Source organism: Zootoca vivipara, chromosome 5, assembly GCF_965207765.1.
Source record: "Zootoca vivipara chromosome 5, rZooViv2.hap1.1, whole genome shotgun sequence".
Taxonomy (NCBI): Eukaryota; Metazoa; Chordata; class Lepidosauria; order Squamata; family Lacertidae; genus Zootoca; species Zootoca vivipara.
Genome location: NC_142588.1, coordinates 61,577,988 through 61,638,935, shown reverse-complemented (window position 1 = coordinate 61,638,935; position 60,948 = coordinate 61,577,988). Strand labels below are relative to the sequence as shown.

Genomic DNA, 60,948 nt, shown 5'->3' with positions numbered 1-60,948 from the left:
ACTACCAAGTAAAAGTATTTTGTGATTATTGTTCGAGAAATTGCAGAGAAGTGGCCCACTAAGGAGATACCTGCCCGGGCCATTAAGATGTTCTCCAGCAGTCACCTGTTGATTCCGTTCACCCTCCAATCAATATTTGGCTCGGATTTGAAGGAGGGGTCATGACTTGGAGCAATGTCACAGTCAGAATGGGCTGACTCTGTACAAAGCAACTTCACATGTTCCCAACACCAATCCACGGCACTACAAGCAAACTAGCCACTAGAGGGAGACAACTGCACTCTGCTGACCTGAATTACACAACTTCAGGCAAGGTCTTCCCACAGGTCCGTTTATGGCCCTGGGCGTCTGTCAAACTTTCATCAAAACAGAACCCAGGGTGGCTTAAGTATCAAGGCAGGGATACGTGATCTCGTCAAACTGAGTAGATTGAACTGCAGGCTTGCAGGAGAGAACAGCAGGATGGTGGAAGCACAACTATCCCTCCTGAGGAAAACACGGTTTTCATACTAATTTGCCAGAGAAGTTCAATGTACAAGAATGGAGAGGAGACACTGCTCTCTTTTTTCCACCCTTTTGTTCTCCGGGATTGCAGCTGAGCTCATGTAAGAGCCATGCTGGCAGGTGCTGATGGGAATTGTAGTCTAAAACATCTGGAGGGGGCCGGATTGGCAAAGGCTGCTCTAAGCCAAGGTTTCCAGCCCACAAACACCTGTCTTTTCACTCAAACATTTTCTGTTTTACAAAAGGCATTAACAGTGCAGTATTACACAAGTTTATTCAGAAGTGTGTTCAGTGGGGCTGACTCCCGTGTAAACAGGGCCGGCCTGAGACCTTTTGGTGCCTGAGGAAAGGTTTGTCACTGATACCTCCTCCCTAAGATCTGGGCGCCGGTGTCCTGGCAGGGAGGGAGGAGACCAGCGGCAACACAGCTCCCCGCCTTCCACTGCAATGCCTTGCATCTTTCAGTGCCTCTGTCTGGAACATTATCTCACAGGGTAGACCTGCGAGCTAAAAAAAGGTTATAGTGCCACCCAGTGGTACTTTGATTTATAATGGCTAAATTTCAATATACCTAATTACCATAATTCAGAGATGTTAAAGATGTTGGTTTTGTTTGAGCCTTAAAAATGTAAACAAATCTCCCCCCTCCCCCTTTTCGGAGGGCAAAGTAATGAAACGCAAGGTATTTTTATTTAAAAAAATAAAGAAACTTGGGTACTTTCATCATCAGATATGATGCAATTTCCTGCATTTGAAACAAGCCAATCTGTTTTGGAGAGGATTCGCTGAATGGAAATTTTGATAAGCACCATTCCATGTATCCCAAGATCAGACGTGACATCACTATGGCAACAGAAAGGCCTGGAGGCCGGGAGAACGCTGGGAGCCGACTCCTTCAAACACATACACAAATAAATAGAGATCAATAAAAAGCGTGAAGAAATGGGGGGAAAGTTGATTTTATTTAAAAATTCAATATATATATCACAACAACGAACTTTATACATTGAGTGGAATTTACGTCCACTCTACCTGTGTAACGAAGGAGAGGGGAGAAGAGCGAAGGCACAAAAGTGGGTTGGCCCAAGCAGAGTTATAATCCCCGCCCCTCCTCCTTGTTCCATACCTTAGTCAATCATGGCATAATGTAACATGCTTGCTGGAGTCGGTCCATACAGGGAGCCGCTGGCAAACAGAACTGGTCGCTCCTCACCAACTTCAAATGCTATTTACACGGTTCTCTTAACTTCATCAGTTTTTGTGTGCCATTCCCATCCAAGGGACCTGCTTGCTTCTCCTCCAACCCATATGACCTATCTCCTCAGAAGCATCCTCCACATGTTGAGCCTGTCATGGGGGCTGCAGAGTGCGTACTCTCAATCCCAAAGATGGCTTCCCTCGCTGTAATTTGCTGGCTGCCCCCTTTTTCTTTCCGAGGCCTGGGGGGGGGGTTTCAAGGCAGCTGCCTCTTGAAAAGGTTAGCCGGCTGCACTGGCTCTTTTTAACACTGATTAGGTGCTTGGTCACCGAGAGTCCTGTTTGTTCTTCATTTGACAACATGTCCTTTTAAGCTGAGCTACCCACGGCAGATGCTGATAATGCAGAGTTCTAAAAGTTCAGCTGCTAATATGAAATGGTTCCCTTACAGTTTTATTTTTATTTTTTAAAAAACAAAAGGCACAAAGGCCGAGTATTGTTAGTAAATACAGGCATGGAGCTAAATTGAGATGGGTCTGGTTGCGGCGCTATACTAGGCCGGCAGCTTTGTCTTGCACGTTGTATTCCTTGTTCTTCGTCACCCTCCAGCCGATAATGGTTAAGAGAAGGATGCCAATGATTTTGTAACCCACTTGGAGGCCTAGGTATCTGTGCCAAAGAGAAAAGAGAAGCAGGAGGCGGACACAGTGAAACTTGAATGGAACAGACCTCGAGATGAAAGCAACCTTCTGTTTTAGAAAGGCACCCAGAAACATACTGAGTCCTCAGGGACGCAAGTGGAATGGTAATAGGGCCTTGGTAGGCTAAGTACCCAGACTGCTAAGTTGCATTCTAAAAAACTTCAGACAAATTCACACATGCATGCAGTTGCATGAAAAGGAAGATTTTGGCATTGGGACCAGTCCTTTGTGGAGGGCAGGAGTGAGGTAAGGAGTTGCACACCTTTGCCCTTTAAGCACCAACAACAGAGAATAGCTGACTGGGGCTGTCCAATGAAGGGCATTCAATCTTTGCTTTCTCTATGCTGAAGTCAAGTTCCCCATTTTTTGGGGTGTGTGTGTGTGTGTGCCTTTTTAAAAATTACTTTTGCTTGGGCAGGTTTGCAGATGCCAGAGCCCTGCGGGAGCACGGCACCCATGTTGAAAGCAGGAAGTCTGGGGATTGTGGAGAGAAATCCCTTCTCCTCCACTTTAAATCTTGGAGCCAGACTTTCTTGCCTCCAAAAAAAAAGGGGGGGGGATGTCTTTCTCCCACAATAATCACTCTCCTCCCTTGAGGGATGAACAGCGACTACAGATTTGACAGCCACAACAGGAAGAGCTTCATTATTGCCTGGCACTATTTCAAATTATTATTTTCAGCAGAGGCAGCTCTCCGATGCCACCGGGTGTCAATGGCGCGTATATGTGCAAATCCTTTTTTTGTTGTTGGCAAACACCCATCTATCCAAGAGAAAAGCCTTTGCAACATTCCTCTGGGTGAAGGGGTCCTCTCTTAGGCACTGATGTGGAGATTTCTCTTCTAAGGAAAGGGAATGACTGCAGGGTTCCTAGGGCATAGGCTCAGGGGGAATTCCTGGTGCTCTAGTCTGGTCCGTAGACCTGGGTCATGTAAGTCTTTCCAAAAGGATTTTATGTTTTTTAAAGAAAAAACCAAGTACCACGTACAGGATGCCAAGACGTGTTCACATATTGATGGCCTGAGGAGCTCAGATAATTGGGTCTCCCATGAAAACAATACATTCAGTAATTCTCAGGTTCAGCAGGGAGTTTTTCTTTCTAAATCACAGCCTCAAGGCTCAGCATGATGCAGCTGCACACGCAGGTTAAGAGAGCAAGAATCGGAGCGCAGGGTGGAGAGGACATGAAGATTCAGGCAGCAACCAAGCAAGCCTGACATACAGCTGTCAGCAGGGATAACTGCAGCCATGGGCTCCAACATCAACAAAGCCACATTACAAGCAGGGAGCTAGCTGCCTTGCTGACCCTTCAGCCCTAATAATTCCTAAGGGTTAAAATAGACAATGCTTCAGCTCCAGATCTATGCCCTAAGGGCAGGTGGCTTTCTGAACACTAACTGCCAAGCATGGCAGGGGGTGGTGGTGGAGGGATTTGGAAGGGGAGTCTAGCTTTGAGGGTGGAGGACTTGAACACCCCGGTGCCAGCAATTTGCATTAGGAGAAAGGCTCCTGGCCAAAGCATATCTGTCTGCACTGGCAATTTGTGTGGGGTTGGGGTGGAACTGAACTTAATGGGCATAGATGCGGAGCTAACGTAACACAAAACTCGGCCCCAGTTTTGCATCTGCTCTGCACTGCTGGGAGTTGATTTTCCGCACATCAGGTTTTTTACATCTCCTGGGAGATAAACTATACAGGTGGGTTACCTGCTGCGGAGGACGTTATTGTCGTAGTACGTGCAAGATCCGCTCTTGTTGCACTGTTTCCTCCACCAGATGCACGAGGAGTCGATGAGGAAGCCAAAGAGGGCAGGAGCTGGCAACCAGGCTTCAAAAGAAAGAAAAAGGGTGAGGACCAAAAGGGTCCAATGGCAGGCAAAGCATCTCCCCACTGCATCTCTCACAGTTAGCTCTGGGTGGTATTATTATTATTATTATTATTATTATTATTATTATTATTATTTCTATACCACCCTTCATCTGAGGACCACAGGGTGGTTTGCAACATAAAAACACAAAAATACATAACACCATAACACACACACACACACACACACACACACACACACACACACAGACACACCAGAGTTTATTGTTTATTTTTAAAAATATTTTTAAATATTTAATTTTAATTTTTTAAAATATTTTTAAAATATTTTTTATTAATTTTTAATTATAACAAACATCATATAAACTTAAACACTGAAAAGAAGAAGTGTGCATGCACACGAAAGCTCATACCAAAATAAAAACTTAGTTGGTCTTTAAGGTGCTACTGAAGGAATTTTTTTATTTTACTGAAAAGAAAAGTTTAAATACAACTGTAACATTTTCCATACTTTTTATACAATCAATACAACATCAAAATGTGGGATTTTCAAATCCATTTTCTTCCCTACCCTCTCCATGGTTCCATTACTTTCATTATTAATTCATGCATGTACAAATTAAATTTTCCATCTATTTGTATCTAATTCTATCTTTCATTAAAATATTGCAAATGTTATTTAGAATCCTGTTGATGTATCATCTTGCATACAATGCTTTGATATATATGCAATAAATATTTCCCATTCATTCCCACACACACAGTTTAAAAGGTCATAGATTGCCCCATTGAACACAGCAGGATTTACTTCTGACTGTACATATTTATTAGTATTGCAGCTCCTGGCGGACACTCACCTAGCAATCTCATCAACAGGAACTGGACTCCAATGGCAAATGACTTTTCATCAGGGTTCACCACCCTGAGTAGGATAAAAACACAGTTTATGAGATAAGACTTTTGGCTCAAAAGCTAGTTGGTATTCTCTGGGAGAAAGTTAAGAAGCTTGATGATGTTTTGTGGGTTCATGACACAATGCAGCAAGGTTCAAAGCGGCCAGATCTTTCATAGAGTAAAGCTGAAAATGTCCTGCCCACTTGCCATAAACCAGATCCTTGCTGGAAAAATGCAACCTGTGCCATTGATATAGATATGTAGTGCAACCCGTACAGCAAGCTGGCAACAAATATTCAAACAGTTGTTCAAAAATAATTTTACACCAATTATCAAATTTGTGAGAAAGAGACAATTACTTACAAAGTGCCATGAAAACTTACAGACTACCTAAAATAAAGTGAACTTGCAATATCAGATTTTACTAGGTTCTTACAAATTCTTGACTCAGTTTTTCATTTTTTTCTTGTTTTTTAAATAAGTTCAAGAAGATTCAAGAAGAAGGTAAGTTCAACGATGTTCCCGGTAGCTGTGAGGTGCAGATGAACCCCCGTATGAGGTTATAAAGAAGACAGGGTGCCAGCTTTCTATCCCTGTTTCGCCCTAGCAGTCCATACAGTTGAGAGGCTGCTGTTTCGCCCCCAGTGGGGCCGATTTCTTGGCTTAAGCCAAATTGTCTCTCCAACTATATTTAGCACTAGTAGACACATTAATGGCACGAGACTACTGAAGAAGCCTAGAAAACTGTGCTCAGGCAGTGTGATATCCGCCAACCCCAACATATAAAATCCTTTTTCTATATCTGTGAGTCACCATTTTATGACGATAAAGTTGGGGGAATATATGAGAACAAATGAATATAAAAGCCTGTGGATCCCCCTAAATTACAGGTAAGTCTTGCAGAGGTTAACTTCTTGTGTAGCGAAATGTGCCCTGGCCCTAAGTTAGAAATGGATGACTCCATTAATTTCAGTTTCTAATTTTTCCAGTCTTGAATTTAATTCATCCAGTTTCCATGTGTCTGTGATATTTTTTTAATCACATGAAAATTCACCCACATTTCTCCTAATATTTGCATTTGCACACAATTTTGCCTAGCACAAGCATTATTTTTTTTGGCAGCAACAGAATGGACATTTGTGCATTATTTTCATGGTTACCTGCATTTTCATATGCATTCTTTAGATGGCAAACTGCACTGCAAAATTCAAAGGTGTGGATCCTGAAGGAGAGCTATCTTTTGGTTTGCATATCGATTCATGCATGATATGTGAACTGGAAGAGTTAATGTGAATTCCCCCCCCTCCTCTGCCTTGCAGTGCCTACTTACCTTAGCACCATCATGTAGAGAGGGTTGTGACACAGGCAGGCAACCAATGCAGCAAAGGAGATGAGGAAAATAACAGGCAGCAGCAAAGAAGCACAACGGACTGGGCAGGAACCAGTCTTTGCTGAGGACTGGCCATTGCTGGTTTTGATACAGGAGCAGTTTGTGTAGATCTGGTTGGAATAGCAGAGGAGAAAGTCAACTTCATTTCTGGGAATCCATTATGTTCAGGGAGGGACCACAAGGTTTGGTGCTGGAGCAGAGGATCTTTGCAAGCAGAAGGCCACAGGTTTCAATTCCTGGAGTCTCCAATTAAAAGGCTTGGGTAGCAGGCAACGTGGAAACCATCTGCCTGGAAAGCCGCTGTCAATCAGAGCAGCAATTTGGTCGTCAGGGGAGTGTGGGAATACGCTTGTGGAAGCAAGGCAGTACTGCACTAATGTGACTGAGAATTCATACAGTGCTTTTAAAAATCAAATGTGCGATTTGAAAACTTGCGATTCAACCCCCTGAGAGCTTATGGCAGTTCTCAGTACTATGAATGTGGACACACAGGTAAATGAACAGATAAAAAAAAAAAGTAGACGTGCTAATACTTGATCCAAATTGGTTCAGCCTAGGTCGCAAGAACCACCACAACCATCATGTAGAAAAGGTTGTGGCACAGGCAGGTAAGCAATGCAGCAAATGAGACAAGGGACATAAGAGGCTTCCAACAGAAGCTCATATTTTGGCTGTGTATGTGACATGCCAATGATATACTAGTGATATTATTAAGAGGGCCCTTTAGGGTGATCTTAAGTATTGGGGTTGGTACATCAGGCTTCCTCTTGAAGATGTAGGACATGAGCCAGTGTAGGTCAAAACCTGGATTGTGTTTGGAAGACCATGTAATACCAGATCATCTTACTAGTGGAGCAATCAAATGAACCAGTGGTCCATTTGCCCACTCTGTTATCAACTTTGAATGGCAGAAACGCTTCAAATTCTCAGACACAGCTTTCCCCAAGACGCTGCTTTATTGGGGATGTCTGGAATTGAAACCTGTGGAGCATGTCTTCTCCAACAGAGCTATGGATTCCCCACTAAGTCACTATTTTCAACAGGTAGGCCAACTGCAGCTGATACTGAGTATAACTCAATGACACAGGAGCCCAAAGCAGAGGTGTCCTCTGAACTGAGCACAACAGTGGTACCTTGGTTTGCAACCACTTTGGATTACAACTGTTTTGGATTACAACTATGTCAAACCCAGAAGTGCGTGTCCCTTTTTTTGGGATCACAACCAATTTTGGGGGGGAGGCCCCATTGGCAAAAGCACACCTTGGGTTACAACCGGACCTCCGGAACGGATTATGGTCGTAAACCAAGGTAGCACTCTATTTAGATTTGAGGCCATTAAGATGAGTGGACATTCAGTATTCCAAATCCTTTTACCAGCCCCTGGAGTTTTCATACCTTAACCCTGGATGTGGAAGAATTACTGAATAAACCAGTACAACCAGCGTGGCAGGGAGAAAGGTACTCCACGCCATCATCTCCACAGACTGGGTGGAAGAGATAATCTGAGCAGGAGCACATCCTGTTGCATTGAGCCTCTCCTGGGGAGCTTGATGTCCTGCCAGAAAAAGAGAGGCAAAATAAAATGAAATTAAAGAAGATGGGTGAAAGATGTTTTTTTTTTTAAAAAAAATGCATTGGGTGATTAACCTTTGTTTTCCAGTCTGTTATTGTTGAGTTCTTGCCACTTGGAAGTCTGGCCTCCTGCCTAGGACTTACCCACCCAAGATACGTCTGAGGTTTTTCAGTGAACTTGCGTCGTAATTATTACTCACACGCACATGCAGACAAAACACTCACGTACCTGGGTGGGAAAACATTTGATGCCTGGAGGAATCAACCTGAGCTGAGTCTTACCAGTCAAAAGAAAAAGAAAAACCCACCACTGAACACCCAAAGAAGAACAAAGACGGAAAAACCCAGTCAAAAGAAAACGAGAACGAAAACTGGGAACATTCTAGGTGCAAAGTACGATCCAAGGTCAGTATCACATTGGATGTGTACAATATTGAGAGCTGCCATTTAGACAGACCTTGTCCACTTTGACCCCCATCAGCTCTCTGAGACCTCAATTAGAGAAATTCCATAGCCTTGGGAGCCCTGAGAGTCTTTTATATGGAAGGTGACCCGGAGTCAGTCTCTTTTAATGTGCCAATCACATTTTCTACCACTCAGCTTTCCCGCTCTCAGAAATACCATGGGGAATAGAAAGAATAGAAAGGAGGAAGAAATGATTCAGCGGCAATTGTTGGGGTTTATCAAAGGAAAGTGTGAAGGGGAAAATCTGCGCACCCATGATTTTAGAGTTGATGACTCAAAGTCAGGGATGGTGAATCTGTGTCCCTCCAGATGTTGCTGGACTCCAACTGATGTTGCTGGACTCCAACTCCCATCATCCCTAATCACTGGTCAGGCTAGTTGGGGCTGATGGGAGTTGTGGTCCAGCCACCTTTGGAGGGCCACAGGTCCCCCACCCCTGCACTAAATTCTAATTCCCCACCCGCACCCCATGGTGCTTAATGGAAAGCAGAGCACGTTACCTGTCTGGATAAATTTCTGCTATCTTCTCTGTAGAGCAGCCCATGAAGAACAGAGGGAGGCAGCACAGTGTGGAGGCAAGGAGCACACTGATGGCAAATCGTGGGATAGCTTTGAGGGAGAAAGCAAAACGCTTCATGACGAGGCCTCCAAACAGCATTCCTAGGGCAGCTGCAGGAAGGTTCACAGATCCTGCAAAAAAAGGGGGGGGGCAGTGGTTCATAACTGAAAGCAACTTTATTCTTTAGCAAAAGCATGAAGTCAGTCTTACAGCTGGCGTAGAACTGTCCTCTATTTTGCATGGCGAGGCCAACAAAGAGTCATTCCTACTGAGTCCTGGCCACTACCTCAGGGGCTGCTCCACACGCAATGGGATTCCTACAAGGGGAGCATCCTCCTTGTGAGGGTCTGCATGAATCCTGCATATAACAACCAGTTGCAATGACTTCATGTTTGTAATTCAGAAAAAAGTGTACTTGTTCTGGGCAATTAAGGTCAGCCTCCACACTAGGGGATGGAGGACTCCTCTTGCTTCCAACACAGCTTTGTCCCATGTTACAGGCAGGATTCAAGATAGAAGAAGTGTTGTGGTGTAGTGGTTAAGAGTGGTAGACTTGTAATCTGGGGAACCGGGTTCGCGTCTCCGCTCCTCCACATGCAGCTGCTGGGTGACCTTGGGCTAGTCACACTTCTTTTTTAAGTCTCTCATCCCCACTCACCTCACAGAGTGTTTGTTGTGGAGGAGGAAGGGAAAGGAGAATGTTAGCCACTTTGAGACTCCTTCGGGTAGTGATAAAGCAGGATATCAAATCCAAACTCCTCCTCCTCCTCCTCCTCCTCCTCCTCCTCCTCCTCCTCCTCCTCCTCCTCCTCTTTAGACTGTTTCAGAATGCTTTTGTTGCATTTTTGAATTATGTAACTGTTTGGCCACGCTGCAGGGCCCTCAGCTTGTTTAGAAGGGTGATAGTTTATCCTGCCTATCTCAAAGGGTCTATCTAAGGAGAGTTTGGCTTAATCACTTAACTGAGGAAACTGTAAGTGTGTAGTATATAGATACATACATATGCAGAGAGAGAGAGAGAGAGAGAGAGAGAGAGAGAGAGAGAGAGAGAGAGAAGGAAAGGAAAGCACAGCGAGCTGATTCACAACCAGGATAGACAGAAATGCTTGACCGTCGCCCACACAAACACTGTCCAACTGCAGAAGGCCCCACAGCAACTTCCTTAATTAAATTATTTTTGACTCCATGACTCCCAACACCCACAAACATTTAGAGCTCTGCCAAACCAAAGTCTGCCCTGACTCCTGAGTAATGTTCATTGCCTGGTGTGTTAAAGGGCACCCATTCTTTCCATGAGTGGCCCAAGAAATCGGGTGATAGCCAATGATTGCCTAGTTGCCTTTGACTGCCCTACCCTGTCCTCCTCCAATCAGATTGGACTGCCAGCTGGACAGAAGGACAGGCTCCAAAGCCTTGAGGAACGTAACCTGGCTATAACTTTATTCTGAGAATGTTTGAGCTGTAATAACTAAAAATCACGATTAGTGGAGAGGCATTGCCATTCCCTCACCAATCAGGAAGTTTGCATAGGAAGAGGTGGCGCCAAACTGCTTCTCCAGGAACTTGTTGAGGAAGGTGGAGAGGCCAGCAATGACGGAGGAGAAGCTGCACTGGGCCAAAACCAGGAACATGAAGAGCGGGTTGAGGAGCAGCCTCAGGAAGCCTTGGGGGAACTCTGAAGGCAAAAACAGGGGAACAAGTCAGTCATAGAGAGGGCTTCACCAGCTGCATGAGCAACAGAGACCATGCTTTAAAGCAACAACAACACTCTTACGATTTCATTTACAGGTGAAACTTGGAAAATTAGAATATCGTCAAAAAGTGCATCTATTTCAGTAATGCAACTTATTATTTTTAATTTTTCTTTTAATTTTTACAAATGCTTTCTTTTGGAAATTCTACAGTAATAAAACAAATAGTTACAATAATACAAAAATAAACAAAAGTAAACATCGCTATTACATTTCATTAATTACATTCTATTTATAATTGACCCGCCCAGCGACAAATAATTACAATTACAATTACAACAAATAACGGCTTGACATATCTTGCTTTGCATGTCATGCATCTATCTCATATATTGGTTTCACCTTTTAAGTTGCGTTACTGAAATTAATGCACTTTTCGACGATATTCTAATTTTCCCGAGTTTCACCTGTATTTAACACATTTTTATCATGCTCTTCATTCCATTTAAAATTGTCGTGCGGGTTCAAAATTGGTTAGATGCAGCATTAAAACACAACAATAATCCCATAAGGGGAAAATAAAAAGGTTGTTAAAACATACACATTTTAAAAATTCATGGGTGTACAAAAGAGTTTCAGCCTACCGCCAAAAGCACTGTGATGGAGGGTGCCAGGTGAGTCTCTATAGCAGGGATGGAGAACCTGTGGCCTTCCAAATGTTGCTGGACCATGCTAGCTGGGGCTGATGAGAGTTGTGGTCCACCAGCCACAGGCTCCCCATCCCTGCTTTGTAGGGAACAGCATTCAATAGATACGGTAGAACACCGGTACTTAAGAGACCCTTTCCCTTGTTGTCACATATCTTACCCTATCATAAATGTTAGTTACACCAAAAAGTCCCGTGGAATTCTATTCCCATTGGGCCAGACTATTAAGGCATGTCAAACCTGGCTTCTGTTTCTAAAGTCAGTGATGCCTTGGCTGGACTGATTTAGGTTCTTAACTGCCTTCTGCTAAATGCTTAGGGAAGGGTTACGTATCAAAAGCAGACTGTGGTGGGTTTACATTAACAATTTCTTGTGCTATCAATGGCTACAAATCATTATGTCTATGGGCATGTCCCTGTCCAGAGGCTGCATGCGTGTGAAATGCCAGTTGCTGGAGAACAACCTCATGTCCTGCTCAAGGCTTCTCAGAGGCAGCAGGCTGGCGACTGCCAAATGTGAGGCTGGACTAGATAGGGCCTGGGTTTGGCTCCAGAAAGGTTCTTTGATTCTTCCTTCTTGCAATATGCAGCATGGTCATATGTAGCTAAACTGATGAGCTTTGCACAAAAGCAGCAGAGGCTGCAGCCAAGAAGCTTTTCAGGAGAGCATCAAAATAACAAAATCATACACAGCTGCTAGCTAAGATAAGGATACAGGTGTGGGTGCTAAGGGATCCTGTATTTCTAAACAGTTCATTTTTTGCAGTCTAGCCTGAAAGCTGAAAGTTGGTAAGAAAAGCCTTTACTTTTGGTAAATTCTACCAGTGATCCTTCCTCTGCCTTGGCCTTCTCAATCTTCTTCAGGACGTCCACCTCAAATTCTGCCTGCTGGGACAGAAGCAAAGAGAATGGTTTTTTGTGTGTGTGTGAATAGGAGGGTGATGGTTCATTTTGTCCTCTAGAAACAAGGCCCAGAGCATGCAGAGCAAGCATGAAACAGGATGCAGATCCTGGGAGCAGGCCCAGCAAAAGGAAGAGAGAAATTATTGTGGGGTGTGCATGTTCTTCTCCGAGCATAACAGCAACAGCAAAAAAGACTGAGGCAAGAAACAAAACAAAAAAAAGGGGGGGGAGGCAGGCACATCTGGAAAAAACCTGACCTTGCCCACAATACAAATTACATTCCACCTGCTTCCATACAGGTTTCTTTGATTTCATAGATGTCAACTTTTCCCTTTTCTTGTGAGGAATCCTATTCGGAATAAGGGAATTTCCCTTTTAAAAAGGGAAAAGTTGACAGCTATGTTTGATTTGGCTATTGCCAAGGCTGGAACCTTTACCCCCATTTTGAACACTGACTTGATGAATGCGAAGGGAAGCTATGGCAGAACTTCTGCCTCTTGATTTACAAAGTGATTGGAACGCTTTAGGGGCTGCTTTTGAGCTACTTTTTGTACTGCTTGGGGTACCTGCTATGTCCACCTACAGAGAGGGATACTGAAAAAGCTCAGTTGGTAGAGAGCATGAGACTCTCGATCTCAGGGCTGCGGGTTCGAGATCCACATTGGGTGAAAAATACCTGCATTGCAGGGGGTTGGACTAGATGACCCTCGTGGTCCCTTCCAACTCTACAATTCTATGGTAACTGCTCTCCTGCCATCATGAAGGGTAATAACAGAAAAGGGAAAACACATACACACTATAAAAGCCTTCATATGAGATTAAGATGAGGATGCATATTTCTCCCCTCTTACTGTATTTCAAAGTAAGGAAAGGACTCAGAGCTATACTGAATATGCAAGACAAAGGCTAACAGTGGGATGCTTGATAGTATTTCCAACATCTTTGTTAATATATATACACAAGGGGAGTATTTACATGCTGCCTTCCTTGCTATGGAATGGCACCCCTAAACAGAGTTTTTTCATTTCAATTTGTTGCTCATTCTTTAGACACAAGGCAGGCTAGAATAAGGTAATAAACCTCTTTGGCCAAATGCTCCAGCCTTGATTGTTTTGGGGACCACTCTCAGCATATCCCCTGTGTATACACAGTTGGCGAGACAGGCATTTAAGGTGTTATGCTTCTATCAACAGCAAGAGGCTCTGCCCAGTGGAATAATGTGGTTGCAGTGTACAGATCCTACACTGGAAGTCATGCAGGCCAAAGCCATGCAGGAAGGCTTTTCTTCATAGTGATTATTGTAGCACCTCAAGAGCCCAAATCAATAAATCAGAAAACTGATGTGCAGAAATAGAGCTCTTGCTCAAGCAAGCTGCTACCTAAGAGGCAGGCAAATAGGAAAATGTTTTTTTAAAAAATAAAAATACAGGCCCAATCCAGGACAGTCTTGCCTTTCTCATCCTCCCAGTGGACCGAAGAGACTTCCCCTCTGGAACAACATAGGTTCCTCGGGGGAATTTTTCCCTTGCAAGGGTTCACCAATCACTTTGGAAAAGCCTTGCTCCCTCTTGGCTGTGCCCTCAAGAGCTGTAGTTGGAAAGGGTTGCCCTTCTCTCCACCACCAGCAGAGACACTTACCCTCCCTTTGAGCATATACCGGGGGAAGAAGAAATAGGGAATGGATGTGAGCACCAAGCAACCCGAGGCAATGAGGAGTCCCAGCCACCAGGCTCCAATCCAGCGCTGGTCTCCTGGGACCAACTGCACATCCTCTGAAAAGAGATGGAGAAATTAAAAGAGCTTCATGAGTCCACTTTCTGGTATTTAGGTGGTCTGCACTGCACTGTGTTCCCATGGAGTTTGAAAGATGTGGTCCTTCAGATGCTGCTGGACTCCAACTCCCAGCAGCCCCAGCCAGCGTGGCCAATGGTCAGGGATGATGAGAGTTGTAGTCCAACAACATCCGTAGGGCCACAGGTTCTCCTCCCCTGACCTAGCGCCTCAATTAATATCATTCATGTTCTTTTTAGATATCACTAATCCCCAAATATCTCCAGGACTGGGGGATCCATCTTCCCATGTGACCAATCACCTTCAAGGGCACATCCAATATTGCTCAGGATTCCTACAAAAAGTGGCAATGCTGCCCTATCAGAGCTGTGCTCCTTTGTTGTTGTTGTTGTTGTTGTTGTTGTTGTTGTTGTGTTGAGGAGTCTCTCAGTACTGGAGCTTTTTATTTTTGGCTAGAGACATTTTTTTTTGTAGCTACTCAGATCTCAGTGCCTGGCACAACACTGATAGTTCTGCCATTTCACTAAACTTGGATAAATGAGAGGTTTAGCACCTAAGGAAGCTCTGCTCCAAAAACCAGTAGCTGTAAGTTCAGGTGTAGGGAACCCGTGGCCTTCCAGATGTTGCAGAATTACAACTCCTCTCATCCTTCCCTATATTTGCTGGGGCTGATGGGAATTGTAGTTCAGCAACATCTGGGGGTTGGGCACACCTGCTACAGTTCGTGAGAACATGTCTCTTTAGTGAAGGCAGGGTACATTCTCCCCGATGATACTGCATTGGGAAAGTTGCTGCCACTCCAGATCACAATCCCTCTGATGTTTGAGAAAGCACAAGCATTTGGTGAGGAATGCACAGTGGAAACAAGGGCACCTGTGCTGTGGAAGGTGTTTCTTGGGAGGGAAGGCTTTAAGCAGGTGACAGCCAAGATATGGGGTTAAAGGAAGGAGCTGGCACATCCAATTCATTTGTGCGATTCCAAAGTTAATTAGAGAAACCAGCCCTCTTTCCTTTTAGACGCCTAATGCCTGCTGAAACTGTTTCCCCAGCAGTATGTGCAGACAGGGGAGCTGGAAACGTTAGCTGCCCTCTTCCTGGAAAGACTATCCTGTCCCATTGTTCCTAGGCTGGCAGAGAGTCAGGCACAAGCACAGCCACTGATCCCCGTGGAGCAACCGTCTTAATGAGCCTGGCTTTTGGAGTCTACGCTCTCCAGGGACTCTGGAGAAGAGACGCCGAGTCATTCCACTTTGAGAGCGGACATCCTCCAGGCAGGAGGCCTTGCTCAAAGGAGCCCACGCTTCACTGGGGTTGGCATGGAAAGTGTCTCTCCACATTGTTAAGGAGTGGGAAGGAATAAACAGCCATCTCCAGCCTTTTGCTCCTCAGCCCAGACTTCCTGCCCTCCAGGATTAAAGAGTGTGCAGGCAAAAAAAAAAAGAGCCCACGCCCGCCAAAAACAATGGCTCAGCTTCCCTGGACGTGACTGGCCCACTCAAGACTGGGCGACTTCATCAAGGGGTGACCACAAAGGGGTAATTAAAGCTGCCTGTGTACATGCAAAAAGAAACCTGCTGTCATTTCCGTCCTCTCTTCTCATTTATTTTCTTTATCTTGCACAAGGTATCATTCTGTTATCTCCGATTGCCTGGAAGCAATGCAGGAGGATTCTTTAGCACAGAGACACGGATATAGGAAGGAAGCCTCTGTTGCACGGTGGGTGGGTGCTGGAGAGAACAGGTAGAAATAGTGACCAACCCTAAGGCAGCAATCTTCTGAGTCCAATGCTCTTTCAGACGTACAAAGCAAATTTGCGATGCAACAGCCCTAGACTGTTGTCAGCCTGCCCCACCCCCACCCCAATGACAGGCAATATATGTGAAGGAAGAAATAGCACCATGGTGTAGATCACGGGGGGGGGGGGCAAGCAAAGATGGAGAGAATGGCCTGCCTGAAGCTCTCTAGCCAGATCACCTGCATTCCAGCACCATGCTCTGCCACAGAACAACAATAGTGCATGAAGTTCATTGCATGCACGGAGATAGCCCCATCTAGTTTCCATAGACAGTTCCATCTACATGCATTATGGCATCACATATTAAGGATACTTCCCTGCCAACATGGTTATGTGATCTGTGCAAAGTGGATCTGAACCACTGCTGTGCATTGCACAGGTACTATCGCCAACAAATGTCCCCAATTCAACAGCAGACACCGAATGTGATGTCTCCCTCAGGTGAGGAGCAAAGGAAGCCATTCTAGTGGATCTCCACACTGCAAATGATCAGCCATCAGATCTGGACATCCCTGCCCCATGACTGGGGTCCTCCTAACAGCTGCCTGAGTTCCTGGCTGGCCCTCACAGTCACACACACACATTCCCCCCCAGAGTCACAGGTGTACAAGCCAGACAGGAACACCAGGGCCACTATATGGACAGCAGCATGTGAAGCTGCGCAGGAGGAAGGGGCAGCACATGGAAATACACTGCTCAGATCAGGGCCTGGCAAAAACGGATGGAGCTCCCAGCTCCCAGCCCAGTCTGAGCTGCTCTATTGCTGAAGCAACAGCTCCCACCCCAGCTCTAAGCTCTGGCCTTCGTGACTGGGTAAAGGGACAGTATTGCACACTGCACGCTCAGTTCACTTAACGGGGCAACGACTTTGGCAACTGAACCACTACATTGTGGTGGTGGTGCTAGCATTCTTCCAATAAAAGCTGAAAACCTTTTGCTGCTTTAGGACCTTTAATCTGCAACTAAGAATATGTGGTGCTGTTGGTCTTTTTGCTTTGGGTATGTAGGGAATATCAGAAAAAAATCACATTATCTCTAACTGTATGTAGTCAGGCCATGTATTTGCCTGTCACCTAGCAACACACCAAGAATCTGCCCTCAAACAAAACCGGGAGCCAGTAGCAGGTTTTGTGTGGCCGTGACTCAATTTCCATAATCAAGCGGCTCAGGCGATGGACCTGGGAATGTGTACGAGTCCAATATACCCCCCTCAGCAAGAACAGATACTCACTCATGTCGACCCTCCCATAGTCCACAAATATCCGCAGTGCTGCAGAACCAAGCAAGTAACCAAAAGCAGGGCCAAACACCGCAATGGCAAATAGGATTGCTGAAAGAGAAGAGAGAAGAGGATGAGCAAGGCCGCACGAGTGACATTGCACCCATGTTTCTGATGATGCTTTTTTTTCTTCCTAAAGCATGTTTTAAACCACACAGTGTTTGTGGTAAATGAACAAGAAGATGAATGGTGTTGAAAGCCAATCAGGCAGTTAATACTACTACTGCATTCCACACATCTTATTGAATGAAAAGCAGCTGCCGCTGTTCAGACGGGATCCCAGCAACTCCTGTGAAATAAAGACTATGGTAACGCATCTTTTTCTACAGCTTTCCCAACCTGCTTTGGACCACAACTCCCATCAAGCCCAGCCAGCTGATGGGAGTTGTAGTTCAAAACATCTGGAAGGCAGCAGGTTGGGGGGGGGCTGCATTGCTGTTCCATCTGCCATTTATTTCAAACATATGGAAATCGTATGGTGAAGAAACACAGAGATAGAGATGAGCAAAGAAATGTTCTGAGATTTGCATAAATACAGAAAGTATGCATTTAACAAAAAAATTAAATCAATTTGCACAATGTTACTTTACTTTTGTGCAGAAGTGCACAGAGACTGTTTGATCCCATGTTAATAGCTCTAATATATAAAATAAATCAATAATAATAAATAATAATAATATTTTTATTTATACCCCGCCCATCTGGTTGGGTTGCCCCAGCGACTCTGGGGCATATATACCTTTTTCAAACAGTGCAATCCTATATATAGCTACAGAAATGACCCCCCCCCCCGAGTTCAATGGGACTTACTCCCAGGCAAGTGCATTTAGCAGTCCTCCCCAACCTGGTGCTCTTCAGATGTTGCTGGACTACAACTCCCATCAGCCTTGACCATTGGCTGTGGCTGATGGGAGTTGCAGTGCAAAACATTTGGATGGCACCAGGTTGGGGAAGGCTGGCGTATAGGATTGCCATCAAAAACCTTGAGGGCAACCCACCAGAGAGATGAGTCACCCAAAGGGAATGTCCTGGAGCTATACTTTAGTGAGAAAGTGTTGACAATGGGAAGGTTCAAAGCTTCCTGTTCCAACCAGCAAAGTTTTTAAAGCATTTAGCAGAAGATACCAATTTTTTTTATTATAGTTTCCCCCCAGTGCTCATTTGCAGAAATGAAAGCTTAGATTTTTCATTACTTTGAAGATGCTGCCATATTCTACTGGTATGTGTTTTCTCTGGAAATTGTATTCAAGCATGGTTGTTGTGGGTTTTTTTTAAGATTCTGAGCACTATAGCCCAATAAAGACCAGAGGACAATATCTGTGGAAAGTTGGGCTACTTAGAATCATAGAACTGTAGAGTTGGAAGGGAACTAAAAGGTCATTTAGTCCAACCTGCCTCATTGCAGGAATCACAACTAAAGAATCCATGACAGATGGCCATCCAATCTATGTTTAAAAACCTCCAATGTAGGAAGTCTCACGGAAGTCAATTACAGCTTAATCACAAACAGAATTGCTGCTAAAGTCCAAAAGGACAGTTCAAATACAATATTGATGTGCTATGATAGCAGAGCTTGTAGGGAAGGGTTGCCCTTGGCTATAGGTCAACAAAACAGTGCAGTAATGATTACGTACCTCAGAGCAACAATGAGCTATTTTTTACTTTATTAACACAAAGCTCCATTAAAGCCAATTGAAGTCACCTGCCAGACACTAAAAATGTTATGCACTCAGGGTTGAGGAAAAACTGCCTTCAGAAAGGCTATCATTCTTTGAGGGGTGGGTGGTGAAGGAATATTTGACTCTGTCATTTCCAAAACTAATAAAGCTTTACTTTATCAGCCCCTGTCTCCTGGTTTTATGAACACTACATTCTGATGGGGGAAACAGGAGGCAGGAGCTGCTGTTGTAGGAGGCACCGCAAATTACCGTATTTTTCGCTCCATAAGATGCACTTTTTTTCCTCCTGAAAGGTAAGCGGAAATTCTGTGCGTCTTATGGAGCGAATGCATGGTCCCTGGAGCCAATTGCCCAGGAGTGAAAAGCAGATCATGCTTGTTTTTTGTTTAAAGAAAGAGCTAAAGGCTAACAAGAGGGAAGGAGGGTGTTTAAAGGAACCTGCTCACCAGCTGATTGCAAGAGATCGGGGAGGGAGATAAGAAACGCTAGCTCCCTTCTTGACCCCGCCCCCTTGCCCAGGCTTCCATTGTTGTGTTTCCCCAGCTGACATGTGACTGGCTGATTAGATTATCTGTCTGGGAACTGTAGAAATGGCTCCCTTTCCTTTCCTAAAGAAGCTGCAGAACTGTGAGTTGAACCCATAAAAACAGGGGTTTTTTTTCCCTTTGCAAGATAAGCTTAACAACTTTGAGCTTTCCCCCTTTGCAAAAAAGCTGCACAACTGTGAGCTGATGCTCAAAAAATGGAGCATTTCCCATTTGCAAAAGAAGCTGCACAACTTCGAGCTGACCCCCCCCCCAAAAAAACAGGGCTTTCCCCCTTTTCCTCCTCTAAAAATTAAGTGTGTCTTTTGGTCAGGTGCGTCTTATGGAGTGAAAAAATACGGTGGTGGGGTGGAGGATGCCTCTCGTAAGAAGGCCCCAAGTTCAATCCTTGAAATATCCAGTTCAGAGACAACAAGGGGAGCTGGGCTAGATGGACCAATAAAGGTAAAGGTAAAGGGACCCCTGACCATTAGGTCCAGTCGTGACCGACTCTGGGGTTGCGCGCTCATCTCGCATTATTGGCCGAGGGAGCCGGCGTAGAGCTTCCAGGTCATGTGGCCAGCATGACAAAGCCGCTTCTGGCAAACCAGAGCAGCACACGGAAACGCCGTTTACCTTCCCGCTGTAGCGGTTCCTATTTATCTACTTGCATTTTGACGTGCTTTCGAACTGCTAGGTTGGCAGGAAGATGGACCAATAGCCTGACACAATACACAGCAACTTCTTATGCTCACAGGACTGTTATTTATCAGCTGGTCATTCTGGGAGGAAAGGGCCGCAGATAATCTGGGTGTTCCAGCTCTCAAATAATTTCCAGGAAGCACATTCATGTTACCAGTTGTCTGATAACATCAGGGACAGGGAGCCTGGAAGACAACTTCCAACACCCATGGTCATTAGATATGCTAGCTGGGACTGACAGGTCCAACATCATCTGGGGAACCACGAATTCCCCATGCCTGGATTACAGGGCCAATTCACAAGGCAAAGTTGTCCAAACAACAGCTGGCCCAGTGGCCCGAATTGTTGAGTGCTGATAGCGGTGATTTATTGCCTACCAATATGACTGAGCTCCGTGGTTTCATTTCAACCATCTTTTATGGCTTGCTAATCATCACGCTCATTATGTCCCCCCCCCCCTTCTGCACCAGAAAGGAACATTATCTACTAATTAGATTCTCTTTTCATATCTACAAAGACAGATGGGAAACTCGTTATCAGAAAACGCCCCTGATATCTACAGTACTTGGTGCCTGCAAACCTCCATGACCCTTTCCCCTTTCCCATAATAAGTACTCTTGCAATACCTTTGGACGGCCAACACCAACAAAGCCAATAAAAAAAATTAAAACAACATCATTTGCCTTCTGGAACTGAAGGAAGCACTTTTTCCTTCACCTTGCATTTCAGACTTCTTCTTGGCCTAGTTTTACATAACAGCAGAAGGTGACTAGAAACATTTGAAATCCTGATATAGCTAGGTCTTGGGCTTCTCTCCACACCGGAGGATTAGATAAATTCAGGGAGAAGACAGCTATCAATGGCTAGTTGGAGGGAGCAATACTTCCGAATACCAGTTGCTGGAATCCACAAGAAGGGAGAAAGTTCTTGTGCTCAGGCCCTGATTCCGGGTTTCCCACAAGCATCTGGTTGGCCACTGTGAGAACAGGATAGTGAACTACCGTAGATGGGCCATTGGCCTGATCCTGCAAGCTATTATTTTGTTCTTATGGAGATATTCAGAATTCTATTGTGGCATGGAAGAGTTTCCTTTCTAAAAGAAGAGTTTGGATTTGATATCCCGCTTTATCACTACCCGAAGGAGTCTCAAAGCGGCTAACATTCTCCTTTCCCTTCCTCCCCCACAACAAACACTCTGTGAGGTGAATGGGGCTGAGAGACTTCAGAGAAGTGTGACTGGCCCAAGGTCACCCAGCAGCTGCATGTGGAGGAGTGGAGACGCGAACCTGGTTCACCAGATTACGAGTCTACCACTCTTAACCACTACACCACACTGGCTGGCAACCATGAACACATTTTGGCCCCAAAGAGGAGAATTCTGCTGCCAAATCTGAACATTTTTTGTATTATTATTTATTGCATTTATAGTCCAGAGTGGAGATTGCAACCCTGGTCTCCCAAGTCCAAATGTGAAACTCTAACCACTCTACCACACTGGCTTCTCTGAGTTGCAGGCCAGTCCTCTGCACCAGTGGCAACAGGATACTGCATCAAACATTAGAGTTGCAAGCACCAGTGGAGAGCTTTGTCCCCCTGGCTCTGGTGCAGGAAGCTGGCCCCACTCTTGGCAGAGGAGGAGCAGCAGCCCAAACTGGCTGTGCCAGCCAAGGACCTCTTCAGGACTGGGAAGCTGCTAGCGTCCTGGACAGCCCACAACAGTTGTTAGAGGGGCCTCTGACTCGGGGGGGGGGGAACAATAATGCTAGAAAGAAGCTGGAGGAACAAAGTGGAACAGAAACTAAAATGGGGTTTGTACCCCTACAAATAACACCCTATCCTTTAAATCAATGGTTTAAGATCTATGATAGGAAGGAGGTTGGGAGGTGGTGGTGGTAATTTCTCACTCCACGCAAGAAACGTGGTTAACAATTGAATCCAGCTCTGCCCGCTTTTGAAAATAATTTTTTTTAAAGCTCACCAAAACTGCCCCACAGCACTGGCAGTATGACTTCTCTCTGTGATCTCCTACTATAGCTTCTGCCTATGTAGGTGGAGCTCCAGATTTTGAGGGACTCTGAGCAGGCAGCACTCTGTGGCCCCCAGTGCTAACTGGCCTACCCCACCCCGCTGCAGAGGTATCTACCGCCACGTGAACCCCATAGTGTTGCTGCTGCAGCAGCCACCAGCCTTGCCTTCCGCCTCATGTGGGGTGACCAGGCACTGCTGCTGGCTAAGGCCAACCAGGAGTGTGACAAGGAGGCCTTATTCTGTGGCAGTGCTGTAGCGGGCTTAGAGCAAAAGCAGCCACTCTGCCCCCAAGCCCATTATCATGCTGCTGCTGCTGCTGCTGCAGTTGCTAAATAAGTCCACTTGCAAGCAGGGCTAGAGAAGGGAGGTCTGGTGGCTGCTAGAATAATGCTGTTAGAGGTGCACTAGGGTCGAGTGGGATCCAGGCAAGGTATTAGCCCTGGTGGGCAGGATCAGGGCGCATGAGCCCCAGCAAATGCCTGCCATAGCTGTCAACTTTAGGATTTAAAAATAAGGGATCACTTGCTGAGTGCTGCCGGAAATTGCCTCTGCGCATGCCCGGGCATGTGCAGAAGCGATTTCCGGTGCCAACTCTGCCCATATCCGGGGCACCGGAAATCAGTTCTGCACATGTGCAGAAGCGACTTCCGGTGCCGGGCTGCCAGTGTCCGCATGTCTGGGCACCGGAAATCGCTTCTGCGCATGTCTGGACATGTGCTGAAGTGATTTCTGATGCCCAGACATGGGCAGAGCGGCACCGAAAATCGGTTCTGTGCATGCCTTCAGCAGCACTCGGCAAGTGAGCGAACACCCAACCATTGAGCGAGACGTTTTACTGGGCAGCGGCTGGCGGCTCCTTCACGGGGGGGGGGGGGCTCCCTAGCCAGCAGGGAGGGAGAGGAGCTGCTTCCTTTAAAATCCGGGAGATTTACAGGATATTTTACAATCCGGGCTGCCAGCGGGAAACGGACTGAAATAAGGGGGTTTCCCGCAAAAAAAATGGGAGGCTTGACAGCTATGATGCCTGCCCATGTGTGACTCTTAGTGCACTACTTCAGCTCTCCTAGAAGAAGAAGAAATCATTTTGGCAAACACTACAGTTTTCACGCACAGAATGGTACCCCTAAGTCACTCCAACACCATCATGTTGAGAGGAGAAAGAAAAAGAAACTGGTATTCTCAACATAGCCATGTCAGTCAAGTCCTTTCTACATAGCGATTTTCATTGCAGGACCAATGAGCTCAATCAGAAACAGCCCTTCAGTGCGAGCAATGGAAAGACATTTCCTAAACAGCAGATTCCCAACTCCACCTGCTGCAAAGACATGGATAGCATGGCAATGTAAGCTGGATGGTAAGGTGCAACCCTGCTACAGTAAGTACACCTTCCCAGGGAAAGGGCTTACCTATATACAAGGGAGAGTTGTTTGGCTCAGCAAAGTCATCCACATAGGAGATCCCAAAAGGCTGGATGGGGACTGTCCCAATTCCTGCCAATAGCTGTGCAACGACCATTATTGCCCACATGGTGCTGTCCTCGGCCTGGATGCTCACGTTGGTGCTTGGACACACAAATTCGTTGTTGTTGCAGAGCTCGGTTCTGGCACTTCCGCTCTTGTTACCTGCATCTTGGAAAAAGATGATGCAAAAATAAAATAAAATTAATAGGACAAACAAACAAACAGTGTGGGAACTCCCAGGCCACTGATGCTGGAAACATAATTTGTCATTGCAAAAGGAAAAAGAAGCAGCTAAGCAAAACATCTCAGTTTGAGAATCACTTTGCAGAGATGTTGCCTGTGCAAGTTCACATGTTGCCTGCAGGTCTAGCTTAGGTCACACTGATGATTCACTGCAAACAAATGGGGAGCAGTACAGATGGGGACAATCAAGGTACCCCACCAGTTTCTAAGCACCTTTAGGGCCCAAATGACTAAAAGTGAACATGAGCATAGGAAAAACCCTCCTGGGTCAGACCAAAAGTCCATCATAGCCCAGCATCCTGTTCTCACGTTGGCCAGCCAGATGCATATAGGAAGTCCACAAACAGGACTGAGTGCAACAGCACTGTCCCTCCCTGCAACTCATATTCAGAACATAGCCTAGGGGACATTAGATCCATGGCTGGCCTATAGACAAGCCCATGCGCACACATGCAAAGCACTTCCACAAGCAGTTGGAGAGGGAGCTGATTTTCCTTTCTCGCACCAACCTTGGAGTGGGGGACCTTTTGGGACAGCCGCTGGAAGGGAAAGGCTGTTCAATCCCTGGCATCTCCAGGTAAGGCTGGGAGAGACAGCCTGCCTGAAACCCTGGAGAGCACCTGCCAGTCAGTGTGTAGGTCAGGCATAGGCAAACTCAGCCCTCCAGATGTTTTGGGACTACAATTCCCATCATCCCTGGTCCTGTTAGCTAGGGATCATGGGAGTTGTAGTCCCAAAACATCTGGAGGGCTGAGTTTGCCTATGCCTGGTGTAGGCAATATTGTGCTGGATAGACCAAGGGTCTGATGTGCTGTAAGGCAGATTCCTATGTTCCTATGCAAAAGCTCATGCAGAGGCCCATGTGTGGTCCTTTGTACCTGGCCCATGTATTTTGTATACAGCACCTTACAGTTTGTGGCGATAGCAACGGAACTCTTTTAAGTGAAATGCATCCTTAACAACCCCTCATTCCTGGATTCGGAAGACCTGCCAGAATTGTAAAACTTCCTCAGTTTAATTAGCAGCTGTCATCACCTTCTTCTTTTTTTCCTTTCAAGGTATTACCACAACACTGCTTACAGGGATAAGTTCAGAAAGAGCTTTGAACAAACCTATATCAGTGTATTTTGTGGGGGTGGGGAGGAGAAAACATCCGAGGCCAACCGGATAATTATTGGAGGAGGAATAAGGGTGGTTTGTGCGGGACTCCTATGTGCTTTCAAATTACCCATTAGCTTTCATGGTGAACAAGCTGTTCAAGGGGGAGCAAGGAAACCAATTCCAATCAGAGTACTTGAAGTGCCTTTTAGAGTGAAGAAAACAATGCTTAAATATCTGGAGGCGTCTAGGAACCCACATCCAATGCAAAATTAAAACAAATGCTGTGTCCTTGCCACACATGTCAGTTCCCATACATCTTGTGCCTCATTATTTGTTCGTTTTTACAACTGTTCCACTATTCCCGTCAAGCCAGAGCGCTAAATGAGTGGCCCAGAAGACTTGTGGTACTTTGATCATATAAAAGAGCTGAAACAAAAATGTTGGCCAGGTAATTTTGGGCTTTCAGCTAATACAACATCACTTTCCACATACTGCCACACACTACCACAAACATTCCTGTACATGTTCATTACAAAACCCTTTATTACACAAGCCTGGAATGCATTTTCAGAACTCAGGGACCTTCTTAACTGTCTTAGATTTACTTCTATAAATTCAATTGCCATGGGGGGCATGTTAAACGTATCGCCTGCCAAAATAGAATTTTTGTAAGTGAAACTGGTTTGGGGGTTGAAATGCCAACTATACCAAGGTTTTGAGGGGGTTTTTTTGTTTACATAAATGCTCCCATCTTTGGTTCCTGCCACTTAATAAAGAAATGGTAAGCAAATCTAGGAGGACATAATGGAAAACAGAGAGCTTCGTTATTTCCTGCCCTAGTACACACAACTGGCCTAAGTTATGCCTTTGGCTAAGTGTGTGGAGAGTAATAGATTTCTGCGCATGGGGATATTAAAATGGTAAATGAGGGCTTTGGGTTCAGAACAAGAAACAAACCTTCTTACAAGAGGATGCCAGGGGCCTAGCCATAAAAATGAAGCCATCCCAGTTGTTGCAATACAAATTAATATACTGCTGTGAGTGTTTAAGACCTTGCATTTAATGATATTTAAGCACTTTACATTTAAATGAACGTGAACTATATTACTATGTGAATTCATGTTACTATTCCTCAGCTGTAGTGTAAGTAAGACTGTACTGTATTAGAGGTTAATGTGTTGAGAAGCAATAATGCCAATGGGTGGCATATTACAAATGTTCTGTCTTTACTAACATATCAGCTTGCCAGAGGGAACAATCTCTCCCATCTCTGCTGTTCAGGGCTCTCTCTCTCATGTGCACACACAGCAATTTGGGGGCACACGGGGGCAGGAGAGGGGGGATCCCATTCTGCAGAGCTTCTGTTTACAGGATTCTATAAATGTGTCTGCACAAGTTAAGAGAACATTTGAAATAAAAAATAGCAGCAAATAGCAGTTTGGGGTAATTTTTACCAAGAAAATGACATGGGGAAAATGATTAAACCTTTCTCCCCAGCCCCATAGCACTGGGACCCCCAATGCTGCTTTGGTTTTTGTTAAGTGTGTGATGTGAACGCCCAATCACTGAATTAAAAAATGCATTTAAAGTAATGGGTAGTTTGACCCTCAGATACCCTGCTCAACATTGCAACCCACTTCATTGTATAGGATTCCATGTTGTATAATGGAAGTTTACTTATTTAAGGATTCCACCAAGTTTGAAAATAATAAAACTGTTGTTTCTTTAAGAAGGATTATACTGTATGTATATTTTCCCCGCTCTTGCCTGATTACACTAATTTGACAGGACTCTGGATTAACCAGGAAGAAAAAGAGAAGTCATTCCATTGAAGGAGGAGGCCTTATCTTTGGAGATAAAATCAAGGCACTTCCTTCAGAGAACTTCCCTTCCACAGATCTTAATGAGAGAGGATCTACCCTAGACTCTTCTGATAATTGTGGCAAACTGGGACATCTTTCAAGATGTCTAGTCTTAGTGTGAAAAATCTAAACATCAGAAAATTCATCCTGCACACATAGACCATTGTATTTAACTAACCTTTACTCAGAGTAAAGGTAAAGGGACCCCTGACCATTCGGTCAAGTTGTGACCGACTCTGGTGTTGTGGTGCTCATCTCGCATTATCGGCCGAGGGAGCCGGCGTAAAGCTTCCGGGTCGTGTGGCCAGCATGACAAAAATCAATGACCAGGACTAACTTAGGTTCATTCATCCCAATGGGTGTACTTCAAGTAAAAGTTAGTTGAATACAATGCAGTCTGGAATATGTGTTGTTGTTTTTTTAAGGTGAACCTTATTTATATAGCAAGAATGTTACCAATATGTTTGCAACAACTGATAACTTATTCCCTTTGACTACAGTGGTACCTCGGTTTAAGTACACAATTGGTTCCGGAAGTCTGTACTTAACATGAAATGAACTTTCCCATTGAAAGTAATGGAACGTAGATTAATCTGTTCCAGACGGGTCCGCGGAGTACTTAAACTGAAAGTACTCAAACCGAAGCGTACTTAAACCGAGATATGACTGTACAATGAATTCATGTTGTCATTGGGATTAGCCTTTCCTTTGCCCATTTATGCAGCAGCAGTCAACCCACTGCAGACAACAGTGGTTGTGATTTTGGACTAAATTCCATGGAGAAACACTTGTGGGAAAACGTTAGGCTAGAATTAAAAATCTGTGTAGTTTCTACAGGACAGATCCATGTGCTAGATAGCAAACTCCTGCTGGATCCCACTTGCAAGATCTTTCCTGCAAAATCCACAATGATCTTGAATTCCATGGCGCATTCTGTTATGCTTTTTTCCATGGGCATAATTCCAACAGGAGAAGCTGTGGTGTGTGGTTTTAGGGAACTCGGATGCAATTCCTGAGCTCGCCAACAACTTTTGACGCCTTGATTTCCCCCCTTTTGGAAGGCAAGTGGGAACAATGTTTTTCGAGCTTACTTCCTGGCTATGCTACAGATAAATATCATGACAGCAGAACTAAGAGTTGTTATTACCTGATTATATTGTATGATTAGAAGGTATTGAAGGAGCCGCATGTATGTGCCAACCATCCTGGATGAACCGTCCCCCAACTTTCACACGTCTCTTTCCTTGCAGAGAAGATGGTGACAAGCCTGATTTGGAAACAAATGCCTGGCACCATTTCAACTAAAGCTGGCCGGTCCCAGCAGAAGCAAAAAACCTGCTGGTGCCATTCGTGGGCACAGGGGATCATGGCTTTGCTCCCTGGCATGAAAGGAAATTGGGGGCAGGGGAGAGAATTGCAAGGAAGCAAAGCCAATCACACGTGATCATTGGTGTGAGCGCCACCCCTCGCTTTCCCTGATCGAGGATTCTGGCACAGGGAAAAGCATATACTGAGCAGCTATGCTATGCTAACCAATCCATCATCAGGTAGGAGCCCTGCACATTTTAGGTGGCGTCAGATAATAGTGACACTTTAAAAGAAGCAATTCGACACAGAACAGCACCCACTGACACAAGACATGAACCAAAACATTCATTGCCTTGGGCTCCCTTGGCAATGATCTGGTTTGGCACACCCATGACAGGCAAGTCATTGCACAGAGACCGCAGCATGCCTCGGGGGACGTTGGAAGCCTGGATGGGTAAAAGCCAAGTGACTCTAATGTGCAACTACATTTGCAGACTTAATTTCCCAGGGAGAATAACATACCTACCTCACAGGATACTGTGAGAACTAATCTACCAAGGATTCTGAAGCAAAAGTGACTATACGCCCTTAACAAACTACAGTCCCCAGGATTCTTTGGAGGAAGCCATGACTGTTCCAAGCGGTATGACACCGCTTTAAATGTATTGTGCAGATGGGAGCCTATGGTTTATTAATTTATGTAAGCCACTGTGAGGACACAGCAAACATAGTTTCACGGAGTCCCCAAGCCACCAGAGCAGAGACGGGGTGAGGCAGAAGAGATATTTGGAAATATACATACTGATTTGTGCTGTGGTGTATTGATATGGGGCTGAGAGAAAATGTGGAAGAGTGAGGAGAAAGGCCCCCAGCGCCAACAGCAGGCCTCCCAGGCCAATTATCCGAGGCCGGTGAACTCGGCTGCCAAAGTAGCTCACAAAGATGATGAGGACAACATTCCCAATCTGTGGAGACATAAAAGTGCATGGATGAGAACGTCAAAAGAGACCTGAAAGAAGACAGCAACCAGACAAGGAGGCACCTCAGTGTCCCTGCTTTTATTTCAGAGTTAAGTTTATTCTGGGATGGCCCACCCCTGCCTTTTGTGTACGGGGTAGCAATTGTTTTTTTCTTGAAGACATACAAAGAGGCAGGCTTCATGGTATTCCCCAATGAGAAAAATGCTTACAGGTAGAGTAGAGCAGGGTTTGGCAATGTGGCAACCACAAGTGCCAGTACATCATATGGTCTCAGGAAAAGATCTCGGTAAACATCCTTTCAACAATCCACAACACAAGAAAGACTGTTTGCTCTTTCTGCTAAGTTTCTGTTTGCATGGCTCAGCCTCTCCTACATTGAACATGTCCCCTTAAACATGCCCATGTTTCTGTTCTGAACAGGGACAAAAGTGTCCTGCCTGTGAGAGTGGCAGTAGCCGATGAGTGCCATTTATGGGGAGGTTATTTGCGTGGGGCAGGCCCGTGTCATTTTGCAATCCTAGTTCTGCTCTTCCAGATGCCACAACCATTCTGCCATAGCCCTATGGCACTCATTTGGTGTTGCACTATGCCCCCCCCCCAAATCATGGTAGTCATTTGGCATTATTCCAGGCTCAAAATCTGGCACTATCTCAACATTTCAGATCTGCTCACTGGCCTTTAAAAGGTTGCTGACCCCTGGAACAGAGGCTGTAAAACATCTCCTCCTTATCTTTTGTAGGACCAAAGTGTTGTGGCTGGTTGTAGCTTAAAGCAGGCTACAGCAGTGCCAAGAAGAGAGCTCTCCCGACCCCTAGCTTGCTAGAAATGGGATGGTCAGTGCAGAGTTGGGAAAGAGTGGCTCAGCCATCTTTATCATTATTAGGCCTTGTATTGCTAGTGAGGCCTCTTCAGGATACAGCAGTGTAAATAATCAGGATGATAAAAATATCAGGCATAGCTCACATGTTATTGTGTACAAAGGGAGTGTGAATCTAAAATAGCTTTGTCATCTGTGCTACACCAATAGCTCTTCAGCAGCGTCCGCCACCCAAAATCAATTGAGGGGCGAAAGCAAAGGCAAACAAAAAAAGAACAGTATGGAAAAGGAGCACAACAGTGGAGAAGGCAGAAAGAACTAGATTAACTGGATGGTAGTTCAGGGCAAAGGATTAGAAGGGCTAAGGGCCACGTACATCAAGATTACTCAACATTTGATGACCTAAAGATTAATGCAAATTATTCTATTGGAAGCACTGCATCTGAGACTATATGAAGCTCCTCTCTGTGATCTGTTCTGATTATTTGATCTGCGAAGGCTGATTCACATATTGTGCAAGTCACTGCTTGATGCACCAGCAACCAAAAGTAAACATGCCTATGTTGAACACTCCCCTGGGTGAAAGCAATACCTATGTTCATTTAAAGGAAAAAGCAGGGTAGCATGGTTCTTTTAAACACGTGACACTTTCCGAATGTTAAGTGCCCATGATTCACTTGTTACGGTTGAAAAGCAATGAAGGATCAGGATAACCAATAAATGCGAATGTATTTCTGAGATTGCACCTCCTGTATTTAACAAATTATCTGGAGCGTTTAAATGAAGGAATTTATTTTACACATTAAACACTCACACACAAGGTGAGCATTAGACGTAAGTATGACCTCACCAGAGATAGACAAAAAAAATCCACATACAGCATTCATTTCTATTATTTTTTGGGGGGGAAAGAGATGCTAAAGGTACTTCTACTCTGTGGAACACAAACGTTGAATTGGTATGTACCTAAATAGTGATGTGCAATCAGATTATTGTGTAAATTTGGACTGTGGCAACATCTTCATTTTAAACATCTTCATGTACCAATAATGGCCCCAAATAAACATTATTGCTAAACAAGCTAGCATTGTTTTGCGCAAATTTTTGTTTCACATAATGCAGGCCAACACAGCTCAGTTGAAGATGTTGGCTTGTACTAAAGTGAGGATCTGCCCTATGCATAGTTCAACACCCCCCGGATGCATTCTTGAATGGTCAGTACTGCGCAAGAATGTGGACATGTGATTCAAATCAGTCCTCTTGGTGTCTGCTAAAGGGTCTGGATTTTAAAATCTGTTTGGAAATATGTGGATCTATGGGTTTGGCATGAGCCAATTCCCTTGTTGTCTCAAAACAGTTACATGTTGCATGAGATGTAATGGTTAGCCATAACGTGTGGGTTACATAAAGTTAGAATTGCACTGGCTTGGTCCAGACTTTCAGACTAATTTAACATTTGAAACTACAGTAATTGTGCCCAAGTTTCCTTTCTTATATGTTTACATGGGCTCCCCTCCCTGCTTTTGTGGCTTTTGGAACCAATCTAACAAATAAATGAGAAAAACTTTATAATCCCAGAGAGAGTCAGGAAGGGGAGCCCCATATAAAAGTATGAAAGTGTCTGGAAGCAAAAGCAAATGTATTCAGAAAGGATGGGAAAGATCCATTTGTGGGTTGGAATGGCCACAGATATATGACACTGCCCGAGAAATCTACCACAAAGTGGACACCATGGAGGTTTCCCAGTTACAAGCCAACATCTTTTTTGCATAAAAGTACTGAAGAATTTCCTGTGTCCCCTGCTGTGAATGGAGCAATGTGTTTCAGGACCTGGTTAGGGCGTTTCAGGGCACTAGAGTTTGTTTTGTTTAATGGCTCCTGCACATTCATGTCAAAGAAGGGAAGGGCTGTGGCTCAGTGGCAGACAACATGCCTTTTGCAATTAGGAGTTCCCAGGTTCAATCCCCACCATCTCCAGTTCGGGCTGGTAGAGAACAGGGTCTGAAATCCTGGAATGCCTCTGCCAATCAGTGTAGACAATACTGAGCTAGACCAACCAATGCCAAGGCAGCTTTTTATGTTGTTTGTTTTTCATTTATTTATTTATTTATTTATTCATCTAGCTAGCTATTTATTACCATTAATTCTACCTTACTTTTCAGGATAGAAATTCTCCTAAGGTAGCTTGTAAGAAACAATAGGTAGAATTCAGCATAGCCCTAAGGAGACTGTTCCATCAGCACAAACACTTCTGCTTGCCCTTTGAAATGACCTTCTTTCCCTCACCCTACATACTGTTTGGGGGGGGGAAGAAGATTTGGGGAAAACGGGGGGGGGAGATGGAGGGGGGAGAACCTCATTGAGGTAGCAGGACTCCTTGCACGGAATAGGTTGGTTGAATCCGGCCCTATGCTTTTCTAAAAACTTCAACAAAAAATGTCAACATATAAAAAGTAATCAGAATCTTTCCCACAGGGACCTTTTAAAGTAATAGTAATAAATCAGCCTCAGTATTAGAGATCTCAATGTAAATCCAGGTCAATGATGTTGCCTACACTACTTGACAAAAGAAATGTTTAAAAATGTGATCTAGTTTCAGACACATATACCATGATATAATGGGGCATAATCAATACTTGCTCTTACTACTACTTAGGGAGAAGTCCATAAAGATGCTCTTTGAAGTAGCTGCTTCTCTAGCTAGGTAGAAAGAGTTGCAGAAGCAGCGATTTAGAGTCCTGAATAAAGTAGGAAATATGGATGGCCCAAGAAGTATAACACTGGGGACTGCAGGGCCAGCTCCAAGACATTTTGCTCCCTGACCAAAAAGGACAAGAAGGTGCATCCAACTAGACTGGCAGTGAATCTTCCCTCAACACCACCAGCAGGACAGTAACCTTCTCTGCATCTGGAGGCAGCAATCTACCTTTGGTGGTGCAGGCCAGGCCAGCTTAGAGGATTCAGGGGGATGGTGAGGGCCCTCTGCCTCCCCAGGCATTTGCCGCCTGAGAGCTGCCTTGCTCTGTCCAATGGTTGGGCTTGCCCTGAAGAACTGTTCAGTTTTGATTTTTGCATTCTGTCCATGTATCCCATGGGCGTTCAAAGAGAAGTGGGTTGCAATTGACGTGTTTATGGGCTTCCTCACAAAGTCTCTGGAAGTGGTTGATGCTGGAGGCAGCAACAGGGCGAGAACCACTGGGAGTGATTTTTCTAGAACAGCCCTCAGAGAAAGGAGTGGGAAACAAATCTAAACAGATGGACAGCCAGCTAACACAGCACAGTTTCACTGGTCTTATGTTCTCAGTTAAGTGTGAGGCTTTGGCAAACGATTTCCCTCGCAGTGCTATGTGAACCGGCGCTGCTCAGCCTGATGGCTAACTGCTGGGCCCTTGGATGTCGGCTCTGCTCTGCTTTCTGCTTGTGCCAGGCCCAGAGGCGCATGTTTACTTCAGGCCCCATCCATTTTATATTTCTGCCCGAGTGCGGTTCGCGTGCTCTTCGCACGCTGACAGTACAAACTGTGCAAACGCAGCAGAGCCCCGGCTAATTAACACACACCTATTTTGTGCTTCCCCCTAGAATTTGATAGCGCCGCTTGCCAGGCTCCAGGTGCTTTGCCAAATATCAAGCTTAAAAATCAAAGCTGTTCCTGATTGAGTCACTAGGGGCCAAGTTCCAACTTGAAAACTGCTCGAGCGGAGCCAGAACTATATTATAGCACCAGCCACTGCAAAACAGTACCACGTGGAGAAATTCAAAGTCAAGGGCAGCCTACTGTTGGTGGGTAGGTAGATAGATGGGAGACTGTATTGCAGTCACTGCTGCACTGGTATTAAAACCGTTTTGCTCTTCTTGGACAGGAATATCAGATGGACAAGAACTTTGGATTGGTCCAGACCTCCTTTTTACCATCCTGCTGCCTTTGCCTGCTTGGAGGCAGCGAAAGCAAGATGGTCCCCATTTTAACCTCTGGCTGTCAATGGTCCTTTGCAGGATTCTGCATTGCAGATGTGACTCTGACATTTCTGACAGTTTTGGATCCCAGAGAGAACAAAAGTATCTAAAGTTTCTGTTCCTCCTGATCTGTTTCAAAGGGAAGACCCTGTGCCTGGCTGTGCTGGAAGTGACAAAAAAGATGCTGGGATCCATTTCCCACAGGGGGGTAATTTCCTAGTGTGTTAAAAGTACTTATAAGCAAGCTGAGAAAATTAAGCAGCCCTAAAGCTGCTCTAAACCTCTAAACCTGCCAGCCAAAGTGCAATGCAGAGAATTCTGAGAAGCAGAAGCTGCAGAAAATGTTTCAGAAAGGGAATGGGGAAGAACTGGAGGGTCTCCTGGATTCAAAAGCAAGGCAAAGGAAGCAGAACAAAACCACAACCGAAGCAGCAAAAGCCGTTGCTGTTGGCTGGGTTCCATGAATGATGTTGACTCCATCCCCGGGGAAAGAGGGATTTCTCATGGGAAACACTGACATAATCTTAATTACGGGGGTACTACAAAGGTGCTGCTATAATAAAGGCTATCGCCGTGTGTAAAGTTCTAGTCATTAGTCTTGGATGGTGCAGGGGATGCTGTAATGGTCTGACTCACAGCTCCATAACAAATTGGGGGGTTTTCACCTTCTTTTAATATAGCATTAATTAAGGTGTAATGCAGCATTACACACCAGATGCGGCACCACTTCTGAGGGCCTGAGAGAAAGCACCAATCTATTAAACCCATGGGTGTAGCAGCACTCCATTGCACAGAAAGGTAGGTCAGGCTCTCCTCTTTCTCGGGGAAACAGTCAGAAAGCAGCAGGCCCCAAGGCCTCAAAATCATTCTTTCCCACTGCCCCCTCCCTTGCCAGGATTCTTGTTTTGGAAGGAATTGTCCTCACTAAGTGTCATTCCAGTTTGCCTTCTTAAAAACCATCTCTCCCTGGTATAGCCTATCGCTGCCGCCTTATACACTCATGGCCTCTATGATGTAAGCAGCAGTAGAAGGTGGTCTTCCCGGTTATCTGGAATGTGAACTATCATCCTTCTATTACTTCATCAACAATGACCGCATAACCACAGGTACCTAAACTAAGCTCAGGGAAACACAGGGAATAATGAGGCAGGGCGACCAGTTCCACTAGCCTTATGTTGGAACTGGCATGTGCCTCATGCAGTTACCTCATGCAAACTGGAGATAAAGCCGGAGGACAAACTGGAGAGGCCAAAGCGTTTCTCGATGGTTGTCAGGCTGCTCTTGAAGTAGGCACTGTAGAGGAGCTGGGCCAGCTGCAGAAGGCTATGGCAGGCAACAAACACCTGTTGGCAAAATGGTAACAGAATTAGGGTCATGGCAAAGTGAGGCCACAGGAATCACCCAGATCAGGGCTGGAGCACCCTCAGGCTGGTGATCCCAGGGTGCAGCCAAGATATTGCCAGAGCGATAGTGTGCATATAAAACCACACTCACAACCCAGAATACAATTGACTCAATTATTTGAACGAAGCCTTCCCAGTTCACTCGGGTCGTCTTTGCAACTTCTTCATACAATGTTTCTTCGAATCCAGCAGCTTCATTGCTTAGCTGAGATTCCCACCCACTACATACGTCGGAAGCGCCGACATTGAGAATAGGTCCAAACATTGTGACAGGCATTATGAAGAGGATGGGGGAGTCTTTTGCTTTTGTAATTTAAAATGTGGTTGATTGACAGGTTTACACAAGCAAATGAACATTAGACAGAGCATGCATTGTGACTGCTGAAGGCACTGCCTTCAGACTGACAAGGGAGTACCCATTCCAATTATTACTACTGCTTGACATAAGAATCACGTCTTCATTGCCTCTGTTTAGAGCATGAAATTGGTGCTTGTTAAAACAAGCAGGGATGGGAATTTAGCAGTGGGGAGTACTGCTGTTCAGGGCTTTACCCATTCCATCTCATACACATGTAATACATATATAATTTCCATATGTGCTTTTTTACAGGGGGTAATCAAGGGTCCGCAGTACCATCAACTCTTGTTGTTGTTGTTGCTGTTAAAAAGTGTGACACTTACTGTAACAACTTCATGGTGAGTACCGGCACCTATTTTCCTAGAAAAAAAGCACTTATTCCCATAGTTAAAACCATGCTCAAGCCAGCTTGCAACCCGAAAAAACCCCAGTTACAAACACAACAAAAAAAGTCATAAGCAATCCAAAAGTACACAACCAAATTAAACAATTTCCCATCTCCACCTCCACATTGTGAAAGAAACAATATTCTTCAGAAAACAGGATGAAGGCAGCATAGTTTCAAATACTGTACTTCATGTCCCCTAGTTTTGGAGATGGGACAACCCCAACAAGACTGACTGGCAGGCTCCAGTGTCCTCCACCCCCACTTTTGGAATGCATGTGCCAACTAGTAATTTTACCAATAAAGGAACAGGAGAAAGCAGGACAGGAAATGGATGCAGGACGAAAGGAGGAACCTTATATTGAATTTCTGTAATAGACCAGGCAAGCAAATACATCATAATAGGCAGTATAAAAAAATAGCCAGGCTTTTCCACATTTCTCTACTTTAAAAACGTCACTTGTGGAAAATAAAAATATGGATTTATTTAGTATTTACAACTTACAAGAGTTGTTCCATTGGACATGTCTACTCAGAGGCAAGCCCCAGTGTTTCAATGGTGCTTACTCCCAAGCATGGAATTGCTGCTGGAAGTTGACAATGGCAAGGCTTCACACACATGATTCAGGCTGCTCAATCTGCAATTGCACTCTTTCCATAGGTGACTCCCCCCAACACCGCTCCCCCACCGCAACTTAGCTGTACTTGTCATATAAGGGTGTGTTCTCAATACTGCCTTAAAGTGCAATGATGTTCCCCTCCCCATTGGTTTCCTAGCTCCTCAGCCAAGCAAGGCTTCCATTGTGTTTTCTGCTTTTGTACACACTGGGAGCAGGAGGGCACTGAGAGGGCGGGGATGTCTCCCCCCTATGCAAAGGTGTTTACCCCTTACATGGCTAGGTATGAACTTAAGACGCCAGTCAGTGGGAAGATGGCTTGAGCGACAACACACCAGATTTTAGCAGGTTACAACAAAGTACAGGGTATATATGCATTTTGAATAACACCCTGCAATCATAGATTACAAAGACAGCACTGAGCACTGGAGACGCGAGTGTGCAGTAAATGGGAATGTGGACACAGCCTATGCCTTGGCTTTGAGCTTTGCTTGGAGTCTCTGGCTTAAAGCCCAGGACACAAGGCAAAGCTCAGGAAGCCTGTGGCTGGGCAGCTTTAGGTCTTACATAATTGTAATGGACAAGCCTGCAAGTCTGTGTGTGTGTGTGTGTGTGTGTGTGTGTGTGTGTGTGTTTGTGTTTAAATGTAGTTCTGGAATCTTCCATAAGGAAAACCAACTGCAGGACTCAAAGAGGGGGGAAATGTGAATGTTCTCCCTTAATTGAAAGCTGGCTGGTACTACAGAAAGGAATGTCTCCCAGGAGAGCAACATTTGTTATGCCTTTATTAACTGAAGCTTCTGCAGCTGTTTGATGATGATACCAGATATTATGATTCGATGACATGGCAGATGTGTCCTATTAGTTATTGAACGCTGAAGGGGCAGTGTATTTAGAGACAAAAATACATTTTCATTATGTTTAAAACAAAGTACACTAGGAAGTCTCCTTCATGGATCACTTGAATAACTCAGAGAAGCTATGAGCTATGCCGTGCAGGGCCACCCAAGATGGACAGGTCATAGTGGAGAGTTTTGACTAAATGTTGAGCCACCTGGAGCAGGAACCGGCAAGCCACTCCAGTATCCCTGCCAAGAAACTCCATGGACAAAGACAACAGGCATATAAAAGTTATAGTGCCTGGCATGCTGTGGTCCATGGTGTCACGAAGAGTCGGACATGACTAAACGACTAAACAACAACAACACTAGGAAGTTATTCATTAATCAGTACAGAACACATTCAAGACCATTCAAGCCTTATGCATTTCAAGAAACCCCATTCTCTATACTAGCAAGTGGTTTCAAAAGGCTCCCTTTATCCTCTCTAGGGTTTGCTTGACTTAGTATTATATGCGGTATGGTTTTGGCCTACTCTCAGCCTGTCTCCTTTAACACCTGCAGCTCACTCAGTTAACATCCATTTTCTAGGAGTGGGCAGAACGCATCGCAGAAAACCATAGATTAAATACCACCACCTAAAACGCACTCCAATCTTATGGCCTTTTAACCTCCCCATTGTTTATCTTTGTAGAAGAGTCCTTAGTAAAAGGCAACCGTTTTCAAAAACTATTCTGCGTAATGCAGAATAGGGGTTTCCTGGGTCCATGTCTCTCTTCCAGCACCCAGGTTGAAAATACTGTTTTGTATTGTATTGTAAATGGAACTTCATAGTGCACATTAAAAACAACAACACAGCATGACATTTGTTCATAGAACAACAGTAAAAAAAACACACCAACCCAACACAATTCCTCAAGCATTCTGGAATGCTGATCCACTTTCATACAACCCTAAACCCAGCTACTATTCAGTAGTCATGACAAGAAGGAAGTTGGAGAAGAGAGGAGAGATGAAGAGGAGGCAAACAGTACAGATTTATATGTCAAAACAAAAACCTGGATCAGATGCTATTAGATTCCGTGCTAGCATCACACCAGCTAAATGCTACAGTGTCTCATTTGGCACATGTGTGAAGCAGAAGGCAGACAAGCCTTTTCCAGCATGTAGGTCCCAGGAGGTTAGCAGCACATTTCTGTGCATATCTGCTCAGAAGTAAGATGCATTAAGATCAATGAGGCTTCCTCAAAATTTAGTGGGTACAGGATTGCAGTCTTAAGTCCCAAGTGACAGAAAGGAAACTCTCCACATCCTGAGGCACAGTAGGCTACACTAACAGTTTTGATCTATATTTAGCCATTTTTATAGAACATTTTTAAATTGGAAGGAAAACTACTGTTTGCCACACCCCAAAAACACACAAGGAGGAGAAGAAACAGACTCAGAAAGCACCTTCTCTAAGAGAATGGCTTGGTATGCTTGTCACTTTAAAGTTAAACCGTAGTTAAATAAACTAAACTATGGTTTAAATGCGAGTGTGCAGCATGCTAGTGCACACTGCTGAAATCGTAGGCCCTTCCCTTCTACTCAACTCCTGCTGCTACCATACTGCAGGAGACAAGTCACAGCCTTGCTTAGTGTTACAAGCCCCCTTTTTTTGCTTCAGAGTCTATTTATTTATTTTATTCCTTAACCATCCCACAGTCTACATTCCCTAGGCCAGGCTTCCTCAACCTCGGCCCTCCAGATGTTTTTGGCCTACAACTCCCATGATCCCTAGCTAGCAGGGCCAGTGGTCAGGGATGATGGGAACTGTAGTCTCAAAACAGCTGGAGGGCCGAGGTTGAGGAAGCCTGCTCTAGGCAAACTACAGTTTGCGTACATTACAACACTAAATAAATAAAACTGCAAAAATCAGACTTAAGGGTAAGCAAAACGTATTACTCGCATTGGGAGGGAACAACTTCCTAATAGGACAAAATGCAAAGTAAGAACCATTTTTTAAAATCCAAGTTTCCTGTATTTTTTTTTTCAATTCAACACCTGTATATGTATGTATGTATGTGTGTATATATATATATATATATATATATATATATATATATATATATATATATATAACCATCTATACAAAATATAATTCTGAGACGTACAATAGAAAGGGGAGAGGGGAAAAGGATAATGAGTCCTCAGCGGTCACTATTGTGTAGGCCCAACTGCCCCAGATTTGACCTCAAAAATTCTAGTCAAAAATTGCACCATAACTCTAGTAAGTGCAGGAGAGTCATCGCTCAGCAGGAACTGGGTCACGAGTTGTTTATTGGAGGGGGCACAGAGCCACAAAGAGGACACTAAGGGATCATCACGTAAGGAGTTAAAAAGAGGGCATTCCAGAATCATGTGGTCCATAGAGTCAGGTACATTTTGGCCACAGGTGCAGAGTCTGTTCTAGTAAGGGATACCTCTGAGCCTTCCAGACAACACAGAGGACGGAAAGGCATGCAAGCGGGCCAACATAAATACTCTACGATGTAATGGGGTGACCAGATCATAAAAATATTTAGGCATCATTCCATGATTTCCAAGGATGATGGATGGAAATGCTATATTACTAAGATCATGTATGTCAGGGGTGGGGGACCTGTATCCCGCCATATGCCTTTGTACTTGAACACCCATCAGCCCCAATCACCATGGCCACTGGCTGGGGATAATGGGAGCTGCAGGAAGGCAACAGGTTCTCCACTTCTGATCTATGCAAAGCACTTTGTCCCAGGACATGGTCCGAGGGCACAACACACCAACATTGCTGAAGCTATGCTAGTCTGTGTCTAGATGAAATGCTGCCTGTGAATTCAATGCACACTGATTGGGTCTTCCATTGAAGAAAGGGAAGAGATAATAAATTCGAGCACACAGGAAAACTGTCCTAGAAATATTTACTCAGCTATCATTGTCACCCACTTGCTCAGGAACTGATGCTTTATAAGTTTTCTGTCATTTTGCTGTTTCACTTTTACTCTTCTGGTCTGATTTTTATCTGCCGATGTTTCAACTATCATGCTTTTAAGGCTGTTTGCTGCCCATAGCATTTTAAATAATTTTGTTATGTAGCAAACCGCTTGGTGTGTCCCCCACAACAGAATAGTGAAATGAGAAGGGATGCATTTGATCTAACCTCAAGGAATGACACACAAATTACTTTTGAGAGGGATTAATGATGTGAAGACAGTGAAGATGACAAGCACATAAGACTGAAGAGAAAATTCCGGAGAAGGTGAAATCAAGAACAGGAGGACATAACAAGGAGTCCGAAAGTCAGGGAAGTGAGAACTGGAAAACGATGGACTAAAACAAGTAAGATGACCCCTTTTGTAGGCCTTGTAGGCTTGGCTTGTAGATACATGAGCTCTGCTATCTCTCCTACTCCCCAATGCAGCCCAACATGTTGACAGTTTCCTCTGTAGAAACTGACAGCAATTTCCTCAAAGACATATTCTGTTGATCCAGACTGGGGCATTTCCAATGCACTTGGTTTTTCTCCATCAGCAACATAAACTGCAAAGCAACATTTGTTGCTTTCCTGAACTACACAGTAAGGACAAGTGATACTCCCAAAATGTATGCCAGAGATCACAGGAGCTGCCGCAGCTGGAAACTCTACTAACTAGCTCAGCCATAACATTGGCTGGGCAAATGGATTATTCCTGCAAGGCTGCAATGTTACACATGAGCTCAGCCCAGAAAACCTGGAAGATATCATTATTTTTTTAAAAAAAAATGCCACTACATCTGTAAAGATGGCACAGTGATCCTAAACTCCACTTCATTGTTGAAAGTGATCTCCGGCAAGAGGGAGCCAGACCATGTCTTGTGACATCAGGCAAATTTCAGACAACATTCATCAGGCTTTTTGTAAAATAAGCCACACTTCATATGCATTTGTACTTATCTCAGCCACCTGTTAATCACCTTGATGTTTATTTTAAAGACAGCTGAATGATCATATCTACAGGCTGTTTGCATAAGCAGCTTATAAATCCCTCTTCTGAATGGCTTCACCTGCCCTGATTGTGTGATTATGACAGGCTGGCTGCAGTACATTAAAGGTAAAGGTAAAGGGACCCCTGACCATTAGGTCCAGTCATGACCGACTCTGGGGTTGCGCGCTCATCTCGCATTATTGGCCGAGGGAGCCAGCGTATAGCTTCCAGGTCATGTGGCCAGCATGACAAAGCCACTTCTGGCAAACCAGAGCAGCACATGGAAACACTGTTTACCTTCCCGCTATAGCGGTTCCTATTTATCTACTTGCATTTTGATGTGCTTTTGAACTGCTAGGTTGGCAGGAGCTGGGACCGAGCAACGGGAGCTCACCCCGTTGCGGGGATTCGAACCGCCGACCTTCTGATCAGCAAGCCCTAGGGCTCAGTGGTTTAGCCCACAGCGCCACCTGGGTCCAAATCTTCACACCAATGCAATGCAGATGCAGCATACCTATTCAGAAGTGAGCCCCACTAAGATGACTAAGACTTATTCCCAAGCTAATGCAGGGATCGAAGCCCAAGAACTGCTTAGTAATAGGGCTATCTTTTATTTATTTGATCACATTTTAATTTCAACCGTCCTACAAAGATGCTCAGGGGCTCTTCCCTCCCTGCTGCATTTCAAACTTGCAGGAAGCCTGAGTTAGCGGAGGGAGACCGACCAACCCAGCACGATTTGCGACTCAGTGAGGATTTGAACCTGGATCTCCCCAGTGCTAGTCTGACACTTTAACTGATGCACCAAAATAGCTTGCTCTTTTGCATTGGAAACAACCTCAAAGACCCCATGAGAACCAGGACCGCAAGTCTAACCTTTGACGAGCATAGGTTGCCAATAATGAAAAGCAGAAAAGGAGCTGTCTTACTTTTTCTGTAACCTGCTCTCCTTTCTATATATTAAAAACAACAAAAGGCCAGGTGAAGTCATAGGTGACAGGAGATCTGGAAGAAAGCAAATCCCACTCTCTGTCCAGCCTTTCCCATCCTTGTCATTCTATATAAAGACAGCAAATCCCACTGGCTATCAGGATAAGTCCCAGGGGGCTTTACATCAGAGCGAATACATTGGTTATAGCAGCTTCATGTTCCCTACCTTTCTGTCACATATGCCTCCTCAGTTATATGGAATTAAAAAAAGATTAAGATTGTGGCAACAAAAGGAATCGAATTGAAATGAAATAAAACATTGTCTTTTCATTCACAATTACCACGAAGAGAAAGAGAAAGGAGATCTGGATCCTGTCTATTTAGACTCGATAAAATATTATGACAACATGTAAAAATGGGAGCAGAGTCTATTTTCAGCAAACTGACAGCATGCAGTGTATACACAATAATGTAAAACTGGCTGTATTCTTTTGTCATAAAGGCTTCAGCCGACAGCTGATGCAGAGTAACGGGAATCAGTCAACAAGTCTGTTTACCCTTAGACTGCATATAAACGTCTGTTATGAAATGTAAAGCTTGCGAAGGTCTGGCAGAAGGCAGACAGCGCTATTGTGGCAACGTTGGTCAGAAAGCCACGTCTCACGCCTACGGTAACCACAGAACTGGTTAATGTTAAAGACATCCATGATAGGTCAGAGTTGAGGGTATTGGTTCCCAGTGGAAGCAGAACGTCCTTTTCCTGTTCTGCAAGCAGAGAGTTTGAGAGTCAAGGGACATAGTCAAATTAGCTCCCCATAGGGACTTGGTTCTCCTGACTCCAAAGGAGCAGTGCTGGTTGGAACAAGAGAGGATCTTCTAGCCAAGGCAGAGAAACTGGCAATGAGCAGGCTGCTTCTTTGGGGGGGGGGGAAGAGTACAGTTAAGCCCAGTCTTGAGCTGCTTTTCTGTTGTCAAGAGTGGAACAAAGGGAGTTGAGAGCGAAGGAGAAGAGTCTCCCTTGGCATCTTTATGCTAACAGATAAAAAGCACTTATATACAGGAGGAGGAGGAGACTCTTGAGAGTCCCATGGACTGCAAGAAGATCAAACCTATCCATTCTGAAGGAAATCAGCCCTGAGTGCTCCCTGGAAGGACAGATCGTGAAGCTGAGGCTCCAATACTTTGGCCACCTCATGAGAAGAGAAGAATCCTTGGAAAAGACCCTGATGTTGGGAAAGATGGAGGGCACTAGGAGGGGATGACAGAGGACGAGATGGTTGGACAGTGTTCTCGAAGCTACAAACATGAGTTTGACCAAACTGCGGGAGGCAGTGGAAGACAGGAGTGCCTGGCGTGCTATGGTCCATGGGGTCACGAAGAGTCGGACACGACTAAACGACTAAACAACAACAACAACATATACATAACCCACTAGAAATTTAGTCATAGGGAAATGGAGGGGGGCAGGAAAGGGCGGGGCAAGGTAATGTCTGAATTTCTTCTCATTGCTCTGAAAACATCATCATCATCATCATCATCATCATCAAGATGAGACCCAAAGGCAATTGCTCTTATCTGCACTATAATTTCTCCACCTTCGAAGTATGAAACAGCAGGAAGGGAATTGCTGACACACAATGAATCCCTATCTAGAAAGTGGTTGCATGAATGATGAGTAGGCAGCAGCTCAAAGCATGTGCTGACAGTCTTCAAGACATTTTAAACCAGGCACAGGCAAACTCGGCCCTCCAGATGTTTTGAGACTACAACTCCCACCATCCCTGATCACTGGTCCTGTTAGCTAGGGATGATGGGAGTTGCAGTCCCAAAACATCTGGAGGGCCGAGTTTGCCTATGCCTGCTTTAAACACAATCAGCATTACAGAGGATTAAATTTTTTAAGTGGCATTTGTAGCAGAAAAACTTAAGAACCTTGCTCCATCTAGTCCTGTTCCCAACATAGCCAGCTTCCCAAGAGCTCATGGTGGCCAATATGGATGGGGGTGATCTCACTTTTATCTTCACAAGAATCCTGTGTAGTAGGCTCAGTTGAGAGACAATGGTTGGGCCACAGTCACTCAGGGAGGTTCACATCTGCATGGAGATTTGAACTCTTTCTAGACAGTCTAATCATGACTCCACACTGGCTATAGTGCACTTCACATTGGGTCGAATCTAACCTAGGTTAGTCCCACTGAGGTACCACTGGCAGCAATGTGAAAAGTCAGTCATGACTTTAGTTTAAGTTCCACTGAAATAATGGGAACCACTTGGGGTAAATCCACTTGGGGTAAATCCCACAGAACCCAATGGAACTTACTTCTGAGTAGACATGTATAAGATGGGATCCAGATGTGCAGTCTAATCCCATGTCACACAAATTATTTGCGTTTTGAAAACTCTCCAGTTAAAAAGACCACAATTTTAACTTCAAATGTTTAGTTGCTGCTTTTCCCCCACTCAAATCTCCAAACCAGGTATCAGAAAACATCATAAAAACTCCATGACCAAAAAGCTATTTAAGAAAGCAGTGCAACAAAATAAGTAGCAGCAGTCAGCAAAACCATTTCTAAAACAGCCACAGGAAAAGCAGCCAGTAAAACAAACAGATCAGCAGGGACAACAAATTCAGTTAAAAGCTTTGTGGGGGGGGGGCGTCGTCCTTAAACTAGCACTGAGCAAAGGTATCTACCAGAACTGACTGGGAAAGGCATTCTGAAAACACACCTTTCTGGCCTTTCAGCTGCCTGTTGAAACGTTTCTGTCTAGCACATACATCTGAAACAATACGCTCTCCTTTCCTTTTTATTTTTTACCCTGCCCTCACTTCCTCCCATTTCTCTGTTGCTTCCTCCTTGTTGAATTTTAGTTTGCAACCTCTTCGGGTCAGGTGGTGCTATATATATAAAATAAAATCCAGTTGAAAAGAACATAGAATCCCACTACCTTTAGAAGGGGGGGGGGAAACAAAGACCCTGGACTAGGCAGGAATTAGGGGTGGAGGGGGAGATTAGATTCCATTCACACTGAAAGGCAAACCTACTTAATTTGCACTTCCCAAAATGCACGAACAGAAACACAGCCAATGTTTGAAATTCGCTCTTATCTGAATTTTGCAATGCAGTTCCCCAGCCAAGGAATGTGCACACAGCATATAGCAGCGTAAAGTGTGCATAAAAACGCACATATTAGTGAAAATAAGATACAAAAATGCATTATATATGGGGGGGATTGCTTTGCAACAATGTGTACATTAGGCAAAGATGCATACAAACATTTATATATTAAGAGAAATTCAATGATGAGTTTTCACGGGGACTTAAAAAACAACAACCCCACAACGTACATGGAAACGGGGAGAACTGGACTTAAGAGTAGAAAAATTTGAAACTCAAGAGGTTTCAAAACTGCTGAAAGGCTATTTTGATCCAGAGAGATTCAGGTGTCTCTCTCAGTAGCTGTGAGATCATATTTAAATCAAAGAATCAAAGCGTTTGATGGGTGCAAGTGGCAGTTTCTTCTCAAATCACTTATAAGGGCAGAATTTGGGGACGCAGGTGGCGCTGTGGTTAAACCACAGAGCCTAGGGCTTGCTGATCAGAAGGTCAGCGGTTCGAATCCCTGCGACGGGGTGAGCTCCCGTTGCTCAGTCCCAGCTCCTGCCAACCTAGCAGTTCGAAAGCACGTCAAAGTGCAAGTAGATAAATAGGGACCGCTACAGCGGGAAGGTAAACGGCGTTTCCATGTGCTGCTCTGGTTCGCCAAAAGCAGCTTTGTCATGCTGGCTACATGACCTGGAAGCTGTACGCCGGCTCCCTCGGCCAATAATGCGAGATGAGCGTGCAACCCCAGAGTCGGTCACGACTGGACCTAATGGTCAGGGGTCCCTTTTAGCCCAAGCCCACAAATATCCATCTACCAGATATTACTGTTCCAGAAGGAAAAGTCAGGAATGAGTAAGCAGCATTGAGAGTGAGTTGTTGGCTGCAAGCAAGGATTTAAGTAAACTAAGCCTAAATGACATACTGTCAACCACTATACCATGTTCAGTGTTTGGAAGCATGTGAGTGTCAGTAAAGGCAGGAGAGTCAGTTTTGTTACCATCTCTTCCTCATAGTATGCTATCTAACTAACAAATCACTGCCTGTCTTGGGGTCAATGGGGATGCCCAGACACTTGAGAAAACTCTTTAAGCTGTTGTCACCTCATGGAAGACAGTGATTTATAGCCTGGCTGGAGATGGTTATTATACAAAGAGATCAATTTGCAAAAAAGAAAGAGAGGAATTTCTATGAAGTCAACGTTTAGAAAAGCACTAGCCTTTTAAGGAAATGTCTGTTAAAAGCTTCTCGACATCTTTATTACCATACAGTTTCCGCAGTGTCTGAAGAGATCTGATCTGAAAAGCCCCAAGACTCTGGATGATTAGGGTCAAGCAGCCTGCAGAAGGCCACTGCAAGAGAATTATTTGGGAGCAATTTTGCATTTCATTTAGATGAACTAAATCAATGTTTGGACTTTAGTGCAAACCAGGCTTGGTGGCATTCCACTTACGGCCAACTTCTCCAAAAACCATACTTGAACTTTGGTGGGCCTTTAACGAAAGACAAATCCAGAAGAAAACAAATTGAGAATGCTTCCTTACATGCCAGTGTTGCTCTGGGGATCAGACAGAAGAGTGCTGTTAGCTGCCCCCCATATTACAGAGTCAGTTGGCCTCCGTTAGAAGTCAGGCATTTAATGCTGTTGGTTCCATGCTGTGGAACACTCTCCCAGCAGAGATTCAGCAGCCCTCCCTGCTTTCGACTTTCAGCCATCTCTTGAAGGCCTTTTTACAACAACAGGCATTTGCTGTTGTTTTGACTGATCAGCCAGTCCCTTTAATTATTATTTGTATTGTTTTTAAATAGTGTTTTAGGTCTTACTGTTTTGCACCACCCTGATATTTTATGATAAACCAGTAGAGAAATATGGCTTTACAGAAATTGGTACATGGGACATTCTCCTGCTTGCCTGGAGTTCCTTCTGCCTCCACCCTCCTCTCCCCACCACACCAGCAGAGACCCAGGAGCATGGCATTGAACAGCTGCCTTGATTACCAAACTGCTTTTCTCAGCCCCATTTTTGGAGGCTAAAACTTTGCTGCTGCCTTATTTCCCTGTTATTTTAAAAAGTTCATTGTACAGGACATTACAGTGGTACCTCGGTTTAAGTACACAATTGGTTCCAGAAGTCTGTACTTAACCTGAAGTGAACTTTCCCATTGAAAGTAATGGAAAGTGGATTAATCCGTTCCAGACGGGTCCGCAGAGTACTCAACCTGAAGCGTACTTAACCCGAAGTATGAGTGTAATTGGTTCTGGAAGTCCGTACTTAACCTGAAGTGTACTAAACCTGAAGCGAACTTTCCCATTGAAAGTAATGGAAAGTGGATTAATCCATTCCAGACAGGTCTGCGGAGTACTTAAACTGAAAGTACTCAAACCGAAGCGTACTTAAACCGAGGTATGACTGACTGTATTTGTTACTGGTGTGCCAGTCAGGTTTCTTTGGGTCTCCCCTTCTTTGCTATGGCTAACCTGTTAACAATGAATTACTGTGTAATCTTATATTCTAAAGAGCTGCAAGAATGTATTATTTATTTCATCAAGAAGCTCAGCACTGCATGCGTGGCTTTATTCCATTTAATCCCCACAACCTCCCTGTAAGGGAGATTAGGTTGAGAAGTTGATTTGGTCCAAAAGATTTCCAGGAAGCTTCGATGAGGGGTGGGGATTTGAACCCAGGCCTCCTTGGGCAACATCAATACACTATCTGCTCTGCTCAACTAATACAGTGGTACCTTGGTTTTCGGGCGTCTCGGAAGCCAAAAGTTTTGGTTTTCAAATGCCGAAAACCCGGAGGTAATTGCTTCCGTTTTCAAACGCGCCTCAGAAGTTGAACGGCTTCCACTGCATGTTCAATTTTCACCACTAAAACTAAAATTCTCCCTTTGCGCCTCGGTTGTTGAATGTTTTAGAAGTCGAATGGTCTTAACAACCGAGGTACCACTGTACTTAACATTTATACTGCACATCAAAGGTTTATTTTATACTGCGCTCAAAGGGTTTAATGGACAGATTAGTGAACTAATGTAGTCATGATCCTCATATTTCAGAATGGGGGCTAACAGAACAGGAGGTTGCCTACTTAGCAAGACGAGTGAATGGGGCACCCCCTGGTTTGCAGTTTATACTCTTCAGTCACTATGCTATACCAGAATAAGTGGAGCAAGGGACTAAAGAAACAAACAAACCTTTTTATTGTTTCTGTTCCTGTTTAAAGATCTTCTCGTGAAAGAAACAACAACCTGTAGGCTATCCAAGTGTTGTTGGACTCCCATCCCATCAGTCTCATCCAGTATGACCAGCAGTCAGGGACGATGGGAGTTGGAGTCCAACAACATCTGGTGGCCCACAGGTTGCCGACCCCTGGTATACCTTAGCCCAGGCATCCCCAAACTTCGGCCCTCCAGATGTTTTGAACTACAGTTCCCATCACCCCTGACCACTGGTCCTTCTAGCTAGGGATCATGGGAGTTGTAGGCCAAAACATCTGGAGGGCCGCAGTTTGGGGATGCCTGCCTTAGCCTATGCATGTCTACACAGAAGTACGTACAAGGGGACTTATTTCCAGGTAAGTGCGCATAGGATTGCAACTTTACTAAAAAGAGAGAGAGAGAGATTCCTTTATATGAAGGATGGGGAACCTGTAGTTGGGAAATGCCAAGACAGAGTGCCAGGCTGGGGGCTCAAATCCCAACTCAGTGGGCAACATTGGGCAAGTCACTGTCTCACACAGCCTGTGATTTGCCTTACAGGGTCTGTCTGCAGAAAAGAAAGGAGGAACGCGTTGACAATATTCAGTAAGATGGACCAATGGTCGGACAACATAACGCAGCTTCCTTCACTCCTACAAAAATCCATGTAACACTCCCCCCCCCCAAGCTTCTTGGGTCAAGGGGAAAGTGGTATTAAAATACAATCAAGAAATACCTTAAAAGCTGCAGTTAACAGCAATCATGCTGATTACCTGAGTTAAGTTTGCTTCCCTGATCCTCAAAGATTACTATGGACAAAGCACAGTCAAAAGAAATTCTCTCCCTCAGGTTTGCCACCTACTCACTGGGGCTTCCCCTCCTCAGCAAGCGCTGTTCCTACTGCTGCATCACTGCAATAAAGGCCCTGCTGGTTTAGTTACCCAACAATCCACCAGTTTGTTTGCAGACTCTGGATTCCTGGAGTGTGTGTGCATGGTTTCATAGCTGGCTCATTGTACTTGCGCTGTTACTCTGTGCTAGATAAGCGCAGGGAGTGGGGATTACCAGAGTTTCCTCTGAGTTTTCAAATCCCTTTTGTTTTTTCTCTTGACCTACGCACTTATGCAACCTCCTTTCTCATACCGACACTGGAGGCCATGCCCTTGCCCACAGTATCAGGAGCTCCCACTGCTTAATTTGCTCATGCTAGTCTTATCTGTGGTGACCACTCCTTGGTGAAATTTCGGCATTGAGCCACCTTACCCTCCCTCAGAAAAATGGGCCTGCCTGCTCTTGTTTCCCCTAAGTGGTCCGGTTCAGCTGGCAACAGCTGCCCTCTTTGGGGACTTGCGGGTCACTCCAGCCTTATGATTAGCAGCTGTCCATGTCAAAATGTATCTTGACATCTCACTCGAGAAAGGTGCTGGCAAGAAGGCAAAATCCCACTAAACAGCACAGGGCAATTTGTAGATGAGATGTTCAAGGCACATTTCTCCCCCATGATCCTGGAAACTGTAATTTCTGAAGGTTGTTCCCTTCAGGTGGGGGAATGTGCTTTGAATGTGCCTTGAATATATGGTGTGTACACAGCCAGAGAGTGTGTGTGTTTGCATCACCTAGCCATAAGTGGTTTATTTCATGCTTCTGAAAGAGCATCCTCTTTAATGTGCAACTGCCACCAAAAGATGTGCTGGTCGAGAGAAGCAGCTGTGCCCAACTCTAAGTATGTTTACTCAAGTCCCTCCAAACTCAACATGATTTGTTCCCTAATAAGTGTGCATTTCTGTAATGAGGTCGTAATCATGTGCATAATTACTTGGAAGCAAATCCTGTGGAACTCAGGGAGACTTACTTTTGAGTAAGCTTGCAAAGGCTGCACAACTTAGACACACCTACCTTAGAGTAAGCCCCAATGAACTCAGCAGGACTTACTTCTGAGTAAGTGCCTGCTTTCCCGACTTATTCTCTCCAGCTCCTCTCAGGCAAGGCAAAAAGCAGGAAGGTCTGTTTGAAAAGAAAAGAACCAGCTCTCTCTCATTTACAGAGATTCCGCCTCCTCCAAACTACCCCCACTTTTGGTGCTGCTGCCAAGATAAACACACACTACATCCTGATTCAAACATGAAGTTATCAACACTCTGCTTTCCTACCAACATTACAAGAACCAGGTAAAACAGCAGCAAGGGAGCCTTGCAACATCCTTTCAACTGCCGCACGTTTGCTCTGAGCAAAAGCTGACATTTCTTAGACCTGGAAGGAATTTGGCTTCCAAGCCTCAGTAAAATGTGTACAATCCAAGGAATGAGATCAGAAGCAACTCCATCAGTCAGGCACACAACACCTATTGATGGGTGCAAGGCCATTAGGACTTCTCATCCTTACTTTAAATGCTTCAAATGAAACCTTTTTGAACTGAGGGTCAAGGAGCTTGCTAACCTTGCAAGTAAATTAACAGAATGAACTAGTCTTCAGAGGGTTTTAATAGTTATCCTGTCTTCTACACACCCATGTTAGACCAGGTTAGACAAAGGAACCAACACTCTTCCCATTCACAGAAATGAGATTGCCTAGATGGGAGCATCTATGACTGCTGGTGTGAATGGCTGCTTAACTGAACTTGTTGCAGACTGTATACTTTTTTGCATTTTATTACCCCTTCTGCATCTGAATGTGTGTATCACATACATGCACTCCTACTTGCCAATTGAGGGTAATGCTCCATACATTTGATGAAGTCGACTCTGCAGGCCACAAAAGCTGATGCCACAAAAAATGTATTGATCTTGAGCGTACAACATTAGTTTTGCTGCGAGAAATTTAACACAGATACCACTCTAGAAGTTGGACTGGGACTGATTTAGCCAGCAAACCTAACCATCCTCCTATCAAAACCCGCCTTTCCTGGACCTTTAGAAACAAAAGAACAGTCAATGCATTAGTTCGAGATGGTCTCCCCTTTTTCCCCATGCTGAAATTGAGATGAACCAGATGAATCAGATCTGGGATTTCTGGTTTCTTAATTCTGAACTGAGGTTTTCCGTTATTAGGTCAACAACAATCTTAGAAAATAAGCGCAAAAGCTTTCAGGTTTTCCAAAACTCTTCACCAGGCTAAATTAAAACAAAGCAAAATGGAAGGAACTCATGGAAGACAACATGAATCTACGTCTGGTCAGAGTCTTGTGGCAGAATATGGGCAGAAGGAGGAGGTGTTCAAATGAGGATGTTAGCTCCCTCCTCCCACATTTGGCCATAAGACTCTGACCAGATGCAGATTCATGGCATGATCAGTTCTCCCTTTCCCCTAAGCCGCTTTCTTAGCCATCCAGCCTGATGGAAGAATTTTTTTGAAACTCAAAAGCTTGCACGTTATTTCACAAGATGGGTTTAATAAAGGGTATTTCCTAAAAGGGATTTTGGAGTATTTCGTCACGGTCCAAAAAAGCTACCTTTACTTTTTTTTGTTAATAACAAACAACCCACTTCCTCAGCAACTCTATTACTTTCAGCTGCCAATTCCCCAGAAGCTCCCAAATGTCTCCGTGCAGCTTCTTATCTATGAATTTGCCATGATGAGCAGATATCTAAGGACCAACATACTAGCGGTACTAGCTCCCTTCCCTTCCTCCTCCTCTATCACTAGCTGTGGCTAAACATCAGCAGTTAGGGGCCTCGGAGCTCCCACCTCAAGAGTCATGTGGAAGTGATTCAACCTCTCGCACAGCAGATGAAGGATAATCGGGATGGGGGGGGATACTCAGCACAGAGGGCTTTCTCTGAAAAGGCTGCTGTTTGTTATTTCTGGAGTAACTTTTGAGAAAGGCATTCTGTAAACACCGTGCCCTAAAACAAACAGGAGCTCCATTATCTTGTGCCGACAGACCAGAGCTTGAAGGGTGTATATTTAACAGAGAAATGCCTTGAGCTTATGAAAGTAACGCCGCTTGTTTAGTTTCTCTGGCACAGCCTGCGCAGGTAGGGTCTTGGCACTGCTCCAGCTCTCGCATGGGAATGACAAAGTGAGGACTAAACCTCAGCTCCACACAGGCATCATCCCGCCAGGGGCAGGGCTGCCTTGTTGCCATAACGGAGAGGAACACGGGACTGCCGCTCTCCATCCGTTTGGCTTGCAAGCAAACAGATTGCCGGGTGGAGAGAACCCATCCCAAGCAAACTTGCCATGCCAATGGAACACAATGACAAAAGGTAACAAAATCACCATTGTGCCAACATCAGTGTTCGTCCTTACGATGGGAAACCAGGGAAGGCTTCAAATATAGGACGCTGGCTAATGGATACTAATGAATTTCTACAGTGGTCCTGCTGCCAGACTAAATATCATGGTTCCACATGTGCAGGCACACACAAAACTGTGGAGAAACACAACTGCTGTGGGATTTGAAAGGTGACTACCGTATGACCCCATTCAGAAATGACAGCGTGAAGTTTCTACAAATTGAGTGGGTATAGAACAGGAGTGGGGAACCTCAAGCCGGGGGGGAAGGCAAGCCTGCTTCCCCGAGGCTACACCTCCTCAGCAGTCCAGCCTCTTGGCTTCCCCAAGTGCCTTTGCCTGGCTGAAATGTGTCCTTAACCTGCTTGCCTGGACGGTTCATGGAGAGAAGTGTGTGGGGCGTGTACATGGGTGACTATGCAGAAGCTTGGATGCAATGCAGCCTACTGTACAAAAGGTATGGATCACAGGATCACACCCACCCTTTGACCAGTTTTTGCCACTGGCATGCGACCCTCTGGGGGGTTCACCATGATGGGATGTGGTCCTCTTGCTGAAAAAGGTTCCTCCACCCCACCTTCATATAAAATCCATGGGGATCAAGGTCCAGATAAACCAGCATGGTAGGCAGAAAGTTGGATTAGAACCAGGGGGGCTCGGGTTCAAATGCCCACTCATCTACAAAGCTCACAGGGTGATCTCCGGCCTATCGTTTTCTCGCAACACTCTCAATCTGATCTAGCTCAAAGCCTTGTTCTGGGGACAAAATGGGGAGAGGAAAGAACTATGTATGAGATACTTGGGGGGAGGGCAAGATAAAAATGCAGCAACAATAAATGCAAAGGTAACAGATAAACCCACTGCAGCTGAAGGTCTTGTGAAACAGCAAGCGACTGACTAGGAGGCTCGTGGCAAACGTACGTTTATTTACAAACTTCTTGTCCAGGTTTAATACTGGCTTGGTGCTACAAGCTTTGCTCGGGTTCTAAATCATTTTACAAAGACCATGGTGTTGTTCAATCACAGAGCACAGGGTTAGCTCAAGAGGCCCTGTGTAGAAGATTTGCATCAGACGCAAAGCAAACTCATTTGACCTGGTAGGGTAAGTAGTTTGGGATAGTGGTGGCCTGAGAGAGGCCGTTCTCCATGGCAGCCCCTAAGCTGTGGAATTCCCTTCCCCAGAGTGATTCTCCTGATACTATGCAGCTTTCTGCAAAAGGCTGTGTCTTAGTGTAGACCCAGGTCATCAAGCCTGAGCTTCCACAGCAGCCGCCTGCCATGAACCGTCATTGGGACGATTTGCAGCAACGGCAGTAGGTATTTTCTATACTTGTGATAACATTTTATCCTCTTGTTAATTATGCTACTTTACATGTGCATTCTATACTTGACTTCCTTTGATAACGTTTTCTTTTGAAATGTTTAGGATAATTGCTTTTTTGTTAACGTTTTTGTGCTACGTTAAATGTGTATTCTGTACTTGACCTCCTTTGTAATGTTTTATTTTGAAATCTTTTAAGATAATATTTGAGTTCCCTGTTAAACATGTTGCTTTGAATGTATACTTTTTATTTGACTTTTAAACATTTTATTCTGGATTGTTTAATTTGATATTTTAATTTAGGCTATAAACAGCTTTGAATATTTCCCCCTTAAAAACAGAAAGCAGTAATAATAACAATAACAATAAAATGCTGAAAACACACCTCTTTCCCCTGCCCTTTGACACTTGAAAAGTGTGTGTTCAGGACCCACCCTATTCCCATGACTGTAATTTATTGTAACTGGTTTTAATACTGAATTCTTGTAAACTACCCTGCGACTTGGCGCTGGTGAAGGACTGGCAATACATTTATTGATGTTATTAATATTAATATTAATGATTAAAGGTGCTCTCCCTACAGAGAGTCATCCTAGGTAAGCATACCAGTATGCTCACTTTGTAGGGCCAATCCCAAATCTAAGAATGGGAAGGGAGGAAAAAGGTCAAGTGTGTTTGCTTTTGAACCAGAAAAATTCAAGGCAGGGAATATTTGTTCTCACTTGAGGGCTTTCCTCCATGCACGCCCTGAGCCAGCCAAAGCACTTATAATCGACTAGCCTGCCTCATGAAACCTCACATTTATTATGGGAACACTGATAAAAACCATTTCTGCAATGCTACTGTCAAGAGTGTAAACAGCAAAGTTGCATAATGTTAGTGGCCAACATACAACTGCCTCCACCTCTTCACCAGCTCTGGAATGTGCAAGTGAGACTCATTGGAAAAATATGTCCCCGTTGTTGTGCCATTCAAGGAAGGAAATATAGGATTGTGCTTCTCTGGGCATTTGCAATGTATTTACACCCAGTTCCCTAAGATGACAAGTGTTTATTTATCTGCACCCAACTCTGTCCCTGGATAGGGAAGCTTACAGCAATTTCATCACTATCCAAAGAGCTCTCAATCTAAACAGGTTTCTATCCCTCCACTCTCATTTGGGATTATGCTACTAATCCCAACAGTTTCCCTTGAAACCCTTTTTCCTCCCACCAGGACTTTTTTCTTTTCTTATCTGCATCCTTTATTCATACAAACTGGAAGTCTCCTCTTGAAACAGTTTCCCTCTTGGGAAAGTTTGCCTAGTTAAAGGTACTTTTCTCTCTCTCCAGAGCTCTCCCACTCAAGAAAGGTCAAGAAAGATGCTATAGGATTGAGTTCTAAAGCTGCAAAACTATGAGCGCTCACTCGGAGCAAGTCCCATCAATCAATCAATCAAAAATGATCATTTATTGGTGCTTTCTGTTGATATATGCATGCATCTGGCTGCAGTGGTGCCAAACTACATGCGCTACATTACATGCATGGGTTGCACTTGTGCCCTCAAAATGGTGGGGGAAAGATCCAGACAAGGGCCATGGGGGGCAATATGGAAGCACTTAATCCCCCCTCCCTGTTTTGTGATCTATTTGCCCCCCAGGGGGGAGCTGCTAACTGCACCAGTACCAGTTTTCCTCCCCATGTAAACAGCACCCAAGGGAGCAATTTTCACCAGGACTATAATGCGTAAGAGAGGGTTAACTCCCTCCTGCTCTCATAAGTGGTGCCATCAAGGCAGGACTTTGGGGCAAAAGACCTGGTCTCCATTCAGCAGAATAATCAGGAAGGCCCCCTAATGCAGCAGTAAACCAAATAGTACACATTCCCAACTAAAGAGGGTGACCCCCCCCAGACATAAGATCACCATGCCCAGAGCCTAGAATTCCCTATCCACAGCATGGTCCCAAATCAGATTGCCCCATATAGCTCCTATTTTTTTCGGTTACAAAAAAATACACAAGTGCAAAACATGCACTCAACATAGCATGCCCCACAGCACTGTATTAAGACCTCCCATTTGATAAAGCCATTGTGCTTCTCTTTTATTCCCTTTTCTCATTTCTGAACTTCCTTGGTGGCCACCAACTGCTAAGGAAGGGGATCAGATGCTATACTTCTTCCCCCAGCTGGTTAGCAGCTGCCCTGCTTCTCCCAGCAAGAGGAATATGTTGCTAAGCCAGACTGTCCTCTGCAAAGACAGCATCCTTCAGCACTTCGGCAATCTTCTGGATAGGCAACAGCATGCAACAATGACCGCTACTTACTTCTGAGTGTCATTATTACTCATATATGAGGCGGGGAAATGCACACATGTTCAAGAGAAAACATTCACCCATTTGCAGAGTATCATCTCCAATAAGGGGAGGGGAGAGGAGAGGTAAAAGAGGGAGGATTAAAACACCAACACCAAGATTTCCAGATGGCAAAAGTAAGGATGGCTTCCACTCCAGAGGAGAAGCAATTATTTACAGCACCATCCAAGACATGGTCTTTGAATTAAAAAATCAATTCCCACTTATGGTATTTCCAGGTTAACAAATCTGTGGATTGGGGTGAAAGCACTCAGGTGCAGGTAAATAAAGCCAGACATTTGTCAATGAGGAGAGGAGAGCACTATAAATGTTGATTACAGGTACAATGGAAAATTCATATGCCACTTTATGACCCCTATCCAGAGTGTGTTGCAACCGGAGCAATATATTCAATGTTTGTTAAACTAAAAAATAATTGTTATTTAGCATTTACTTCAAGTAAGTGTCACAGGACTGCAAAATAATAGCACAACCCTATGCAAGTTTATTCAGAGATATGTCCTACTGTGTTCACTTCAGCGAGGCTTACTTCCAAGTAAGTGTGCTTAGAACTGCACCCTTATTCCAGTCCTATCCATGTTCACCCATAAGTAATTCAATGAGGCTTACACACAATCCAAACCTGCAGTTCAACCAGTGGAATTTAAATCAACATAATTTATGCTGGTTTAAATCCAAAAAAGGGTGTGTGGCAGGGATGGGACAGGGCAAGGAGAGGCTATTCCAAATCCCTTTCAATCCATCTCATGACCTGGCAAGTCAACAGAACTTAGCTGGCAAAAAGAGAATTGCAGGTCAAATTCCTCCCAGAGTTTGGAATAGGGTAACTTAATATGGGTGCAATTTACATGTTTTTCCTATAGTTAGGTTTGCTCAGTACAATGCAAACAGTATTGCAGTCTCAACCGTGCAATCCTATGCAGGGCTGCTCAGGATTACATTCCACCTAGTTCAATGGGATTTACTCCCAGGTAAGTGGGCACAGGATTGCCTCCAACTCTGGGAATTTAAATCTGAAACAGAATGCTGTCAATGGAATCCACGACCACGAGATGAACCCGGTCCAGTCTCTACCTAAATGCGCTCGGAGGTCGCTCTGAGAGCAAGCGCTTCCTTGCCAGCGGGAGTCGGACTGACTGGCAGTACTTGTGCGCTGCAGAAGCCGAACTCAAAAAAAGCCCCAACATAAAAATACACACAGTTTCATTCAAAGGAATGAATGAAAAGCAACCCATTGCACCATCCCCTAAGCAGCAAAGCTGCACCAGGGGGCCCCTTACCTTGATGTTACAGAAGACACTCGCGGAGCAGGTGTTCCCAATCCTGGGAGCTTTGCCGTTTTCCGGCGCCATCCCCATGGTCTGCTCCTCGGCGCGATCCGGCGGCTCCTCGGGAGACAAAGGGCGAGTTAGCCCGGAGCGTCAGCAGCCCGTCCCGCGTTGCCCGCGCTCGTGAACAGCCTCGCTCAGGTGGCTGCCTTCTTCGCAACCTCCCCGCGAGCCAGTACGGAAAGCTGCCCGGGCGAAAGAGCGCAGAGCGTGCCGTTTTTATAACTCTGCCGCGCACTTCGAAGCGATGATGAAACTAACTTTCTCCTCCCTCTTTCCCTCTAGTGCGTAAAAGCAGGCGCTGGGAAATGCGCCACCAGGCACACGGCGCTTCCCGCCCGAAAAGCAGGTGGGAGCTTCTCGCCCTCCGAGGGGACCGGCAAGATTTCTCTCTCGATCCCTCCCAAGCTTGCAGGGTGGGAGAGAGCTCAACCCCGCAGGAAGTCAGACCCTCTGGAGGGAGCGCCGGCAAATCCCTTCCCTCCGAGTTCCTCGACTCCAAAACCGCGCGCTCCGTGGGGAGACGTGGGGCTGCAGGCTGTGGCTTCTTCTCCGAGGTTTCCGGCTGAACCTGCCGTCGGGGCCTCTTGTGAAAGCTTCGTCGGTGGGGTAGTGGGCGAGGCCGCTCGCAGTCTCTCCGAGCACGGCATGCGGCTTCCACGTGTGCGAGGTCAGGCTTCGACCTGCGGTCGGTTTGGCTCCAGCCCTTGGCTTTCCAAAGGCCCCTGGCCCGGGGAGTGGCGCCCATGGCGCGGGGCGTTTGCGCAAAAGAATCGATCTCCCCCGGCCGTTTTACGCACGGCCAGCCTCTACGGAGAAGGGCTTCGCCGTGGCCTAGGCTGCTCTGCAGCTTGGAGCGAGGCCGGCCACTGTCCCTGCAGACAGCATGGTCCAAGCAGGCGAACCTAGCCGGTGGGCGCTGTTTCTTCCCCCGTTGCTTGGAAGCCCAGTCGCCCCGCAGTTACCTCGAGAGGTACTGACACAACGGAGGGCTGATCCCGCGAGCGGCCCGGCATGTTCGTCTCCCGGCGGCCAACGGGATTGAACCGACTCTATTAAATATTAACCTCCTCAACGTGGCTGAGGTGGCTCTGGGTTGCCTGATCTGTGTCTAGGAGTACAGCAAAATGAAGTGGGGGAACTCTGCTATCTTAAATAAGCAAACGCTTGCAAGGAGAAAACTAGCAGAAGGGGCTAGGACCTTTTCCTTCTCGTATTACAGTAGTTTTCTACTGGCAGGGCATTGCGTGTGTTTGTATTTAGCTAAAGAAAGGGGGAAGCTTTCAACGATGGCACCCTGGTCGCCAAGTAACAACATTTTCCACCTACAAGTTGAGGTCTCTTACCTCCTCCTGCCTCATGGGGAGATCTGGATCAAGAAACCTCAATTATATTCAGAATGCCTGTTAATAGAAAATGGTGACACTTGGGAAACTTCTCCAGTGAGCCAGCTGGTATGGCCCCTCTTATTGTGGGTCCTTCCCCGTTCCACTGTAGTATGGAATAGTTAAATAGAGACCAACAAAATGGCTCCCTTATGAAAACTCAAGCACCACAAAGTAATCCTCATGCACTCTTCAGTGCTTAATCTCAGCTTCTAGACCTCCATTTATATAGCATCAAATTTCTCCATAGTTCAGGCAGCCTGCTGCCCCCTTTCCTCCTGCTCACAGTCTCTTAGTATCATGGTTCTCCTTTCCCTCCATAGACTCTGTAAGAACTACTTGTTCTCCAAGAACTCAGTAAGCTCCTGAAGACGGAAGGCAAAAGGTGACATTTTCCCTACTCCCATTCCGCTGCCTCTCAAGCCAGCCTGTAATGAAACGACCAACCTGCTACTTGCATCAACTTGCCTCATGTCCTACCTCCAGTAATGGGTGACAGTTATTCTTCATCTCCATTGCAGCTTTTGGAATAGATTGAGATGTGTCCATCTTCTCTCCCTCTTGAGCAAAAGCTCATCTCACCATCCTTTCATTATACTTGAAACCCATTTTTATCTTGATCACCACCTGCAAGATCTCAGCCTCTTGATGTTCCTATTACGCCATGTCCCTAGAATGAAATATTAGCCACTCAAAGTTAAATGATAACTAGTTCTTAAAATAGGTTCCCACCCACCCCCAGTTCTTGTTTTTTTTTAAGGTCTCTGTGTCAAAGAGATTTTTATGGCAGATGGGTGAAAACTTGGCCACAAAAAATGCCTTCTTAAGTGAAGCTACAAACGCAGTACAAGACTCATGGGCAATGGCACATACTAGATGTTCCCCTTGACTTAGCACAAACAATTTCATAAAAGATGCAGTACAAACAGAGAAATCTTTTCCTCAGAACCCCAGCAGAATCTACGGAAGAATAAAGCACACCGCTGGGCAGCTTTCCAAAGTCACTTGTCATGTGTTTAACTTGCTTGGAATAAGCCCTTTCTTATCCTTTTTACCCCAAATTCAGCATGAAATAACCTCAAACTTGCATATTCTACACTGCCAAGTTTCAAATACAGTACTGTATTTTCCGGTGTATAAGACGATGTTTTTTATTATTCAAAAACGTTAAAAATTGGGGGTCGTCTTATACACGGATATTGCAGAGGGGGGACGGGCAATTGGTGGCAGCCGCAAGCAGGAGATTTTCAGCAGTGATTGTTGGCTGTGGCAAGGCCTGCTGACAATTGGCGGCCGCTGCGGCAATTGGGTGGGTGGTTGGCGACTGCTGGCGGCAAGCGGGCAAACGATTTGTGGCATGTGATTGGCAGTGGTGGTCAGGCAAGTCAGCATTTGTCGGTAATCCCCCCCAAAAAAGCTCAACAACTCTGGGCAACCCCCCCCCCAAAAGCTTAACACCATTTCCTTAATTTGGGGTTGCTTATACACGGAAAAATACAGTAGTCCATGGAATCATTTCCCAGCTATAAGCCTTGGAAACTGCTGCACCCTTCCAGTTTTTCATAAGTGTGTATGGTTGGGAGTTG

At 45.0% G+C, this 60,948-nt stretch overlaps 1 protein-coding gene across 6 annotated transcripts; it reads right to left on the bottom strand.

The window, feature by feature from the left end:
- Window positions 1-1,447: 1,447 nt before the first annotated feature.
- SLCO2A1 (solute carrier organic anion transporter family member 2A1) lies at window positions 1,448-60,043 on the bottom strand. 6 transcript variants are annotated; one of them, XM_088670758.1, is made up of 15 exons: window positions 59,843-60,043; window positions 57,930-58,162; window positions 35,137-35,274; window positions 28,983-29,145; window positions 23,613-23,834; window positions 17,226-17,324; window positions 14,047-14,180; window positions 12,312-12,393; window positions 10,619-10,783; window positions 9,050-9,239; window positions 7,908-8,067; window positions 6,453-6,622; window positions 5,086-5,150; window positions 4,108-4,228; window positions 1,448-2,370 (listed from the first exon to the last, which is right to left on the bottom strand). In XM_088670758.1, the coding sequence occupies exons 2-15, from the start codon at window positions 58,005-58,007 to the stop codon at window positions 2,250-2,252; spliced, it is 1,908 nt and encodes a 635-aa protein (XP_088526884.1). In that variant the 5' UTR covers window positions 58,008-58,162; window positions 59,843-60,043; the 3' UTR covers window positions 1,448-2,249. The 6 variants fall into 6 exon arrangements, with proteins under 6 accessions (XP_088526884.1, XP_088526882.1, XP_088526883.1 ...); XM_088670756.1 differs by having other exon boundaries at window positions 57,930-58,037; window positions 59,831-60,042; XM_088670757.1 differs by having other exon boundaries at window positions 12,312-12,390; window positions 57,930-58,037; window positions 59,831-60,042.
- Window positions 60,044-60,948: the final 905 nt, after the last annotated feature.

Excerpts from the sequence above, each read along its gene's own strand:
- SLCO2A1 (XM_088670756.1), bottom strand. The coding sequence starts at position 59,911 with ATGGACACATCTCAATCTATTCCAAAAGCTGCAATGGAGATGAAGAAT. Across the intron at positions 29,146-35,136 it reads TTATCTCCAGTTTGCATGAG|ATTGGGAATGTTGTCCTCAT; the intron begins GTAACTGCATGA and ends ATGTCTCCACAG. Across the intron at positions 12,394-14,046 it reads GGTATATGCTCAAAGGGAGG|CAGGCAGAATTTGAGGTGGA; the intron begins GTAAGTGTCTCT and ends CTTCTGTCCCAG.